Below are 72,089 nucleotides of genomic sequence, written 5' to 3' on the forward strand. Positions count from 1 at the left end.
AAAATAAAAATGTGAAAATCATACCCTGGAACTTTTGCAAATCTTCTTTCTAACACTCTTTTCACTATAAAAAATTTTGAATACTTATGTACAAGGTCATTCAATGGCTAAAAATCCAATAAGGAAGGCCTTCCCTGAAGTACGATGGAAGGACGCGCTTACAGGATCTGACAAGGGCCAGACTGTACTCTTGTGGGGCCAAGAATGTGTGTGTTTTTCTATGTCTGCTGAGGCTTTTTGATGGGTTTAGGAATGTTTGGCAAGAGTCAAGAGGAGTGGCTCACCCTACAAGAGCAATTATATAAGGCTTAGTTTACTCTTAAATTTTTTTTTTTTCATTTTTCCGAAGCTGGAAACAGGGAGGCAGTCAGACAGACTCCCGCATGCGCCCGACCTGGATCCACCCAGCATGCCCACCAGGGGGCGATGCTCTGCCCCTGTAGGGCGATGGTCCGTTGCATCCAGACCCACACTAGCACCTGAGGCAGAGACCACAGAGCCATCCTCAGCGCACGGGCCATCTTTGCTCCAATGGAGCCTCTGCTGCGGGAGGGAAGAGAGAGACAGAGTGGAAGGAGAGGGGGAGAGGTGGAGAAGCAGATGGGTGCTTCTCCTGTGTGCCCTGGTCAGGAATCGAACCCGGGACTCCTGCATGCCAGGCCAACGCTCTACCGCTGAGCCAACCGGCCAGGGCCACTCTTAAATTTTTTTTTACCATTTCCTGCTCAGGACTTACTGCAGCTGAGAGGTGTGTGTGTATATATATATATATATATATATATATATATATATATATATATATATATCAGCCCAGCAACAGCCTACTCCTCATGTTGTACCATAATATATTAACTGGTACTAACTGGCAAAATTCGAGCAAATTACTAAATTGGGGGCAAGAGTATGTTCCAATTTTGTCATCAACAGGTCCTTTTGTAATGCCAGCCAAGAACAAGGAAGGTGAAGCCTCATCTTCGAGTGGCATGAGCCCCTAGGAAGCAACCAATTTCCAGAGATCCAGAATCCCCATTAAGCTTAAGGCAAGGGCTTAACTGGCAGTCCAAATCTTGGAATAACTTCTGTGAGCAATGTCCTGGTTATTTCCCTAGCCTGTTCTGTCCAGTGAGGCAGGCTTCTATCCATCCGGAATAGATGCATAGTAGGACCAGCAGGGATTGGTAACCTTGACTTTTGGGCATCTCGGGGAAGTCTACCTGTGCATTCTCAAAGGGAGCTGCCCCGTAAGACTGAATACCAGGGGGCACTGAAGTTTCTTGTTTTGCATTGTTCTTGTGGCAGGTTGGGCAGCAAAGGCTGACTTTCTTGGCTAAGGTTGCTAGGAGAGGGATGTAGAAATACCTCCCTAGAAGTTTTTCTGTCTTTTCTTGTCCTAAATGGGTGGCAGTGTACAAAGCCTGGACTGTTGCCGGTCCCAATAGGCAGGGGATGACATCTCTACCATCTGGTGGCTGCATCCAGCTGACTTTCAATTCTTTTGTTTCCTCCTTTTGTATCTACCTTTTTTTCCCTCAGAATATTTGGGTGCAAGATCTGGGGCTCATGGAATAAAAGGGGCGATTAGCCTTGTGATAGGGCAGAGTAGGAGCCCTCTTTGCCTCTACATCTGCTCTGGCATTTGCCCTGGACGTTGTGGAGAGCCAGCAGCAATGGGAGGCTGAGGCTGTGTCTGCAAGACACATAAAGTAGAAGGTGGTGGCAGCCCGGTGCTTGAGCCCGGCAGAGGTAGCTGGCATTTCCAGTTTCTCTTTGGAGGATGAGGAGAATCAGGCTGGAGTTGCAATATGCAGTTTCCAGAGGTGAGAGACCAGCAGCAAGGAGTACCTACTACACCCCTCGTAGGTCTGCGATTTTGGGACATAGGGGTAGATTCCATCATGCTCTCCAGAGCAAAAATTAAAATGCTGACTTACATTGCCACGTGCTCCTTTTTGGAACAGTGTAAGACCTGCCAGGATAGCAGGGATGAGGAGGATTGCTGAGGCCCCATGTGCATGGACTGATTCCTGGACTACGACCAGAGTGGGCACTGGCTCCTTTGTTGCATGGACTTATGGATTTTGGACAATGTGAAATACCCTAATGTGGGTGGGGGTTGGCTTTGCTGGAGGCCCTCCCCTTGCCTTGGGAAGCTTTTTCCATGGCTAGAAAGAAGTCCGAGGACATTTTGTGCTCTTGGCAAAGTGCTCAGTGACTGGTGAAGTTTATCTGTGTAATTGTTGAAATTGTATAATTTGTTATGTTGTTGTAATTTGTGTAATGTGCCTAATTTTCTTGTACAGGAATACCTGTGCTTTAGATTGTAAGCGAGCAAAAGGGGTAGAATACGGATCCTTGAGACTTGATAATTTTGCCAAACTGCTGCAAGCTGTAAGCTGAAAAGCTTGAAGCAGGGTGAATTGCTTAATATAGGAAAATAATGAAAGCCACACTGGAATTTTCCAGCTTTAATATACTCTTTAATTTGCATGTTAGTAATGGGGTAGAAATGTTTTAATAAGTATAGGAATGTTACTTGAAAATGTATTTACTATATTTTGTTAGAAGTTAACATAAAGTCAAGTATTTCTTACAATCTTTGAAGTCAAGGTATTATAAAGTGTGCCCAACAAATGCTTAAAGGTCAATTGTAAACAATATAAAAAAAGTGGGGGAGTCATATCCTGGAACTCCCGCAAATCTTTTTTATCAATCTTTCTACTTTAAGAAATTTCTTTTCAATGCTGCTGTACAGAGTTATTCAGCATCTGAGAGACTCTGGAATCCTACAGGAGACACCAAGCCTCTTTCTCTTGCAAACGTCTACCCTCTTTTATTTGATGCAGCTAATAACTCTGTTTTGTCTTTTTCCAAATAGCTCTAGACATACATAAAAAGTTTATATAGGCAGATGAGGACCCTCAATCTCTTCAGCGATATCTTCTGAGCATGGCTTTTAAGGTCTATAATGTCCAAGAGGAACAGAAAAGGAGACAGAGCCCAAAAGAGATCAGGCAAAATTCCAGCTCTTGGCATACACCCTTAAAGGCTTCAACACCCTGAAGGGGTTTCATAGGATTCCATCAGGACCCTGCTTCAAGAGTGGAAAGAAATGTCATTGAGCTAAGGCCTGCCAGGCTTCTCGGTCCCCACCAGGGTCATGCCTTTGCTATGGGAAAGAGGGACACAGAAGGTAAGCTTCCCCCTCGCTCCTCTAAGGGAGGGTTTCGTCTTTTCCAGTTCTGCTCCAGCCACCCATGACCTGATCTTGCCTAGATTGCTCAGATTTGCCACTGAAAACTTAAGTGCCCAAGGCCATCGGCCTCATCTCACATCTCTGTGGATGAGCCTAGGGTATTTCTTCGAAGTAGCAGGTAAACTGATCTCATTTCTTATGGACATGAGGGCCACTAACTATGCCTTGCCTGAATATTCGAGGTTTTATTCATCCTTCAAAGATCTCTGTTGTGGGTGTCGATAGTCTTATTTTCCACTGTTTTGTTTAATATGCAGTATAGTGTCTCCTTTATTCCTCCTGCCTCAATGCCCCATGCCAATTTAGGTTGGGACCTGCTCCTAATTTAGATGAATTTATCTCTGCCAACCAGCATAGTGTATCTTTTTTTTTATTATTTATTTTTCTGAAGCTGGAAACGGGGAGGCAGTCAGACAGACTCCTGCATGCACTCGACCGGGATCCACCCGGCACGCCCACCAGGGGGCGATGCTCTGCCCATCCGGGGCGTCACTTTGTCGCAACCAGAGCCACTCTAGCGCCTGGGGCAGAGGCCAAGGAGCCATCCCCAGTGCCCGGGCCATCTTTTGCTCCTATGGAGCCTCGGCTGTGGGAGGGGAAGAGAGAGACAGAGAGGAAGGAGAGGGGGAGGGGTGGAGAAGCAGATGGGCACTTCTCCTGTGTGCCCTGGCCGGGAATCGAACCCAGGACTTCCGCACGCCAGGCCGATGCTCTACCACTGAGCCAACCGGCCAGGGCCAGCATAGTGTATCTTAAGGTTCTCTTCACCATGCCACGGTTGCAGATCTCCAGGGAAAGGCCCCTTAGGTTCTTCTCTCCAGTTTAAAGAAAACGGAAGCTCCATCTCCATATGTTCTGCAGACGGTTTTTCAAGTCTACCTGAATCATTACCAGCTAGAAGCAGTGGTCATTGGGACTTGGACTCTAGCTGCAAAGCATAGAAATATTGACCACAATTCCAATGCATGTGGACTTTTCCTGAATGTGTGTGATTCCTGCTCCTTGGGACAGTTCTCAGACTGAAGCAGGGCTGGGTTACATTTACAAATAATGTGAAGCAGTGATGGTGTCAACATGGACTTGGTGAAATCACATTAACATATTTTTTTTTTTTTTGTATTTTTCTGAAGCTGGAAACGGGGAGAGACAGTCAGAAAGACTCCCGCATGCGCCCGACCGGGATCCACCCGGCACGCCCACCAGGGGCGACGCTCTGCCCAGCAGGGGGCCATGCTCTGCCCCTCCGGGGCGGCGCTCTGTTGCGACCAGAGCCACTCTAGCGCCTGGGGCAGAGGCCAAGGAGCCATCCCCAGCTCCCAGGCCATCTTTGCTCCAATGGAGCCTTGCTGCGGGAGGGGAAGAGAGAGACAGAGAGGAAGGAGAGGGGGAGGAGTGGAGAAGCAAATGGGCGCTTCTCCTGTGTGCCCTGGCTGGGAATCGAACCCGGGACTTCTGCACGCCAGGCTGATGCTCTACCACTGAGCCAACTGGCCAGGGCCACATTAAGATATTAATGACATGTAAGACTAAGAATTTTATTTTAGATCCTGTTGTATTAGTTAAGACTTTGCTGGACAATCTAATAGGCTTTAATCACTTAATTGCATTTGGATACTTGTTATAGTATCTGTTAGCATTGGCTATTTTAATTTTGTTTATTTTATATTTTTGCAGTCTGCCTCCAAATCAGAACTTGGGAATTTAAATGAGTATGAGTCACAGCACACGAATTGAAGTTTTAAAAAATACAGAAAGAGGATCTGTTGGTACTGAAATATAAACAGGGTATTTTTGCAATCTGGATATGTCTAGGGGACAGAGGAGTTAGGCCCAACCCCCCACCTCACCTGCCTAGTTAACAAAGAGCTATACCTGATTCTCGCTTGTCCCACCCATGTTCTCCAGAGCAGGCTGGAAGCTAGTTTATTATTGGTGTAAAGTTAGATTTGAATGGTATGGTGAAGGTCTTCTTTGAGTTGTCTTGGAAACAATTGAATTGCTAATGGACCATGTTTTTTTTCCTGGATAAAGATGGATGCGCTTGTGGGGGCTGCCATTGCATCAGCTCAAGAACAGTAGAGACTGTTCTCCATGCCGTCCTCCTGAACTCATCTGTATGTATATATCTTTAAGTCTCTGTCTATCATTTATTCAATTTCCTACCTTTTTCTGTTCGAGACCTCATAATAGACTCGTCACAGCTAGACGGGGATATCTGCCTGACTTTCTCCCTTTGAGTGACAGCTGTTTACGTCCACATACAGCTCCCATTCGGGCTCCCTTAGGGGTTGATCTAGTAAGCCTGGCCACTGGAATATACTGCACCAAGCACTTCTAATTGTGCTGTAGCTTTCTGTTGTTCAATGGGAGAAGTGTTGCTGGATTTAAAGTGGTACACATCTCTGTTACGAGTCTTGAGTTTTCACGTAACAAACTCTGCTAGTTAGTGTAAGGTATTTTTCCCTGCCAAGAAAGAAGGAAGGGGCTGTAGCCACAAAGTGTGGAATAGCAAGGCTTTATTTAGTACAGTGCATCCCGCCCAAGGAAGTCCTCTGGTCCTGGGAGAGAGGCCAGAGGAGTCACATGGATTAAACTGTGTGAGGGATATTTAAAGGGGTCCTCTAGGTTGGGTGAGCTAATATGACGTGGTGAAATCTCACTGGCTGACTTTTCCCAAGGACTTCTAGCAAGTTTCTTTTGGCGTGCTTGGCTGTGGGCGGTTCTAGCTAAGTCCCCGGGCCTGGGTTCCCCTGTGACCTTCCCCCATTATGCACCAATATTACAGTTAGTGAGACAGGTATTAGTGAGCTACCAATGTCCTTTGGCATTCATCAGAGTCACTACAGCATGTGCCTCCTACATCTTTTGGTCTTGGCCCAAAATTAATTTGTCTGCCTCTTGTACCAGCATAGGTCTGGCTTCTAGGGCTCTGAAGCATCATAACCAGCCTTTTGCAACCCTGTCTAGTTTCTTGAAGACGTAGGCTACCGGTCTACGCCATGACCCCAAGTCCTATGTTAATATACCCACTGCTGTCTTGCTCCTCTCTGAGACACACAGCACAAGAGCTTTTTCTAGGTTAGAAAGACCTAATGCTGGGGCAAGTTGTAATTCCATTTTAAGAGTCAGTAAAGCACTCTTCTGTTTCGGCTCATACTCTGTGGGCCCATTTTCTTCCCCCTCTGTAACTTTATAGATGGGTTTGGCCAGAACTACAAAGTTGGGGATCCAGAACTTTGCACTACTGGCTAAACCCCTCCATGAAGTCACAAAGGGGGAAGAGAAAGAGCCCATGGACTGGGGGCTGGAATAGAACTGTGCCTTTAAAAGTCTTAAAAAGGAATTACAAGTTGCCTCAGGACTAGGTGTTTGTAACCTAGCAAAACTTTGTGTACTGTATGTCTCAGAGAGGAGCAAAACAGCAGTGGGTGTATTAACCCAGGATTTAGGGTCATGGCCTAGACCTGTAGCATACGTCTCCAAGCAACTGGACGGTGTTGCAAAGGGCTGGCCACCATGCTTAAGAGCCTTAGCAGCCACTGTCATGCTGATATAAGAGGCAAACTAACTAATTTTAGGACAAGATCTAAAGGTGTGGGTGCCGCATGCTATAGTGACTCTGATAAATGCCAAAGCACATAACTGGCTCACAAATGCCTGCCTCACTAAGTTCCAGAGTTAATTATGTGAAAACCCAAGACTGGTAATAGAGGTACATAGCACTCTAAATCCAGCAACACTGCTCCCAGTGAATGAGAAAAAGCCGTAACACAATTGCTTGGAAGTGTTTGATGTAATATACTCCAGTTGGCCGGACTTGCTAGATCAACCCTTAAGGGAGTTAGACTGGGAGCTGTATATGGACAAAAGCAGCTCCTTCAAAGTCACCGGGAGAAAGGCAGGCAAGGTATGCAGTACTGATTCTAGCACAGACTACAGAGCTGTGGCCTCTACCCAAAGGTACTTCTGCACAGCTGGCAGAACTGATTGCCCTGACTCGAGCCTTAAAGCTCAGTGAAGGAAAAAGAGTGAATATCTTTACAGATTCCAGTTTTGCCTTCCTCACTCTCTAAGTACATGGGGCAATTTACAAAGAGAGGACACTTAACTGCTGTGGGCAAAAATCTTAAATATCCAGAAGAAATTCTCCAGCTGCTGGAAGCAGCCTGGAAGTCAAAACTAGTAGCAGTGACCCCACTGTCGAGGACACCAGAAGGGAAGAAGGTAGAAAAACGGCAGAACAGATGCAGAGCCAAAGTGGGCTTCTATCCTGCCCTACCACTAGGCTACTATAGCCCCTCTGATCTCTTGGGCCCCAGAACTGTTGCCCAGATATTCTGAAGGAGAGAAAAGGTAGATGTAGAAAGAAGCAGCGGAAGAGTTAAAGGACGGCTAGATGCAACTTCCAGACGGTAGAGTTGTCGTTCCCCGCTTGTTGGGTCAGGAATAGTCCAAGCTTTCCACGTTGCCAACTATCTGGGATAAGAAAAGACAGAAAAACTGCTAGGGAGATATTCCTATATCTCTCTCTTGGGAACTCAAAACAAGAAAGTCTGCCATCGCAATTTTAGGAATAATTACTAAGTTCAAACCAACACACAAGAAAAGGCTATAACCGCCTGACCAGGCGGTGGCGTAGTGGATAGAGCGTCAGACTGGGACGAGACCCCGAGGCCGCCTGCTTGATTGCGGGCTCATCTGGCTTGAGCAAAAAGCTCACCAGGTTGGACCCAAGGTCGCTGGGTCGAGTAAGGGGTTACTTGGTCTGCTGTAGTCCCACTGTCAAGACACATATAAGAAAGCAATCAATGAACAACTAAGGTGTGAAAGAAAAAATAATGATTGATGCTTCTCATCTCTCTCTGTTCCTCTCTGTCTGGCTATCCTATCTATCCCTCTCTCTGACTCTCTGTCTCTCTGGAAAAAAAAACGAAAAAAAAAACTATAACCAATGAGAGTAGCTGGATGGACCCAGAACCCGCCTCTTCATTTTTTCCTTTTGATATAGACCCGCCTCAGGAAACGCTGGGCTAATTGCTGAAGGGCTGATTCAGTCAATAGTCCCGCCCGGATTTTTAGGCTTGCGCACGCGCAGTTTGCTAAAAACCCGGAAGCGGCTGTATTTCGGTCACGCGGGATCTGGGGATGGTCTTTCCTGTTTAAATATGGCGTTCTCCGTCCCCAGGCTTTCACGTGGGAAGATGGATAGTTGCTGAGGATGTGGAGAGCCTCGCTCTCGAGCCCCCAGCGGTGAGTACGGAGTCCTGGTGGGGTTCCACGTCAGCTTCCGGGGAAAATCTGAGGCCCCCACCCGTATCCCTACGTCGTCAGGAGTGGGACCCCCCTACCGCGCGGTTTCCTACCTAGGTCCCGATGGGGCAGTCCCCGCCCCCCCTTCTCGCGCTGCTTAAAGTCCGGGGAGACGGACGCTGGCGCTGGAGATGGACAGTGTGCGCTCCTCCCCCCACCAGGCCTCTCGGTCTGTGGAGCCGGGACTGCCCCCCCACAATGGCCTGGGGACCTGCGGACCCCCTCCTGCAACACCCCCCCCCCCAATTAATAAGAGGCCCCGGCCCAGGAGGCGCACATTCTCCATGGGGCGTGGATTCGGGGCGAGATCGCGGGGTCCCCAGAATAGCCCCCGCCCCGCGCTTGGAGGGCTTTGTGGGAGCAGCGACAGCGAAGGGGCCCCGGGGACGCGCAGAGCGGGGTTGGGAGGGGCCAGGGGACGGAGAGAGACACGGGAGGGGAGGAGAGGTCAGTGAGGGGCCATGACGAGCCAGCATCGTGGGGGTGCGAGGGGACGGGACTGGGACGGGGAGAGTGGCAGTAATCGAGGAAAGGAGCGTGAGGGGAAGAAAGGAGAGAAATCCCAAGGAGAGGGAGGGGCCTGCAGAGAAGGACGCAGGGAGGGGGGCTGGTGAGCAGATGTGGGAATGAAGAAAAAAATAAAAAAATTTTTTTTGGCCCTATGGATTTACCTGTTTTACTACACATCTCACATGTAATTCCTTTTAAAAATAACATATTTAGATAAATCTTAGTATGTTGACTATGTGCTTTCTTGCAGTAGTTATTAAATTTTAAAGAAGCATTCGTGATATCTCATAGCCACGGCGTATAATTCTTTTTTTTCCACTGTTAAATGAGAAGCAGGGAGGCAGAAAGACGCTACTGCATGCGTCCCCTCCGTGATCTACCTTGAAAGCCCACGGGGGTGGGGGGGCAATGCTCTGCCGTTGTTGAACTGTTTTAGTGTCTAGCTATTCTAGTGCCTGAGGTGAGGCCATGGAGACATCCTCAGTGCCTGGGGCCACTTTGGTCCAATAAAGTCATGGCTGCGGAAGGAGAAGAGAAAGACAAAGTGAAGGGAGAGGGGGAGGGTTGGAGAAGCAGATGGTTGCTTAGCCTGAGTTCCCTTACCAGGAATTGAACCCAGGACTTTCACACAACAAGCCAACAGTCTACTGCTGAGCCAAATGGCCAAGGCCATATCCAGAGCTTGTAATTCTTTGCCAAATATGAGTCAGCCTCAAATTTTAAATTTTTGATCCTAGAAGTCATTACATTAAAAAAGATTTTATATTGTTTTTGTTTTAAATATGATATATTGTGTCAAGTTTAAATTCTAAGCCCTTCATCCCTTCTAGTGTCTTTCATACATTGAAACAGCCATTGGTATTTAGTGAACTATATTAGGCTCTTTCATTGTGTACTTGGTAAGGATGTCTGATCTTAGCAGTAGCAGTCAGAGCCTTATGTCTTGAGTTCATCAGATGTTCCGCAGCTTTTATTTTCTTCATGTGATTTTTTGAAGTAGTGACTGAAAAAGTGAAACCACCCTCATAGTATCGAGAAGTGTGAGGTGTGCTGTGTCTGATCCCGGTCAGCCAGTGCTGCTGAAAACAACTCTGAGGGAGCAGTGCAGGCACCACAGGGACCTAGATAAAGATGCCATATCCTGGGCCCCACCTGCGAAACCACAACTTAGAGTGGAGCCCTCATCCCCAAGGGATCTGCATGCTTATTGAAGCTAAACCATTTCCCTCTGGGGTCCTATTAGATGGCTTGATTTTTAAGAATGGAGATCACCTGCACCATCCCCCTCAAACTCAGAGAGTTGCTCTGGGTAGAGCAGCATTGTTGTTTAGTTTAGTTATTTATTCAATTTAGAGACTAGCTAGGGCAAGAGAGAGAGATAAAGAGAGAAAGACAAATAGAGAAAGAGGAAGGAGGTGTAGGAAGCATCAACTCCCATATGTGTCTTGATCAGGCAAGCCCAGGGTTTTGAACCAGTGACCTCAATGTTCCAGGTCTACACTTTATCCACTGCGTCACCTCCGGTCAGGTAACGTTGTTTTTATGAGCTGCTCCATATGATTTTTGAGTGAGCCCAGGAATTTGCAGAAAAAATCCTGGATGCATTTGTTTTTTATACGAAAAATTTTATTAAAATTTATAAGTATCCTGACCAGGTGGTGTCTCAGTGGATAAAACATCAGGTTGGGATGCAGAGAACTCAAGTTCAAAACACTGAGGTCAGAGGCCTGAGCATAGGGTCACTGGCATGAGTCTGGGATCATAGACATGACCCCATTGTCGTTGACTTGAAGCCCAAGGTTGCTGAATTAAGGCAAGGATCACTGGCTTGAATAAGGGGTCACTTGTCTGCTGTAGTTTCCCCTTTCCCCATCAAGGCTCTTATGAGAAAGCAATCAGTGAACAGCCAAAGAGCCAAAATGAAGAATTGATGCTTTTTAACTCTCTTCCTTACTGTCTGACTGCACCTATCAGTCGGGGCACCCCTCTGTCACATCGAATGAAATAAGTCACAGAAGTAGAATTTGGCTCAGGCAACAGGTTTCAGAGGCAAAAGAGGAACCCTCAGAGCTTAGGAGAGAGACAGGCAAAGGTGAGTGGGGGGCACAGACATTCCCAGAGAGGAGTGCACCCGGGATGCATTAGTGAGAGTGGGGAGCAGGGATGGTCAGGGGAGGTGACAGGGTGTTGTGTTGGGTTTGGATGTTCAGGAGAGCAGCGCCCGTTCTCATTGCTGTGGGAACGTGTGGACGTCTGAGGGAGGACAGACAGGTGAAGACAGGAAAATAATACAGTGTGGTCTCCCTGCAGGAGCACTTGTGGCTGACTCCAGTGAGGAAGGACAGGAGAGTGTGGCCTTTTCAGCATTTCCAGGTCCTTTTGTCTGTGAGTGTGGTGGAAGTGGATAGAGGGGCTGTGTGGACACCTGTGGTAGCACATTCTCAAAATACAGACTTGACTTTCAACATATTGTCACCTGAGGAAACAAGCAAGAGCCTGAACAGGACAGAATGGCTGCTTCTCAGGTAAGCGATGTGTCCTGGGCAGAAGCTGTGTTTGCTTTTCCTCCTAACTTCAGTGGGTTTAGGACCCTCAACCTTTATTTCTGCACTTCTGATGTTCCTGCCTAGTGATGCTGTTTCCATTTACTTAATTTTGTTTTTTTGTATTTTCCTGAAGTTGGAAACGGGGAGGCAGTCAGACAGACTCCTGCATGCGCCTGACTGGGATCCACCCAGCACGCCCATTAGGAGGCAATGCTCTGCCCATCTGGGGCGTTGCTCTGTTGCAACCAGAGCCATTCTAGCGCCTGAGGCAGAGGCCACAGAGCCATCCTCAGTGCCTGGGCCAACTTTGCTCCAATGGAGCCTTGGCTGCGGGAAACGAAGAGAGACACCGAGAGGAGAAGCACATGGGCGCTTCTCCTGTGTGCCCTGTCCAGGAATCGAACCTGGCACTTCTGCACGCCAGGCAGACACTCTACCACTGTGACAACCGGACAGGCTCATTTACTTATTTTTAAAAAAAATTTTATTTATTGATTTTAGATAGTAGGTAGAAAGGTGGAGGCAGAGAAAGAGGGGGGAGAAGTAAAGGGCATCAACTTATAGTAGGGGCTTCCCTTATGTGCCTTGACTGGGTAAGCCCTGGGTTTCGAACCAGCAACCTCAGCATCCCAGGTTGACGATTTATCGACTGTGCCACCAGTCAAGCTTGTTTTCTTTTTCTCTTTCTCTTTTTTTAATATTTATTCCATTGATTTTAGAGAGAATGAGGGAGAAAAGCAACAGAGAGGCAAGAACATTGATCTGTTCCTGTATGTGCTCTGGTCAGGGATCAAAACAGCAACCTCAGCACTTCAGGACCGTGCTCTAACCTACTGAGCTATCAGACTCTTTTATTTGTCAGGGTCAGCGGCTTATATACTTCCCTCCTTTGTCCCAGAGCCTTCTGTGCCTTCTCTCCATGCAGGCTCCCAGAGGGTGTGAAAAATTCCCACCATGAATTAATCACTTTTTATTTAGATAATTTAACAGGGTGACATGATCAATAAGAATACATAGGTTTCGCCCTGGCTGGTTGGCTCAGCGGTAGAGCGTCGGCCTGGCGTGCGGGGGACCCGGGTTTGATTCCTGGCCAGGGCACATAGGAGAAGCGCCCATGTGCTTCTCCACCCCCCTCCCTCCTTCCTCTCTGTCTCTCTCTTCCCCTCCCACAGCCAAGGCTCCATTGGAGCAAAGATGGTCCAGGTGCTGAGGATGGCTCCTTGGCCTCTGCCCCAGGCGCTAGAGTGGCTCTGGTCGCGGCAGAGCGACGCCCCGGAGGGGCAGAGCATCACTCCCTGGTGGGCAGAGCATCGGCCCGTGGATCCCGGTTGGGTGCATGCGGATTCTGTCTGACTGTCTCTCCCCGTTTCCAGCTTCAGAAAAAAAAAAAAAAAAAAAGAGTACATAGGTTTCAGGAAAACACCATCTCAGCATTTGAATTATTGATTATGTTGTACTCCCATCACCCAGAGTTAAATTAATTCCTGTCACCTTATATTTGTCCTTCCTCTTTATTCCCTTCCCTGCACCCTCCCCTTATTATTCTCCCCCTCCTCCTCTCTTCTTGTTAACCACTTTTTTTATGTCCATGAGTCTCAGTTTTCCATTGCAACTATGTGAGTAAATATGTATTTCTTAGGATTGATATATGTGATTCAGTCAGCATAATGTTCTCAGGGTCCATCCATGTTGTTATAAGTGATGCTATATTATCAATTTTTTTTGTGTGTGACAGAGACAGAGAGTGGGACAGGTAGGGACAGACACACAGGCAGGGAGAGAGATGAGAAGCATCAGTTCTTCGTTGCAGCACCTTAGTTGTTCACTGTCTCCTTTCTCATATGTGCTTTGATGGGGAGGCTACCTCAGAGCGAGTGACCCCTTGCTCAAGCCAGGGAACTTGTGAAAAAGCTGGTGAGCCTTGCTCAAACCAGATGAGCCTGTGCTCAAGCCGGCAACCTCAGGTTTTTGAAGCTGGGACCTCCATGTCCCATTTCAGTGCTCTATCCACTGCGCCACCACCTGTTCAAACTGTGTATTATCATTTCTTATGGCTGAGTAGTATTCCATTGTACATCATCTGACCCTATCCTTTATTGAAGGACACTTTAGTTCAGGGGTCCCCAAACTACGGCCCACGGGCCGCATGCGGCCCCCTGAGGCCATTTATCCAGCCCCCGCCACACTTCCAGAAGGAGCACCTCTTTCATTGGTGGTTAGTGAGAGGAGCATAGTTCCCATTGAAATACTGGTCAGTTTGTTGATTTAAATTTACTTGTTCTTTATTTTAAATATTGTGTTTGTTCCTGTTTTGTTTTGTTTTTTACTTTAAAATAAGATATGTGCAGTGTGCATAGGGATTTGTTCATAGTTTTTTTTTACAGTCTGGCCCTCCAATGGTCTGAGGGACAGTGAACTGGCCCCCTGTGTAAAAAGTTTGGGGACTCCTGCTTTAGTTGATTCCATGCCTAGGCCACGGAGTGATTGACATGGGGCTGCATGTGTGTTTACGTATGAATGTGTCTGAGTTTTGGGGTAGATGCCCTGTAGAGGGATTGCTGGGTCATGGTAGTTCTGTTCTTAATGATTTGAAGCCCTTCCATACTGTCTACCACAGTGGCTGTACCAGTCTAAATTTCTACCAGTGAATGATGGTTCTTAGTTCTGCACAGCCCCTCCAGTACTTGTTATTACCTTTTTTTTTGTTTGTTTGTTTGTTTGTTTGTTTTCCTTTTTGTATTTTTCTGAAGCTGGAAATGGGAAGGCAGTCAGACAGACTCCCGCATGCAGCTGACCGGGATCCACCCAGCATGCCCACGGGGGGAGGGGTGGGGGGTGGGATGCTCCACCCATCTGGGGCGTCGCTCTGCCGCAACCAGAGCCATTCCAGCACCTGAGGCAGAGGCCACAGAGCCATCCATCCTCAGCGCCCGGGCCAACCTTGCTCCAGTGGAGCCTTGGCTGCGGGATGGGAAGAGAGAGACAGAGAGGCAGGAGAGGGGGAGGGGTGGAGAAGAAGATGGACGCTTCTCCTGTGTGCCCTGGTTGGGAATCGAACCCGGGACTCCTGCAGGTTACCTGTCTTTTTTACAGTAGCCAGTCTAACAGATATCAGGTCAAATGTCATTGTAGTTTTGATTTGCATTTCTCAACTAGCGAGTGAAGATGAGCATCTTTTCATATATTTGTTGGCCATTGATTTTTTTTTAAGAGGCGTGTATGTTCAGGTCCTCTCTTTTTTTTTTTTTTTTTTTTTTGTCAAATATGTTTGATAACCTTCCGAGAGTTTGAATTTTAGAAGGAGACTTTTTATTTTTATTTACAGAGACAGCGAGAGATTCAGAGAGAGGGATAGACAGGGACAGTCAGGAACCAAGAGAGATGAGGCGCATTAATCATCAGTGTTTCATTGCGACAGCTTAGTTGTTCATTGATTGCTTTCTCATATGTGCCTTGATATTGGGCCTTCAGCAGACCAAGTAACCCCTTGCCCGAGCCAGCGACCTTGGGTCCAAGCTGGTGAGCTTTGCTCAAACCAGATGAGTCTGTGCTAAAGCTGGCGACCTCGGGGTGTCGAACCTGGGTCCTCCGCATCCTAGTCCGACACTCCATCCACTGTGCCACCACCTGGTCAGGCTTTGTTTTTTAATTGGATTGTTTCCTTTTTTCTTTTTGAGCTTTTGAGGTATTTATTTATTTTGGATATTAACCCCTAATATGAGCTGTTTGCAAGAATCATCTCCCGTTTGAGTTCGTTATTTGTTTTGTTTTCAGTTTCTTCTGCTGTGTAGAAGCTTTTTAATTTGTTATAGTCTTATTTATTTTTGCCTTTACTTTCATTGTCATTGGCATCAAATACATAAATTGCTCTGTATGGTCAAGGTCTGTGACTTTAGTATTTATGTTTTCTTCTATATAATTTACTCTTTCAGCTCCTGTATTTAGGTCTTTGATTTATTTTGAATTACTTTATGTGTAGCAGACAAAAATGTTTCATTGTATTGCATGTGAGTTTTCAGTTTTCCCAGCAGCATTTATTGAAAAGGCTTCCTTTTCTCCATTGTTTGTTTTTGGCTTCTTAATGAAGATGATTTTTCCATATGTATATATATGTGGTTTTATTTCTGGGCTCATGATTCTTTTTATTGGTCTGTGAGTCTACTTTTCTACCCATACTATCTGTTTATCACAGCTTGGTAGTATAATTTGAAGTCAAGTAATGTGATAAAATACCTCTGGCTTCGTTCTTTTTTTTGTCAGGATTGCTTTTGTTATTTGCGTTTTTTTAAGGGTACATATGAACTTAGTGATTTTTTGGTTTATTTCTTTAAAAAATGATTTGGGATGTTGATGAGTATTGTATTGTTTGTTTATTGCTTTGGGTAATATGGCCATTTTAAGTATGTTGACCCTTCTAATCCATGAACATGAAACATTTTTCCATTTCATTGTGTCCTTTTTAATTTCCTTAATAATGCTTTTTAGTTTTTTGTATATAGATACCTTACATCTTTTATTAAGTTTATTCCAAAGAATTTTATTTTATTTTTTCCTGCTATTGTAAAGGGAATTTTTTTTTAGTTCATTTTCTTGAGTTTCTGTTGGCATATATGAAAGGAATACATTTTTAGATGTTGATTTTGTATCCTGTGACTTTACTGCATTTGTGTTTAATTTCTAATTTATTTTGGTTAAATCCTTGGGATTTTTCTTTTTTCTTTTTTTTTTTTTCAGTGAGAGGAGGTGAGGGTGAGACAGTCTCACATGCACTCAACAGGGATCCACCCAGCAAGACCACTAGGGGCGATGCTCTGCCATCTGGGGTCCTTACTTTGTTGCTCCTGGAGAAATTTTTAGCACCTGAGGTGGAGACCATGGAGCCATCCTCAGTGCTTAGTGCCAACACACTGCAATTGAGCCATGGCTGCAGGAGGCGAAGAGGCGCAACTGAGAGAGGGGGTATGGTGGAGAAGCAGATGGGCGCTTCTCCTGTGTGCCCTGAGAGGGAATTGAACTTAGGACTTCCATAGGCTGGGTAGATGCTCTACCACTGAGACAACTGGCCAGGGTGTTGGGTGTCCTATATACAGGATCATATCATCTGGAAAAATGATACAGTTCATTCTTTTCCGATATGAATGCCTTTTATTTCTTTTCCTTGCCTGATACTCTGACTGAAACTTCCAGCACTATGTTGAATATTAGTGAAGACACTGGCAGCCTTGATATGTTTCTAATTTTAGTGTAAAAGCTTTCAGTTTTTCTTCATTTGGTATGATATTAGCTGATAATTTGTCATATATGGCAGTTATTATGTTGAGGTACTTGTATTCCAATTTTATTGAGTGTTTTAAAGATATAAAGGGACGTTGTATCTTACCAAATGGCATTTCTGCATCTATTGATAGGATCGAATGATTTTTCTTCGTTTTGTTGATGTGTGTTATGTTAAACGACGTACGTATATTGAACCATCTTTGTGCACCTGGAATGAATTCCATTCAATAATGATGTATTATTTCTTTCATGTGTTGTTGTATTCTAATTGCTAGTATTTTGTTTAGGATTTTTTCATCAGTATTCATTAGAAATACTAGTCCATTGTTTTCTATTTATTTTTGTAGTAACCTTGCCAGGTTTTGGTAACATGATATTGTTGATCATATAAAATGTGTTAAGAAGTACTGCTTGTTCTCTTTGGAAGAGTTTGAGATTCACAGGAACTGAATCTTTGAATGTTAGGTAGAATTTGCTAGTATAGTCATCTGGTCTTGGACTTTTATTTTTAGGGAGGATTTGTTTTGGGGGCGGTGATGAAGACAGAGAGAGGGACAGACAGGGAGAGACATTCAGGAGGGAAGAGATATAAGAAGCATCAATTCCTTTTTGTGGCTTCTTAGTTGTTCATTGATTGCTTTCTCATGTGTGCCTTGACCAGGGAGCTACAAGAGACTGAGTGACCCCTTGCTCAAGCCATTGGCGTTGGGTTCAGGCTGGTAGCCATGCTCATTCCAGTTGACCCTGTGTTCAAGGCAACAGCCTCAGAGTTTTCAATCTGGGCTCTCGGCGTCCCAGTCCAGTGCTCTATCCACTGCGTCACCACCTGGTCAGGCCTTTTACTACGATTTTGGCAGCATCCCTTAAATTTTTATGACAAATTGTCCCTTTCTTTTGTGTGTGTGTGTGTGTGTGTGTGAGAGAGAGAGAGAGAGAAAGAGAGAGAGATAAGGAGAGAGCCAGAGAGGGACAGCTAGACAGGAAGGGAAGAGATGAGAAGCATCTCAATTCTTCCTTGCACCCCCTTAGTTGTTCATTGATTGCTTTCTCATATGTGCCTTGACTGGGAGGCTACAGCAGAGGGAGTGACCCCTTATTCAAGCTGACGACCTCGGTGTTTAGAATCTGGGTTCTGCACATCCCAGTCTGATGCTCTATCCACTGCGCCAGCACCAGGTCAGGGTGTATGTACTTTTTGATCTTTTCTTTTTTCTTTGACCCAGTCATTTTTTAGAAGTATAGTTTAATTTCCACATTTTTGTTGGTTTTTTAAATTTCTTTTGCAGTTGAATTCTCATTTCTCATTTTATAAAGAAAATTTTTTTTAGAGGAGGTAGAAATAGAGAAGGGGCCGAGGAGCAGAAAGCATCAGCTGCCTTATATGCCTTGACCAGGAAATCCTAGGTTTTGAACCAGTAAAATCAGTGTTTCAGGTAAATTCCTTATCCACTGTGCCACCTCAGGTCAGGCTGAATTCTGTTTTCAAGGCCTTATGGTCAGAGTATATGCTTGGTATAATTTCAATCTTGAATTTGTTGATGTTAGTTTGAGACCCAGCATATGGTTTATTCTTGAGAACGTTACATGCACACTGGAGAAGAACGTATAATCTGATATTTTGTAATGAAATATCCTATAAATGTTTATTATCTCCATTTGGTCCAGTGTGTCATTTGAGGTCAATATTTCTTTATTGATTTTCCATTTGGATGATTTATCTAAAGTTGTCAATTGTGTGTTGAAATCTCCAAGAATGTCTGTGTTTTTCTATGCATCTGCAGTATATTTAGATCAGTTAGTAGATGTCATATATATTTTGGTGTTTTCTGATTTGATGCACATAAAGAATTTTTATGTCTTTATACAGTGTCCCCTGTATCATTATGAAATGTCCATATATGTGTATGGTTACCTTTTTTGGCTTGAAGTCATCATTGTTAGATCTGAGTATGACTACACTTGTTTTTGGTTTGTTTCTTATGTATTTTTCTTAGGTGGTAAGTAAAAAGGCTGAGAGACAGACTCCTACATGCACATGAATGGGATTCACCTGGCAATTACACTATGGAATGATACTTTGCTCATCTCAGGCCATTGCTCCATTGTAACTGCATCCAGTTTAGCACCTGAGGTGAGGCCATGCAGCCATCCTCAGCGCCCAGGCCAACTTCATCTTTTGGAGCTTTTGCTGCGGGAGGGGAAGAGAGAGGTAGAAAGGAGGGAGATCGGTAGAAATGGAGAAGCAGATGGTCACTTTTCCTCTGTGTAGGTGTCTGTTTGGGTTGAGGTAACTTGGCATTGTGTTTGCTTGTTGCATTCAAGGCTCTAACTCTTTCCATGGGCTTGGAAAGTTCTCATCCATTATCGGTTTGAATAGGCTCTCCATCCCCTTGTCCCACTCTTCTTTTTCTGATATACCCATTCTTATATTGCTCATTCTTTCTGGGTTTTTTTTGTTTGTTTATTTTTGTTTGTTTGTTTTTTGTACAGAGAAAGAGAGAGACAGATAGGGAGAAATATACAGAAAGATGAGAAGCATTAATTCTATGTTGCAGCTCCTTAGTTGTTCATTGACTGCTTTCCCATATATGCTTTCATGGGGAGCTACAGCAGTGTGAGTGACTAACTCCTTTCTCAAGCCAGTGATTTTTGGGCTCAGCCTGTTAGTATGGTGTCATGTTTATGATCCCATCAATGCACACTCCAAGAAAAACCCATGCTTAAGCTGTTGACCAGAGGGTTTCAGTCCTGGGTCCTCTGCATCCCAGTCCAACTCTCTAGCCCATGCACCAATGCCTGGTCACACCTTATATTGGTCTTTCTGATGGAGGCAGTCAGTTCTTGTGGTGCTCTCATTTTTTATTATTTGCAAGTTTATATTCTCTTTTCTCTGTAGCATCTCTGGTTGCCTGTTTGTGATTTTTTTTTTTTTTTTTTGGTCTGGCCTGTTTTATTAGCTAAACTTGCTACTTCATTTTTTAGTTCATATATTCAGTTCTTCTCTGGTTCTCTTTGATAGTTTAAATCTCCTTAGTGAAGTACTGTTTTCTTCATTAATTTTTTTTTTTATTTTTTACATAGAGAGTGAGTCAGAGAGAGGAATAGATAGGGACAAGCAGACAGGAATGGAGAGTGATGAGAAACCTCAATCATCAGTTTTTTGTTGTGACACCTTAGTTCATTGATTGCTTTCTCATACGTACCTTGACCAGGGGTCCTCAAACTATGGCTCACGGGCTGCATGCGGCCCCCTGAAGGCATTTATCCAGCCCCTGCTGCACTTCCAGAAGGGGGGGAACCTTTTTCATTGGTGGTCAGTGAAAGGAGCACAGGATGCATCCACATCCTGTTATCCTGGATTACTGTATGTGATGGCGCCGCAAAGTACGGCATCGCTCACGTACAGTACTACTTCCAGTGACGCGGGACGCACGCTTCACAACTCTGGAAGCGTGTCATATCACTTGTTACAGCTAGCAGTGACAAATATGGAACCAGGCATTGACCATCTCATTAGCCAAAAGCAGGTCCATAGTTCCCATTGAAATACTGGTCAGTTTATTGATTTAAATTTACTTGTTCCTTATTTTCAATATTGTATTTGTTCCAATTTTGTTTTTTTACTTTCAAATAAGATATGTGCAGTGTGCATAGGGATTTGTTTATAGGTTTTTTTATAGTCCGGCCCTCGAATGGTCTGAGGGACAGTGAACTGGCCCCCTGTTTAAAAAGTTTGGGGACCCCTGGCCTTGACTGTGGGCCTTCAGCAGACTGAGTAACCCCTTGCTCGAGCCAGTGACCTTGGTTCCAAGCTGGTGAGCTTTTGCTCAAACCTGATGAATCCGTGCTCAAGCTGGTGACCTCAGGGTCTCGAACCTGGGTTCTCCGCATCCCAGTCTGATGCTCCATCCACTGCGCCACCACCTGGTCAGGCTTAAATTTTCATCTCAGTAAGTAAACTAGCAGTGTTTCTTCGCAACTTATTGAGGTTATTTTATAACTTCGGTTTTGAATTTTCTGTTTTTTATGTCCAAGGTTTTCATGTTGTTATCTCTTTATGGAGATATTTTACTCTTTCTTGTGTATCCATGGTATTTGATTTCTTCTGCCTTAATGGCATTTAGAGTGTTATTGTTAAGAACTCTAAGAAGAAACAATAACATATGAGAAATAAAAACAAAGGAAAGTCATAAATATAAAAATTTTATACATAATTAAAATGAAAATACAGAAAAGTAGGAAAAATACAAAAAGAAAAAAGTTACAAAAATTAAAGTTAAAGATAAGATTCAAATTAAAAAAGTTAAAGGAAAGTAAATAAAATGAGGAAAAGAAATAATAGAAATTTTTTTTTTTCAGATTTGTGAAGTTACTGTTTCTTTACAGTAGGTGTTGCAGTCCTGCAAGTTTTAGCTCTCAGATTTTAGGAAAGAACTCACTGCGACTTTCCTGTTAATGATGCAGGCCAGGCCGCAGACATTGGTGGGTGTGGCGTGTAGTGAGGGTTTTACGGCTTCATACCTATAAAGCTCTGGCTTTAAGGTTTTAGCAGTGGAGATTTCAGGTCTCTGGGAGCTCCTCCCCATGACTCAAAAACCAGAGGACCTAATGTGGAGTAGCTCTATTTCTCAGGGGAGTGACAGGCTCTGGAGAGCCACCTGTGGGATCTGCCCCTGCCACTCTTCCTACCCGTGAGGTGAGCGAGTTGGCATCTGGGAGGCTGGGGCGCTGCATTTTGTCTCGGAGCAGAGAGTGGCTGCAGGCAGAACACGGGATGTGTGGCTGAGACCCTGAGCCCAGCCCGACATCTCCCCCCTTAGTTCATCACCCCTTCCTCTGCCTCTCCGCCTCTTCGCCTCTCCCATTTGAAGGAGGCTCAGGGACTGTGGACTTGACTCTTCATTTCTTGGTAAACAAGACCCAGGCAGCATGGCCTTTCCTCCTTCCCACAGAGCAGAAGAGAGAAAGAAAGAAAATCTGGTCAGGCCAGTTTTTTTCCTCTTCAGAACAAATCGTGAGTGCGTTTTATCTTTCACTGCCTTTTCAACCACACACCTTCAGTCCATTCAGTGTGGGGATCTTTCAGGTGCCCTGTGAGCCCAGCTGGGATTACTGCACTGTGTTGTAATTGTTCAATTTGTTGAAATTTCAAAGGGAGAGATCAGAGGTACCTCTCATGCCGCCATGATTACTCTTTAATGACTTTCAAATACTAGAAATATTCCCTTTGTGAAGTCAACCTGGGAGGGCAACTGTGTCCAACATCCTTATGAGGATGGGTCAGAGGCTCGGGCATCAGTAAGAAGGGAAAGTAGGCTGTAGTTTCATGTGGCTACAGCGTCACCTCTGAGGGACAGGATTAAGGAAATGAACTTCTACGGGTCAGAATAACTGAGGAAGTTCTGACAGAGAAGATCAGCTAGAAGAGTCCTGCTCACTAGATTGCTGAGAAAGTCTTATTTTAAGAGAGTGTTAAAGAACAGATCGTGGAGGGTACATGTGGTTCTACATTTTTAAAATTAATATTTTTTTTACCATTTTCAGATAATTTTCTTATTCATATTGTATGTCTATAGTGTCACAGCAGGGCTCTCCACGGATGCGTATCAAAATTTTCAGAGGCCTGACCTGTGGTGGCGCAGTGGATAAAGCATTGAACTGGAACACTGAGGTCGCCAGTTGAAAACCCTGCACTTGTCTGGTCAAGCACATATGGGAGTTGATGCTTCCTGCTCCTCCCCCATTTCTGTCTCTCTCTCTCTTTCTCTCTTCTCTAAAATGAATAAATAAAAATAAATTATTTTCAAACAAATTAAGAGACAAAAAAATTCATTGCTTTAAATACTTTTCTATTATTGTGGATGGTTTTACTTGCTACTGTTTTTAATTAAAAATGAGTATCACCTGACCTAGTGGTGGCTCAGTGGATAGAGGGTTGGACTAGGACACAGAAGACCCAGGTGTCGGATCATAGACTTGACCCCATGGTCTCTTGCTTAAACACAGAGTTCTCTGGCTTGAAGCCCAAAGGTGCTGTCTTGCTCCAAGGTGTAAGCAAGGAGGTCACTAGATCTGCTCTAGTTCTCCACACCCTCATCAGCTCACATATGGCAAAGCAATCAATGAACAACTAAGGAGACGCAACTAAGAATTGATGTTTCTCATCTTTCTATTTTCCTGATTGTCCCTTTCCCTGTCTTTCTGTGTCACAAAAAAAGCATAAACTCTAGTATGTGCCTTAAATAGGAAAGTCCAGGATTTTGAACCGGCAACCTCAGTATTCCAGCTTGATGCTTTTTCCTCTGCACCACCACAGGTCAGGCTCTATCACTTTCAAATTGTACCTAGTTGTCCTGTTATGTCTGTGTGTATAACATGTTAATATTATTTGAGCTGTATATTCTTGCTTAGGAAGTCTTTTTTTATCAGTTATAGAAACATTTATAGATGTTTATGAAATTTCTTACGACCTTGGGCCAGTGTTTGTTTTTTGGTTTTTTTTTTATTTTATTGAAAAATTGTAGATTATTTTCAAAGTAAAATTCAAGGTCTACCCTTCACTGAATATTTGCTTCACAGAGGCGTCACACAGCAAACTAAGCTGTATCTTGTTCTAAGATTATTATGTATTGTAAATTTGTGGTTGCTATGCATCATATTCATTGAGAACAAAAAATTCCATTAATGGGCCCTGGCTGGTTGGCTCAGTGATAGAGTGTCGGCCCGGCGTGTGGAAGTCCCGGGTTCGATTACTGGCCAGGGCACACAGGAGAAGCGCCCATCTTCTTCTCCACCCTTCCCTCTCTCCTTCCTCTCTCTCTCTCCCTGTCCCACAGCCATGGCTCCACTGGAGCAAAGTTGGCCTGGGAGCTGAGGATGGCTTTATGGCCTCCACCTCGGGTGCTTAGAATGCCTCCAGTTGCAATGGAGCAACACACTACATGGGCTGAGCATCGCCCTCTGATGGGCATGCCTGGTGGATCCCAGTCAGGCGCATGAGGCAATTTGTCTGCCTGCCTCCCCACTTCTCACTTCAGAAAAGTACAATAAAGGAAAATAAAAAAAAATTAAAAAAGGTTTTAGCTCACAGTCATGTATGCATTTTCCCTTGTATTTTCTTTGTGCTATTCAGGAGTGTGGCACGTGGACTGGGGACATTGGTGTCACTGGTAAAATGAGAGCTTGTTAGAGGTGTGGAAACACAGGCCCCATCCCAGAACTCCTGAGTGAGAATCAGCATTTTTAGAAAACAGCAGTTCACTGTTGTCCACGTCAGAATTGAAGAAGTACTTACATTTCCAGCTCGTGACTTTTCCACCTGACAAATATACACAAGTGATCATGAGTGATACACATACAGCACTGACAAATCCACGACTGTGTTGATACCTTAATTCTATTGATAAATTTGAGAGATAGAGAGAGGGAAAAGACAAAGACTTGCTGTTTCACTTATTTATTAATTAATTGGTTGATATTTTGTATGCGCCTTGACCAGGAATTGAACGTGCCACATTGGAAATCAGGAGAATGGTCTATCCACCTCACATACCAGGTCACGGTGATGCCTTAATTTTAAAATTCACCCTTTTGGAAAGTCAAGTCTGTGTAGTGCGTTTATGGACATGTATAATCCTGGTTCCTCTGTGTTAGGAAATAAGTCAGAAAATATTACTGTGTGAAAGATTAAGGAAACAAAAGACAAAATATTTTATGGAAAGATTCTTGCTCTCTGACCAGGTAGTGGCACAGTAGTTAATTAAGGCACTGACCTGGGACACTGAGGATCCAGCTTCAAAGCTCTGGGTCACTGACTTAGACCCAGGCTCTCTGGATTGAGCATGGGGTTATAGACAGTACCCCCTGGATGCTGGCATGAGTCCAGAGGTTTCTGGCTTGAGCAACGGGTCACTGGCTTGGCTAGAGCCACCTGGTCAAGGCACATATTAGAAAGCAATGAACAACTAAAAGTCTCATAACTTAAGTTGATGTTTCTCAACTCAATCCAGTTTGTGTGACCCTCTTTCTCACACACACTCAGAAAATACATATATTTTTGGCTGAAAATGATCTTACTGGATTACTTTGTATTAGGACAAAACCAATTCTAACCCTGTTTTCATGTTGGATGCCATTATGAACTCAGACTGCAGACCTCTGTTAATGTTTCTTTTCTTCCAGAAACTATTGACATACAGGGATGTGGCTGTAGATTTCTCTCAGGAGGAGTGGGAAAGCCTGGACCCAGCTCAGCAGAAACTGTATGTGGATGTGATGTTGGAGAACTACTGGAACCTGGTCTCCCTGGGTGAGGATGATGTTCTTCTTGAGCTTATTCTGTCCCTGCAGCTTTTGTTTCCTTCACTGGGGGGAACATAACGTGGGAGCTTCTTCCGTGCAGGGTAATTTTATGGTTCTGCCATCCAGGAATAGATATGGGGGTTTGGTGGTGTAGAAACAAAGGCTTCATGATGCACATTGATTAGATCTCAGTTTGTGAAAACTTACATGATTCTAGAATGTTTAAGACGTTTTCAGAAAACAATGTTTTGGAAAGTTATTTTCTAGAAAATTGTAATACTGTACCATGTTCTCTCACGTGGGCTCAAAGTGAATTAGAAATTTGTGCTGTGAAAGAAAGTGAGAGTATCCTTGCACCCAGATAGGTGGGATGAGGAGGCAGATGACACAGGTGAGAGATCTAAAGGTCACGGAGGAAGCCAGACTTTACAGTGTGGTTGGGAAGCTGCTGCAGTGGAAAGAGCTGTGAGAGGCCCAGGTGTATTCTGGTTTCTGTCAGAGAGGGACAGCTTGTCTCTTAACACAGTCTGTGTTCTGGCATCCTCTGAGGAGTCTGATTTTGCCGTAGTGACCTCCATCATTACATTAGCAGTCAGGTCTAAGTCTTCCCCTTGGACTGAGAGCTGCCATGATGACTCCTTTTCAATGGATTTGGGCACCACAGAAGACGTTTTTACATTCCTGAGGAATTATGTTATGTTTTTTTCTCATTTCAAGTGTTTTGTTTGTTTTTGTGACAGACACATAGACAGCGACAGAGAGACACGAAGGAAGAGGGGAAAGAATTATCAGTTTTTGGTTGTTGCACCTTATATGGTCATTGGTTGCTTTCTTTTATGTGCCTTGATTGGGGGGCTACCGCAGAGAGAGTAATTTCTTGCTCACGCCAGCGACCATGGGGTCATTCATGTCCATGAACTTCTGAAGGTAGCAATCCCGTGCCCAAGCTGGTGATCCCACGCTCAAGCTGCAACCTTGGGGTGTTAAAAGTGGGTCCTCTGTGTCCCCATTTGACGTCTATTCACTTCGCCACTGCCTGATCAACTCAGATTTATCATTTCTAATCGTATGGACATTTCCTACAAGACCATATAGAGTGTAGACTCAGTGATTTCATCACAACACAAAGCATCTCCCCAATGTATGAAGATTTAATTCTGTTTCAATTCAAAATGTTCCTTTGCTTAGTATGAATCATTGTTACAAATTTCTGGTGTGGGCCCTAGCACTTTGTCTCAGTGGGAGAGCATCAGCTTGGCATGTACATGTCCTGGGATCAGTTCTACTTGGGCGTACAGGGTTAGTGACCATCTGCTTCTCCATTCTTCCCCTATCTCTTTCTTCTTTCTTTCACACTCTCTCTCTTTTTTCCTGAAGCCATATCTTGTTTGGTTCCAGTGTATTATCCCTGGGCACTGACGATGGCTGTGTGGTTTCTCTACCTCCAGCACTAAAAATAGCTCAGCTGGGACCTTGTCCCCAGATGGGTAAAACAACAGGCCCAGATGGGGTTTCATATGCATCAGATCGAGGTGCATGCATGGGTTTATCTTTCTTTAACTTGAAAATGAAGAAATATTTCCAGTCTGTATTTTTTAATTGTCTACATAAGAGTAATTTCATGTTTCTGTGTATCTCATAGAGTCCTTCAATACTTAATGTCATAGGAGACTTTAGTTTATTGCACAGCAGGTAGGAAAGTGTCCACTGTTACCTGCTTTCATCATCACTGTCATTCTGTAATTTTTTCTTGTGCAGTTCAGAGCTGCCTGGGATTGTGACTTTTTCTGTTTTCACTTATTGATGAAATTTTTGTCATATTTGTGCTTTTGGATTCACAAGCTCTGGTACAACATACAGAATTGTTCTCCTTTGGTAAGAAGTGTGATACAGCATTATTGGGTACTTTATATTTAAGAACTGCGTTGTTCCTTAATTCAAGTTTATTTTAGGCAAAAGCAGTGATTTTTTTTGTGTGCTTTCTTAGTATGTTTCCTTCTTGTGTGCTTAATCTGAAATGTTTAAAGACTAGAGTAGTCTGTCCATATTTCAGAACTTTGTAATCATTTTTTTATTTAGAAATGAAGGTTATTTTTTAGGTGGATTACAGCCTACACACGTAAGTGTAGTTGAAATACAGCAAACGAGAAAAACTTTTTCATGTCATTTAAATATCTTCATTACAATTATATGTGATATTATTTTTGAATGACTTGAATGCATTGTCTAAAAATTTTTTCTACTGTATAATGTCATGGTGCAAACGTTTTGTGGTTTGAGGGTACACTCAGTTATAAATTACAGCTAATATAGAAGGATTTTTGATCAGTGAAATGTTTATATAATTTTCAAAATTCTGCAGATTAATTTTCTGTTCTTTGTTTGCATTTTCTTTTTCACTCAGTATTAGTTTGATCTCCTTTCGGTTGTACATGATAATGGTTAAATCTTTATGTACTTTATAAAAACTAAAAGTATTCCTCGTGATATTTCGAGGACCCAGCATAGTTAACACAGTATTATTTACTATAGTCCCCATGGTGCACTTTACGTCCCACGACCGTCTGTAACTACCAGTGTGTTCTTCTGAAGTGTTTCAAATTTTAGTCCCAGTCTTTCATCTCCTCTGGCAGCCATCACTCTGTTCACTGTACCTGTGAGTGTCTTTCTGGTTGTTTATTCATTTATATTGTTCTTTAGATTACAAATATAACTGACATCGAATGGTACATGTGTTTCTGTGTCAACTTTATTTCCCTTACAGTGGACGGCAAACTGCGCCTCACGAGCCACATGCAGCTTGAGCCCCTTGAGTGTGGCTCTTCCACAAAATACCATGTTTTGGACGCTACCTCGATAAGAAATGTACCTACCTATATAGTTTAAGTTTAAAAAGTTTGGCTCTCAAAAGAAATTTTAATCGTTGTACTGTTATTTGGCTCTGTTGACTAATGAGTTTGCCGACCACTTCCTTAACATAGTACCTTCTATGTGTGTCCATATTTATGCAAATGCTAAAGATTCATTCTTTTTTATCATCATTTTATTTTATTTTATTTTAGTGGCGGAGACAGAGTCAGGGAGAGGGACAGATAGGGATAGACAGGAAGGGAGAGAGATGAGAAACATCAATTTTTTGTTGCGGTTTCTTAGTTGTTTTTGGATTGGTTTCTCATATGTGCCTTGATAAGGGGGCTACAGCTGATCGAGTGTCCCCTTGCTCAAGGCAGCAACCTTGGGCTCATGGTGGTGAGCCTTGCTCAAACCAGATGAGCCCACGTTCAAGCTGGCAACCTTAGGGTCTCAAACCTGGGTCCTACACATCCCAGTCTGATACTGTATCCACTGCGCCACTGCCTGGTCAGGCTCATTGTTTTATTTCTTAACATTTATATTCACATTCTTGATATATTTTTTTATTTTACAATGACCCTGATCCTTTTTCCATTTTAAGATGACCCTCTCTCTTTTTTTACTGAGAGTGAGAGTGATCAAGCGAGACAGGTAAAAGGCTTCAACTCATATTTGAGTCATTTTAGTTAGTTGTTCAGTGCCTACTTCTTATATTTGCCTTGACTGAGGGTCTTCAGCTGAGGCAGTGATGCCTTGCTGAAGCTGGCAAGCTTACAATCAAGCTTGTAAGCATACAATTATGACAATCCCATGCTTCAACTGGTGACCTTGATATTATAGTTCTTTCTCTGTCTTCTATTTTTTTGTGTGGGAGAGAGAAGGACAATCAGAGAGTCCAAAGAAAAGCATTAACTTCATAGTTGGGGCATGTTAGTTGTTCATTGATTACTTTCTTATATGGGCCTTGATGGGGAGCTCCACCTAAGCCATTCACTCTTTACTCAAGCCAGTGACCTTGAGTTTCTGGCCAGTGACAATGTGTTCATATCTATGCCAGTGACATACTGGACATCGATATTCCTACGTCAGTGGCCCCACTATTCATCTGGTTTGCCCACACTTTAGCCAGTAACCTTGGGGTTTTGGACCTGGTTCCTCAACATCTCAGCTGACAATTAATTGTGCCACCACCTGGTCAGGCCGAGTGTCCTTGCTCTTAAACTTTGGAGTTTGCACTCAGGACAAATGTCATGCTCAGGACAGAGACCTCAGGGATTGAGACCTGGTACTTCAGTGTCCTAGGTTGAAAATTTATTTACTGGTCCACCAAGCATGCTGTTTCTGTTTTTGATATCTGTCCTCAGTACTGCAGTCTCTGTGCTTGAACAATTACTTTTTAAAAAATTGCCTTTACAGTACATTCACCATGTACTGCCTTTCTCTTCACACTGTGTCATGGAAAACAGAATGATCTTTCAGGAAGCAGTGAAGCAACCAGTTCATTGAACATACATTACTGTCATTTCTGTTTCATAAGAAGTAACTGATAATTAAAAATGTTCTTTTCCTATTGCCCGTGTGTGCTTCAGTGTTTCCGCAGATATTGTCGGTAATAAATGTTTTTATTCCTGTCTGTTGTGACTCTTTGTATTTTTACCTTTCTTGGTTTTGCCTTGAATTCTTAACCTGCCTTTTGTGTACTTAAAATGTAATTTTGTCAATACTTGCTGGTATATCCATTTACCTTGTGTCATAATTGTCATGTTTTGTATCTTTCTTCTATGCCATCTGAAGACAACCAGACCTTGTTACAAAATCCAGGAAATGAAGATTTCTTCTCTAAAACAATACTGGTAAGATATGGAAGGTGTGATTTTGATGATGTGAACCTAATGAAAGCCTCAGAAATTTAAGAAGAGTGCTGAGAATAAAGGATATTAATGTGGACAGAACTAACCTGCCACAATTTTTTTGTTGTTGTTATTTATATATTAAAAGAGAAATGGGAGGAGAGAGGGAGACATTGACAGAAAAATTGATTTTTTTTGTGTGTTTTTTTTTCTGAAGCTGGAAACGGGGAGGCAGTCAGACAGACTCCCACATGTGCCCAACCGGGATCCACCCGGCACGCCCACCAGGGGGCGATGCTCTGCCCATCCGGGGCGTCTCTCTGTCACGACCAGAGCCACTCTAGCACCTGGGGCAGAGGCCAAGGAGCCATCCCCAGCGCCCGGGCCATCTTTTGCTCCAGTGGAGCCTTGGCTGCGGGAGGGGAAGACAGAGACAGAGAGGAAGGAGAGGGGGAGGGGTGCAGAAGCAGATGGGCGCCTCTCCTATGTGCCCTGGCCGGGAATCGAAGCCAGGACTCCTGCATGCCAGGCCGACGCTCTACCACTGAGCCAACTGGCCAGGGCCAAAAATTGATATTTTCCTGTATGTGGCTTGACCAGAGACTGAGCCTGATACCTTTGCATACTGGGATGAGAGTGAAACCAATGGAGGGTATTGACCACAGTGGGACCATTATTATTATTATTATTATTGATGTTTTTCCAAAGTGAGAAGTGGGGAGAGGGAGAAAGACAGACTGCTGCATGTGCCCAACCAGGAATCACCCGGCATGCCTACCAGGGGCTTATGCATGGCTCCTCTGGGGCATTCCTCCACTGTAATAAGAGTCATTCTAGCGCCTGAGGCAGAAGCCATTGAGCCATTCTTAAATCCCGGGCCAGCTTTGCTCTAGTGGAGTCTTGACTGCAGGAGAGAAAGAAATAGAGAGAAAGGATAGGGGAAAGGATAGAGAAGCATATGGCCCCTTCTCCTCTGTGCCCTGGCCGAGGATCAAATTCTGGACTTCCACATGCCGAGCCCATGCTTTATGGTTGAGCCAACCCGCCAGGGCCATTATTATTATTAATTATTTAAGTGTTTATTCCACTCTGGCCTGTTAAGCTCTCAGTTTGTTAAAAGCGTCATACTGAAACAAGGTTGTGGATGTAATCGCTTCTAGGGACACATAGGAGAAGCTGCCAATGAATGGACAGCAGGGTTGGGCAACAAATGATTACTTCCCTTCTTGTTTCTCTTTCTCTCCCTTCATCTCTGACTCTCTGAATATAAAAAAAAACTCAGTTCTGCCTGGATAGGTCAGTTAGTTGATGAGTTGTCCTGGAGCATGGAAACTGCTGGTCTGATTCCCCAGTGGGGGCTCATATAAGAGGAAATCAATGTTTTGTCTCTTTCTCCCTGCCTTTCTCAAAAAAGCAAAAAAGCTGTTGCATCGACTATATCAAAAGAAAGGAACAGAAAAAGGTTAGAGAGACAGGAACGTACATATTTTTTTTATGTGCCCTGGCTGGGAATCAAACCTGCTACCTCTGTGCTTCAGGATGATGCTTCAACCAATTGACCTATTTGGCTGTGACAGGACTATTATTTCTGGTTAAGTCTATGTTGTCAATAGTTCAAAATATTCCACATTAGTGAAGCTTCCTCTTTAAGTCAGCTACATTGCCTATCAGTTAGTTTATAAAAGGGCAGATTGGCTCCGGCCGGTTTCCTCCGTGGTAGAGTTGCCAAGAGTATGGATGTCCCAGGTTTGATTCCGGGTCAGGACTTACAAGAAAACCAACCTTTTGCTTATTTACCCATCCCCCTCTTGCTTCTCTTTCTCTCTCTTCCAAAATCACAGCCATGGCTGTATTGCTTTAGTGAGTTGTCCTCGAGCACTGAGGATGGCTATGTGGTTTATTCTCCAGGCACTAAAATAATTCCATCGCTGACCAATGGAGCAACATCCCCATTGCCCCCTGCAGGTCAGTTCTGGTCAGGGTGCATGTGGGACTGTCTCTCTGACTCGTATACTCCCACTAAAAAAAAATAATTAAAAACTGATGATAAAAAGTATTCTTTACTACTACATATTTTTGGAAAGGAAATCAGGAAAAGCTATTAACTTATGTAATCTTTAGAGAAAATAATCATTGGATTTGTTTTCAAATGTTTTCCATTTCAATGTCTATAATATTCATTAACTTTGGAGAAAATTTTGTACAGCCAACATGGTTTAATATAGGTATCACAGTGTAGATATTTGAGAATAAGTGTAAATATTAAAATGAAATTATACCTTTCACTAAAAGCATACCTATCTTTGATGATTACCAGAGTACACATAATGAAGACAGATGTTACCATTGCAATGAACATGGGAAAAGCTTTCAAAAAGAATCAGTTCGTAATCAAAATGAGAAGACTTTATTTCCAGAGAACCATTATGAACAAGGAAGAGTGTCTGACCAGATGTCGTGTTCTAATAATCATCAGGTTCTTCATAATCTGGAGAAGACAAATGAACAAACTAAATGTGTTGAATCTTTCAAGCAATCTTCAAATCATAATGACAATGAGAATATTCATACTAAAAATGAAGCTTACAATTATAATTCATGTAAGAGTGCTTTCAGTTTAATTTCCCATGTAAATACACTTAAGAAAGTCCATACTGAAGAAACACTTTATAAATGTAAAGAACGTGATAAAACACTTAATTGGAATGCATATCTTACTTTATATGAGAGATATATTGACGCCGAAGTGAGAATTTACAAATGCAGAGAATGTGGAAAAACCTTTGTACGATCCTCAGCTCTTACCTATCATCAGAAAATTCATACCAAACAGAGGTCTCACCAATGTTTAGAATGTGGCAAAACCTTTCTCCGGAAATCACACCTTACTGTACATCAAAGAATTCACACGGGAGAGAAACCGTACAATTGCAGACAATGTGGAAAAGCATTTAAGGATACCTGTACTCTTACTGTACATCAGAGAATTCATACAGGAGTAAAACCATACAAATGTAGACAATGTGGCAAAGGCTTTTACCAATCCTCAGCTCTTACTGTGCATATAAGAACTCATACAGGAGAGAAACCTTACAAATGTAGAGAATGTGGCAAAGCCTTTGCAATATCCTCAGCTCTTACCTACCATCTGAAAATTCATACCGGAGAGAGGTCTCACCAATGTTTAGAGTGTGGCAAAACCTTTACTCGTAAATCAAGCCTTATTCAACATCAAAGAATTCACACAGGAGAGAGACCATACAATTGCATACAATGTGGAAAAGCATTTAATGATAACTCTGCTCTTACTGTACATCAGAGAATTCATACAGGAGCAAAACCATACAAATGTAGACAATGTGGCAAAGCCTTTCGCAATTCCTCAGCTGTTACTGTGCATGAAAGAACTCACACAAGAGAGAAACCATACAAATGTGGAGAATATGGCAAAGCCTTTATACGATCCTCAATTCTTTCTGACCATCAGACAGTTCATACTGGAGAGAGGTCTCATAAATGTTTAGAATGTGGCAAAACCTTTATCCGGAAATCACACCTTATTGTACATCAAAGAATTCACACAGGTGAAAAACCATACAATTGCAGACAATGTGGAAAAGCCTTTAGAGATAACTCTATTCTTACTGTACATCAAAGAATTCACACAGGAGTGAGACCATACAAATGTAGACTTTGTGGCAAAGCCTTTTACCTATCCTCAGCTCTTACTGTGCATGAAAGAACTCACACAGGAGAGAAACCTTACAAATGTAGAGAATGTGGCAAAGGCTTTATACAATCCTCAAATCTTACTGACCATCAGAAAATTCATACTGGAGAGAGGTCTCACCAATGTTTAGAATGTGGCAAAACCTTTAGTCGTAAATCAAACCTTACACAACATCAAAAAATTCACACAGGAGAGAGACCATACAATAGCATACAATGTGGAAAAGCATCTAATGATACCTCTACTCTTACTGTACATCAGAGTATTCATACAGTAGTAAAACCACACAAATGTAGAGAATGTGGCGAAGCCTTTAGTTATTTCTCAGATCTTACTATACATCAAAGAATTCACACAGGAGAGAAACCATACAAATGTGAAGAATGTGGCAAAGCCTTTATACCATCCTCAACTGTTACTGACCATCAGACAGTTCATACTGGAGAGAGGTCTCACAGATGTTTAGAATGTGGCAAAACGTTTATCCAGAAATTACACCTTACTGTACGTAAAAGAATTCACAGAGGGGAAAAACCACATAAATGTAGAGAATGTGGCAAAGCCTTTAATTATTTCTCTGATCTTACTATACATCAAAGAACTCACACAGGAGAGAAACCATACAAATGTAGAGAATGTGACAAAGCCTTTAGCCGTTCCTCAGTTCTTAATAGACATCAAAGAACTCACACAGGAGAGAAACCATACAAATGTAAAGTATGTAGCAAAGCCTTTAGCCAATCCTCAACTCTTACCTACCATCAGGAAATTCATACTGGAGAGAGGTCTCACCAATGTTTAGAATGTGGCAAGACCTTTATTCATAAATCAAACCTTACTCAACATCAAAAAGTTCATAGAGGAGAGAGACTATAGAATTGCAGACAATGAGGAAAAGCATTTAATGATACTTCTCTTATTGTACATTGAAGAATTCATACTGGAGTAAAATCATACAAATGAAGATAATGTGGCAAAGCCTTTAGACAGTTCTCTGCTCTTACTGTGCATCAAAGAACTCACACAGGAGAGAAACCATACAAATGTAGAGAATGCAGCAAAGCCTTTAGCTGCTCCACAGCTTTTTCTAAACATCAAAGAATGCACACAGGAGAGAAACCTTAGAAAAGTACAGAATGTGGCAAAGCTTTTCGTGATTTCTCAGCTCTTAGTATGCATCAAAAAAATATAAGAAAAAAACCATACAACTGTAGAGAATGTGGCAAATACTTTAGTCGTTCCTCAACTATTACCATTAGAAAATTCATACCGGACATAGATCTCACCAATGTTTAGAATGTGACAAAACCTTTTTTCGTAAATCAAACATTACTCAACATCAAAGAATTCACACAGGAGAGAGACCATACAATTGCAGGCAATGTGTCAAGGATTTAACTATTCCTCAGCTCTTGCTAAGCATTGAAAAACTTACGAAGGAAAGAAACAATACAAATGTGAAGAATGTGGAAATGCTTTCAACCATGCCTTGCCTCTTGCTAACTTCGCAAAATTTATGCTGAAGAAAAGTCTCATAAATGTTTAGAGTGTGGCAAAACCTTAACCCAGATGTTACACTTTTTTGTACATCAAAGAAATTACACCAGAGAGAAAGTATACAAAATGCAGACAATGTGGCAATGCCTTTTGAAATTCATCAGCTCTAAATAATCATCAGAAAATTTATACTGGAGAGAGGTCTTGTTGGGCAAATAAGTTTGTAAAATCTGTATTTTCTGGTTTTGCTCACTTTTATTGTTAAAAATGGCACTGGTCACGTGAATGGCCATCACCCAGGTGATACAGCTAATTATCTTTATGCTTGGGAAGGGGCTTAGTTATGCTAATGTGTGTTGGAGGAGGGATTGTCACGCCAAAAATTTTAAACAGGATCTAGGAGGCGCTTTTAGAGGAGACTATGTTGTTGCAGGGCAGACTGGTCACATGGAGGTTGGAGAGATGGAGGCCTGCTGATGGGGATTAGGAGGGAGGGGCTTTGTAAGCTCCACTGAACTGGTGATGGCCTTTGTTTCTAGAAAAAATCGGATGTGTTGGTAGCTTTTTGAGCACTGAAAGAGTGGCTTTTGTTTTCCGTGTGCTTGTTTTTACTCACCAGAGTGTGAGGCTAGAAATAAAGAAAATGGCCTACCAGTTCTTGGCTCCGTTGTTTCATTACAGTCTATCTGGAATCTAATGTGAACCTGCACGGGCCTGGTGGTGGCTTTGAAGCCCACAACCACTGGACTTACAGGTCTCATGTTTAGAATGTGGTAAAACCTTTAGGTGAAAGTCACAGTTAATTATACATCAGAGGATTCACATGGGAAAGAAAATCATACAAATATAGAGAATTGTGAAGCTTTTTGAAGATCACCAAATCTTATTCAGCATTCAAGAATATATACTGGTGAGAAGACATGTAAATGTGAAGAATGTGACAAAGCCGTTAGGTTTTTCTCCAACCTTATTGAACATTGGAAATTTCATATTGGTGTGATTGGTGAGAATTCTGCTCTTTATATTTTGTCTTTTTTTTTTTTTTTTCTGAAGCTGGAAACAGGGAGAGACAGACAGACTCCTGCATGCGCCCGACCGGGATCCACCCGGCACGCCCACCAGGGGGCGATGCTCTGCCCATCCTGGGCGTCGCATGTTGCGACCAGAGCCACTCTAGCACCTGGGGGAGCGGCCAAGGAGCCATCCCCAGCGCCCGGGCCATCTTTGCTCCAATGGAGCCTTGGCTGCGGGAGGGGAAGAGAGAGACAGAGAGGAAAGCGCGGCGGAGGGGTGGAGAAGCAAATGGGCGCTTTCCCTGTGTGTCCTGGCCGGGAATCGAACCCGGGTCCTCCGCACGCTAGGCCGACGCTCTACCGCTGAGCCAACTGGCCAGGGCCTCTTTATATTTTAATCTTTTTATTTTTGCTATTTTTCTGAAGTAAGTCGTGGATAGACAGACTCCGTGTGTGCCCAACCAGGATTCACCTGGCATGCCCACTAGGGGTTGATCCTCTGCCCATCCTGGACATTGCTTGTTTGCAACTGAAGCCATTGTAGCCGCTGAGGTGGAAGCTATAGATCTATTCTCAGCACCTGGGCCACCTTTGCCCCCATGGAGCATTGGCTGCAGTAGAGAGAGAGAGAAAGGAGAGCAGAAAGGGTGGAGAAGAGATGGGTGCTTCTCCTGTGTACCCTGGCTGGGAATCAAACCCAGAACTTCCATACACTGGGCCAGTGCTCAACTGCTGAGCCAACCAGCCATGGTCGGCGAACCCTTTAATTGTAGAGAACGTGGCAAAGCCATTGTCCATTTCTCAGTTTTTAATGAACATCAGAGACTTCGTATTGGAGAGAAGCTCTGTCATTGTGAATCTGGCACAGTCTTTCATTCACTCATGCATTTCTTTTCTTTGCTTCCTATGTGTGACCTGTCTGCGGATTAAACTTGTCACCTACTTGTTTCAGGATGACAGTGGTAACAAACCGAGCTAACTAACCAGAGCCAATCTTGAAATCTTTCAGAATCTAAATATTTGCATCTATTTTAGAATGAGAAAAGAGAAAGATACATGTCCAAATTTTGCACCAATTATTTAAATACAGTAGTACTTTGGTTTTAATTTACTTTAGTTATTGATTTACATTTTGTTGATTTCTTCAGCGAAAATTTATCTTGGATATTGTTGACGTGCCCACATGACCTTGCTGCTAGTTTTGTGAAAATAGGGCGAGCCACACTTTCTGCTGCTCAGTGTGGCATCATTTCTTGTTTGAGCGTCACCCCTCAGTGTATAGTCAAACAATTCCATTGCTTGTGATTTTGTGCTTTTTATTATTGATTGTGAGTGCTAATACTACAATTACATGTATGTGATTAATATGTACAGTAATTGGATTTAAATTGATTTATATGGAAATAATTTCCTTGGGTTTTGTCTGATTTGGATTTAGTTGATTTTCAGATGGAATATCTATGAAAACTAAAGTATCCCTGTAGTTTTTTCTCTTGTAAATGTTTCTTTCACTCATACATTTTAAAAGCAACAAAACTTCCCATAAACAAAATGAATTCTTAGCATTCACTGAAAATTGGTGTTTCCCCAGTTGTTCTGAGTTTGATAAAGTGTTCTAGCTGCCTCGTATTTCTTCGCTGTTAACATGAGTGTTAGCTTTCAGTTGGTTCCTTTAGATCCAGAGCTCCTTTAAAGTTCAAATTCCCATCACCCATCTTCCCACTAGGGCTCAAAACAGAACATTCTCATCCTCCACATTGAAGTTGTAGTTATTTTGCCTGATATTCTCTTACATTTTGACCTTTGTTTTAAAATGTACCAAAAAGTTTACCTTTGCAGAAATGTCACGGAAAGCTTGTATTGAGGAGGGACCTGACCATTACACAAGTTTAATTCACTATAGTTGTTTGTAAAAGCCTAGCCACAGGCTTAGAAATGCCCGGTCTCAGCTAGTCCTTGGACATTCCTGACATCTTGGAAGCCTTTAAAATTTTCCCTGGACACCAAAGAGGACCACTCTCATTAACCTGTACTACCTCACAATGAACTTGTGTTTCTGCAACAGAATTTCTCTCCTGCTCATTGTCAGGTCAGTGACCAGGCCACAAACCGTGATATGCTGATTTGAGTACGTCAAGGTGCAGGCAACCCCATTCCAGCAAGTGTCAGCTGTAACCCCTATATCCAATGCTGCCCCCCACACCTTGGGTCTGACTCCCTTTGCTAGTCTCAGCCTGCTTGCTTCAAGTCACTTTTAAAATAAACTTTCCTTTTGAAACATTCTAACTTCGAGGTTTTGGTTCATCTTGTGGTTTCTGCTTTTCATCGAGTGTATATACTGAATGTTTTGTGCCACTATGTCTGACTGAAATACAACACAGTACTGTATGAAAGTTTCTTTTTCATGATAGAGGGATAAATTGGAAGGGAAAGATGACTAGCATAGATTCTGTGATTGCTTTCTCATGTACCTTAGCCAGGTGCTACAGCAGGCTGAGTGACCCTTTGCTCAACCCAGGGTCCTCGGGCTCAACCTGGTGAGCCATGCTTAAATCAGATGAGCCCGTGCTCAAGGTGGCTTGTGGTTTCGAACCTGGGTCCTCCAGGTCCCAGGCCGACGCTGTATCCACTGCACCACTGCCTGGTTAGCCCTATACAGTACTGTATGGTCTCTATTATCTGCATTATACAGATCCTTAAATCTATTACCAATCTTATATAGTTTTAAAAAGATATTTAGGAACCAACACATGAAATGATTTGACAGAAGCATTCCATTGAACTTTCAGTTCTGTCAGAAAGAACCACAGACATTAAAACTATTACAAATAATGTGAGCATATAATCTTGTTATAAATCTTTCAGAAATGATTTTTTGTTTTCCTGACAGGACAGAATCTTTTTTAGTATGAAAGCCAACCTTTGCAATGAATATAGAAATGTATTGATCCATTTTTTTCAGGTTTTATTTATTTTAGAGCAGTGGTTCCCAACCTTTTTTGGGCCACGACCGGTTTAATGTCTGAAAATATTTTCACGGACTGGCCTTTAGGGTTGGTCGGATAAATGTATCACGTGACCGAGACAAGCGTCAAGAGTGAGTCTTAGACGGATGTAACAGTGGGAATCTGGTCATTTAAAAAAAATAAAACATCAGACAAGTATAAATAAAATGGAAATAATGTAAGTGATTTATTTCTCTGCGGACCAGCACCAAATGGCCCATGGAACGGTACTGGTCCACGGCCTGGGGGTTGGGTAACACTGTTTTAGAGGATATAGATAGAGAGGATGGAAGGAAGCAGGAAACATCCACTCTGATATGTGCCTTGACCAGACAAGCTCAGAGTTTCAAACTAGCTTTCATACCATACTGTTACCAGGTCAATGCTTGACCTACTGTGCCACCACAGATTAGGCCAATTCTTCATTAATAACCAAACATCACAGTTATACAACTTAGAGAAACACTACAAATATAATCAGTTTGTCAGGCCTTTCAGCAGAAAATCTTTTCACACAGTATCTGGAAACCCACTGGGGAAAGTAGTAATATATAATGAGTGAGGTGATGGATTTATTCTAGATTCCTATATATCAGTGGTTCTCAACCCGTGGGTCGTGACCCCTTTGAGGTCGCCTAAAGCCATTGGAAAATACATAATGCATATCAGGTATTTACATTTTGAATCATAACTGGAGCAAAATTACAGTTATGAAGTGGCCACCAAAATTATTTTTTGGTTTGGGGTCACTGCAACATGAGAAACTATTGCAGGGTCCCGGCATTAGAAAGGTTGAGAACCACTGCTATGTATTAGTAAAAAAATTAAGCATCATCCGAACAACGTCTTTGTTTTAATTGAGATTTGAATATAAAGGTTTTATTATGTTTAGAAAGAAACAAATCCATTTGATGTTCCATTTAATTATACATTCAGTGGTGGATTCTTGTAAGCCCTGACCCAGTTTCAAACCCACAACGTTGGCATATTGGGAGGATGGTCAACCCACTGAGCAAATTGATCAGAAATATCTTAAGAAAAATCTTACAAAAAATATTTGTGTTGCCCAACACTCGGTCGTTGGGGCATTATCAATATGTTTCTCAGTGTTTATTGTCATCAAAGCGAGGTGGGGATGGTGACCGATAGAAAACATGGATTTGTGTTTCCTTCAATTCTACATTCATAGCTTGCTTCCTAAATGTGCCCTCTCAGGTATTAGTGCAACCTTCTTATATCAGGATGACACTCGAACCAACTGAGCTTTGGAGGAAAAAATCTTACAAATTTTCTGAGTAATGACATTTAAGCCTTACTAAATATTCCCTTAGTCAAATTCAATGACTGAGAAAATAGGTGCAATCAGTGGGGAACAAGGAGGAGGAAAGGCCAGAACATAACCGTTTTTGGCCCCTCCCATTTTACTGCTGTCTCCACTCCTGACGTGTCAGTATTAAGTCCCCTACCCACTGGTGGAAGCCCTCAGCCACCCTTTTGAACCTCCGGGATTTAGAGGCAGTGCACACGTGCAGGTTGTTACCGATTCGGATGTGGCTGTAGGAAGATCACGTGGGAATTGGAGACAGTCTTCCCGCCCCCCATTCCTCCACTCTGGAGCGTGAGGGTCTCTGCCGATGTCGAGGGCCACGCTCCCGAGCCCCCAGCAGTGAGTGCGGTGTCCCAGTGAGGCTCCGAGCCCGCCCTCTTTGCTGCCAGGTGGGCGCTCAGCGTTGGTTTCCAGGGGAAACTGAGGCTGCCCCACCCGTGTCCCCCCTCCACCATCGGGCGTGAGACACCCCCTGCTGTGGGGTTTCCTGCCTCTGTCCGAAATGGGCTGCACCCCTCTGAGACCCTCAACCCATTTAATAAGAGGTCCAGGAAGAGCACACTTTCCATGGGGTGGGGATTTGGGACTGGAACGCGGGGTCCCCAAAAGAGCTTTTACTCAACCTTCAACTCTTACTAAATATCAAAGAAATCACACAGGAGACAAATCGTACACTTTATAGAATGTGGCAAAGCATTTAGCTTTTTCTCAAGACTTACCATCAGAGAATTCATACTGAATAGAGGTCTTATAAATGTTTAGAATGTGGTTAAACCTTTATCCAGAACCTGTCTTACCGTGCCTCTAAGAATTCATAGGGGAGAGAAACTATACAAATGTAGAGTCTGTGACAAAGATTTTAGAATGTCATCTTACCTTACTAATAATCAGAGAATTGATACTGGAGATAAGCTTTACAAATAAAGAGAATGTGGCAAAGCCTTTGACCAGTCCTGAAAGCTTACTCTTCACCAAAGAGTTCAAACTGAATGCAAACCTCATATTTGTAGGGAGTTTAAGAAATTATTGGCTTGGCAGTGGAATCTTATTAAACAATAGAAAATTCATTTTCAAGAGAAGGCTTGTGAATATGGAGGTGTGCAAAATCTTAAATGACTGGCCTCACCTTCCTTAACAAGAGAATACATATGAGGGAGGCACTAGCAAATGTAACGTCTATGATGAAGTTTTTTACCTGTGCTCAAAACTTGCTCAACATTGCAAACTTCATGATACAGACAAACTTTAAAGTGTCAGAGATTTGGCATAACAGTTAAGCTTCATCAAGTCTTATTGAGCATCAGACAATTAAACCTTCAGATGTAATTCATGTTCCAAAGTTTGTCCTTATCCATATCCTACTCAACATCTGCTTATACTGGATAGAAGAGGAGGAGACAAAAAGAACATGGGAAAGCCTTACACAGTATGGTAACCTTACTCAACACCCTGTGAGGAACAGCTTTCACCATGTTTCGCCCTTAGATAAGTTATCTGCATAATTTACCAAATCCTCAATCTTTTGGCTTATTTTTAACAATCTAAATTTAGTCTGGAAATCACAAGGATTCTGCAGATGGACAATTAAAGGCTCTGAGTCCTGCTACGCTCTTTTGGCATTCTTCCATGGCCTCCGTGAGGAACTACAGTAATGCTGGCTTTTCCCTCCAGGACTTGTGAGTTAAAAACGTCTGTTTCCATCTCCCTTGTGATCTCCTGTGTAGCTGCTGCTCACCCTCCAATATTACCGGGCTCTGCTTCATGGGTTTTACTAATTTAAAAAACTCTAGTTTACTATTAGGAAGCTCTTTTTAACTTTTGACCTTATATATATTGTTTCACATGTCAGTTTTCTGATCAAGCTCACTTAAACAAATTTACATGGTTGTATACACAAAAATACAGTATTTTCATTAATAATGTAAAGACCCAATGTAGGAATAAAAGTACAGAAAATTGTGCATATCTTCACTAGAATAGGGAACTTATGCATTAATATATAATTTTTAAAAGCTGATAAGTTACTAGCCACATAGGCATCTTTTAGAATTTTAATGTGAATGACTTTATTTTTTTTACATTTTTTCTTTAAAAGTCATAAATCTTTGCCTGACCTGGAGGTGGCGCAGTGGATAAAGTATTAGACTAGGATGCAGAGAACTCAGGTTTGAGACCCAGAGGTCGCCAGGTTTAGAGTGGGCTCATCTGGTTTGAGCAAGGCTCACCAGTCTAAGGTCGCTGGCTTGAGCAAGGGGTCACTTGGTCTGCTGTAGCCCCCCGGTCAAGTCACATGTGAGAAAGCAATCAATGAATTGGGATGCCGCAGTAAAGAATTGATGCTTCTCATCTCTCCCTGTCTGTCCCTCTCTCTGACATTGTGTCACAAAAAAACACACAAAAAATATTTGTTATAGAAAGTTACAATGCAGTTATTCTTTTTACTTATTTTGTTTAATATAAAGCCTAGTATAGTACTTCCTTGTTTCATTGGTCATTAAACGTTGAGTAGATGAACTGCTCAGATTTTAAGAATGGTTTCTGCAGAATGTAGAGGCATTCAGAAATCACCTGTAAAATGCAGGTAATTTCAGAGATCACAGAAAGTTTCATTTTGTTTAGTGTATTCCATTTTTCCATCTGAGAATAACATTAGCATATCAATGTTTTAAAATTATTCTGTTTTGGTAAGCGATGTCTTGCAAGTATGGAGGAAAAGTATACATGTGTGTAAAATAGAACTCAATTGAACATGAAAAAAAAAGTCACAAAAAATGGTTACAAGAGAGACTTTGACATTTACTCAGGGTGGGATAAGACTTTCTGCTGCAGTTTCCCCTGAAATCAGGATGAACAGTCTGAAGACAGGTTTCCCTGAAGCCAGGGAGGATGTTACTACTTGATTGCCAGCTTAACTTAATTATTTCAGAATGTGCTGACCTTTTTTTTTCCCTAGAAGTCATGCATGAAGAACTGTTGTGTCATAACGTCCAGCCCAAATTTTTCTATAAATGTAGGTATGGTTCTTGAGTCTCCGGAGAACTCTTCCTGGTTGATGCACATGGTGTGAAGCTTCACATTGTGGTAATGTGTCTCTCCATTGTTTGGTGAGATTTGTACATACACATTATTCTCTTTTCCTTAGTCTGTTGTTTTATTAGCTATTACAGTGGTACATTGACACACGAGTTTACTTTGTTTCACGGCCGATCTTGAGATTCAATTTAGTTGAGTGCCAAATCTAATTTTATTAAATTAATGGGAATGTAATTAATCCATTATGGCCCCCCCAAACCACAGAAATTTCTTCTCTTATATGCTTTTAAATAAGAAAATGTACTTAATACACACACACATATACACACATAATAAGAGAGAATGTAAAGAAATAAACTGGTTTATGAAGTGTATTTACCTTCAAGGTCAGGTGCAGATGCTGGCCGTGGGGAAGGAGACTTGCTGAGGAAATTCTCATTTCATGGGCTATCACTTAGCACAACTTACACTCAATGCTACATTTGATTGCAAAATTTTACTTACACGCTACATATGATATGTAACTTTATTGCTTTTTACTTTGCTTAATCATCATCATTTTCTTCACTGACTTTTGGCTTTTTCACCATACTTTTCTCGCTTTCACTGAGAGGCCGTTTCAACAGAAACCTTTCCATGGAAGTTTGTTTCTTCCTCCAATGCCGAACATTTCGATAATTTGTGAAGGAAGTGTTGTTATACAGCTCCAACGCACAACGTGTTGCACGCTTTTCTGGGTGTGACTTTTTAATAAACGTTAATTTATTTCCAGTTTCCCAACATTTCCTTAATCTTATTTCTATTGATTCCTTCATCCACCTCTGGCTCCTTCCCGCTGAATTCTTGCAGAACCTTCGTACACCACTGAGGGTGTAACCTGTAAAACCGAACGTTCAACAGGCTATCTAGTGGAGGGTGGTGGAAACTCATGATTCAAATATTTGTTCGTGACCTAAAGCGAAAAATCCCACACGTGACTGCTCGTTTCTCAAATTGCTCATGATTTAAACTGCTCGTGTATCAAGGTACCACAGTACTATAGAATCCAGGCTGATGTTTCTTCATCAGGTGATGTTATGTAGCTTACTGTGTTGATAGTTTTTCTTTATTCTACTTTGGTTGCATAAGTTGAAAACCATTTTTTATTTATTTTTGGCTAGAGAGACAGACAGAAGGACAGAGGAATAGAGAGGAAGGGAGAGAGATGAGAATCATTCTTTTTTGTGGTACCTTAGTTGTTGATCGCTTTCTCATATGTTCCTTTACCAGGAGGCTAAAGTTCAACCAGTAACCCCTTGCCCAAGTCAGTGACCTTGGGCTTTAAGCCAGCGATTTCTGGGGTAATGCCAGTGGTCATGTGTATGATCACATGCTTAAGCTGGATGAGCCTGCACTCAAGCTGGTTAATTTAGTTTTTTTTTTGTTTTGTTTTGTTTTTTGTATTTTTCTGAAGCTGGAAACGGGGAGAGACAGCCAGACAGACTCCCACATGCGCCCGACCGGGATCCACCCGGCACGCCCACCAGGGGCGATGCTCTGCCCACCAGGGGGCGATGCTCTGCCCCTCCAGGGGGTCACTCTGCCGCGACCAGAGCCACTGTAGCGCCTGGGGCAGAGGCCAAGGAGCCATCCCCAGCGCCCGGGCCATCTTTGCTCCAATGGAGCCTTGGCTGCGGGAGGGGAAGAGAGAGACGGAGAGGAAGGAGGGGGGGGGTGGAGAAGCAAATGGGCGCTTCTCCTATGTGCCCTGGCCGGGAATTGAACCCGGGTCCCCCACACGCCAGGCCGACGCTCTACCGCTGAGCCTACCGGCCAGGGCCGAATTTAGGTTTTTGAAGCTGGGTTCTCCTTGTCCCAATCTGATGCTTTATGTACTGCATCACTACCTGGTCAGGCTTGACTTGATTATTTTTTAATTGTTAATAATCATAATAAATTTCCCCTCTCTAATCCATCCATAAATAATTGCAACTCTGTACCATGAGTCCTGCAAAGCATACCAATTCATTTCTTAGTCTTTGCCATCTGTTCATCTGAACACTAGGTGACGTCCTGTCATTGTGTTCCTCTTCCATTTAAATGAACACACTTAGGACAATGCAGTCACTCTAACCAGTGCTTCATAATGAAGAGATTTGAATCCCAGGGGCAATGATGCTGAAGGACCAGGTGGTAGATGACTAAGACCCAGGGTGCCGAGTTTACATGAACACTTCATGTGGAGCGCTGACACCTGTTCCCAGGCTGCACAGCTGGCTAAACTCAGGGAAATTATGTTTATTTTCCACTTCCTGTTTCTTTTAGAGTCTTTCTTTTTATGCTCAGCTGCAGACATCACAGCCATTCTTCTCTGAAGTGCTGTGGCCACAGCTTCTCACTTCTTTCTCTCCTTGCCCTGGGCATGTTAGCACTGGGGGTTTTGTTTTGTAATTTGAAGTCTTTCTAATGCAATGACACATCAGAATTCTATAAATATTTTTACATTATATATTTCATAAAATATGTAGCACACAACTCATAATTTCATGCTGAACTCTCCAAATATAAATATGGATTTTTGGATGAAATGGCATTTGTGTGTTGAGGTGATCTACCTGCTTTCAATTTTTATCAGAGTTCTGAAGATTTTCTAAGTTTTACATTACTACCTTCTGCCTTACTGAAGTGGACCCGGGACAAGTTGAACTGGTTTGATTCTCAGTTATGATTGTAGCCAACTGTTGATCATTTTTTCTAGAGAAATTTGGAGATTGTAGCAGCCTTTGGGTTGAAATATTTTTTTATCACTCTATTTTTTAAAGAGTTGATAAGCACCAACAGGTTGCTGTGTTACTTTACTTGCTCATTGATTGTTTCTCACAGGTGTCATGACCTTTGAGGATAGAGCTGATGCAGTGGTCTCTTGCTCAAGTCAATGACCATGGGAACCTTGGGATCATGTTGTTCTAACACTGAAATCAGTGACCTCAGGATTTTGATACTGAAACCTCACCATCCCAAATTGCTGCCTATCCACTTGACCAGCAACTGTCAGGCAAACCATTTTCTTTAGTGTTTGGATGCAAAGTTATTCTCTATGTTCACTGCATGGCCAGAGGTAGATCCACTGACACCTGTTGTGCCTTGAGTGTATTTCAAGTAATGGTCACCATTACCAGGAATTACTAGGAGGAAGGTTTGAAAATAAAACAAAGTTTGTTGGCTGTTTCAGTGTCCTGTCCTGCTTCAGTTTAAGTTGCTCAATAATAGTTCCTATGCACGTGCCCATCCTAAAAATAAAGAGCGTATAGAAAGTACATATTGAATATGGTTTTCTTCTGCTTCCTATAGAGTCACTATATGTAGTATTCATATTTATATGCATCTAAAGATGTTTTGTGTCTTGTAGTCATTACCAGCTACAGTGTCTTTGTGGTTACTTTGTTATAACACAAACTACAGGGCTTCAGCTTGATGGGAGTTCAGTTTCCAGGTAGTCTAGTGTGGAACGTTGAAGTGTATTGATGCACATTGTTTATAAGTTGATTTATTTGTTTTTCTTGTGGTCATTAGGAAGACAAATGAAACTGTGTCTCTAGGCTTAGAGAACATTCTGTTTTCATTATGTCTAGAATGTATATACTTATGTTTTGGGGTGAAATACTTCAATTAATGCAAATTTATCTTGTATAATGTGTCACTAGAGAGCTATTTACTTGTTGATTTTCTTTCTGGGAGATCTAGCCATTCATGTCAATTGAAAGTTAAAATCCCCTTCTATGACTAATACTATATTTAAAAATGCCAAAAACTATATAACTTTTAATAATTAAAATGAAAAGAAATGCTTCAATTAAGACCCTGGTCAGCCTGACCTGTGGTGGTGCAGTGGATAAAGCGTTGACCTGGAAATGCTGAGGTCGCCGGTTCGAAACCCTGGGCTTGCCTGGTCAACGCACATATGGGAGTTGATGCTTCCAGCTCCTGCCCCCTGTCTCTCTCTCCTCTCTGTTTCTCTCTCTCTCTCTCTCCTCTCTAAAATGAATAAATAAAAAATAAAATTTAAAAAATTAAAAAAAAAAGACCCTGGTCAACTGGTTCAGTTGTAGAGCACTGACCCTGTGTGTGGATGTCCCACATTGCATTCTCAGTCAGGGTATACAGGAGAAGCAACTGTCTACTTCTCCACCCTTATCCCTTTCTTCTATCATGTTTCTTACACTCCCTCAGTCAAAACTCAGTTGGTTTGTTCACATTAGTCCCAGGCACTGAGTATGTTTTTTTGGAGTCTCTTTCTCAGGCTCTAAAAATAGGTTGTTTGTGAGCATAGTCCCAGATGGGCAGAGCATCGGCCCCAGAGAGTTTGCCAGGTGAATTCCAGTGAGGGTGAATGTGGCAGTCTACCTATTTCTCCTCTCACTTTGGAAAAAAGAAATGCTTTAATTAAAATCACAGGGGCCTGTCCAGGTGATAACGCACTGGAAAAAGCTTTGGCCTTGCATATAGAGGAACCAAGTTTGAAACCTCATGGTCACTAACTTGAGCATAGGATAGTGGATAGAAACTCATGGTCTCTGGCTTATGTCTTGGGTTGCTTGTTGGCACTCAATGTCACTGGATTCAGCCCAAGGGCTCAAGTTGTCACTGGCTCTGCTGTATCCTTCTCAGTGAAGGTACATGTGAGAAAGCAATTGATGAGCTAAGGTGCCACAATAAGGAATTGATGCCTTTCATCTTTTTCCTTTCCTATCTTCCTTTTTCCTACCTGACCCTCTCTTTGTCTCTTGCAAAAGTGAAAAATGGAAACAAAAAAGTCACGGGGTACCTGAATGGATATGAGAAGAACTATACATATGCTGTGTACAAGAGACCTACTCCAAATCAAACGACAGGATGAAAGTAAAGGAAAAATGTTATTTCACCAATTTGTGTAGACCCCGCAGAATGTACTCTGCAGAGAATTGTGCTGCAGTGAGAGGTCTCATGGTGGACTGTGTACATAGAAAAGCCATGAGAGTAACTCTGCTCATATTTTGCATCCTCATGTGGTTCAGGTGACGTTCAGTGGAGTCATCATTGAAAACAGTCTGCAGACACTCAGGAATTCATTTTGAATATGGTCAGGCAGGTCAGAGCAGGTGTGATGGAAAATTCATTAAAGATACTTCTGTTTTATAGTGAATGACTTGAGAAGCTGATGGGCACTTTTCCTTTCTTTCCTGAGTCATAATAAAACCGTAGACATTCACATGCTGGGCAGATATTTTACCACTGAGGCAACAAGCCAGGGCCGAGAATACTTTTAAAACCTTGATATAAAGTTATTCTTCAATTGAAAAAATGAAATAACACTAAACAAGATGAAACTTTGTGTGATCTCTGCAAAATTACCTACATTTTCCAGTTGATTTCTCTATGCCACTACATTCCAAGAAAGCCAGTCTTAAAAGCTCTAAGCAGGTCATATTGTTTTTGTAAGTCAGGGGGCGCAAGAGAGAGATCAGTAGACAAAATCATCGTTGACTAGCAAAGGACCACCACTTGCTCAGGCAAATGGTGCTGAATTTGCGCTGTGTCCTATTTTTATTCACAAGATTTCAAAAAGCTTGTTTACTTAGAAATTGGCATAGCATCAAGCATAACCTTTACTTAAAGATACGTGGAATACATCTGCATGATAGCTTAATAACTATAATATCAAAAGGCATTAATTGCTATTGCTTCTATGGTTCCCACAACATTCCTCTCTTTATCTCAAGGGATAACCTTGAAAGGAATAGAAATCTTATGAGAATGTTTTTTTTTGTTTGTTTGTTTTTTATTTTTATGAATGACAACTTTATTTCTTACACTTAAAGGCCAATGAAAATCATTATGAATTCTATTAAAGAAAATACAAAATCTCAATGAAAAACTATGGTACCTGTATTGACTCATTGAATATTATTTAAGTTTTCTAAAACACAACTTGAAAACAACCAGCATGTATGTTTAATCTCAGTGTAGTGGAGACAAGAACAAGTGTACATGTTACATGCATCAGGCTAGATTACAAGTTATCATAGTCATCTTCATCATCGTCATCGTCATCTTCATGTTTTCTTTTCAGCACACTTGATGATTCATTGACAGTGTTTTGTGATGACACCATATTAGTGGTAATGAGAATGTTTTTGGACCCAATTAACGACGGATTAATCAGAACATTGTGAACTGTTGATGTTGCAGGAATTGATGCTTTTACAACTGGGGACTGTGAAGTGGGCATCTGTACTGTAAACCTTTGCCCTGTGAGGGACATTGGAGTCCCTACTTTAGTTGAAACTGAGATGGTTTGTGGGGTTGGTGTGCCAAGTGTAGGAGTACTTGGTCTGCTAGTAACTGAACTAACACTTAACCGTGGAACTGTTATTCTTTCTGCTGAAGTAGGTGCCTTTTTTGTAAAGACTTAAGTCTATAGTTTGGAGCAGTCAAGCAATATCTATCAGGTGGCAATCTAGGGCCTGAATATGGCTTGATCAATGGCAAAGGGGTTTGATTTCTTTGCCGTGCAATATCTAATAAAAAATCTCTTGGGGGAGGAGAGGTAAAAGACTGGTCAGCACGACACTGGATTGCTAATCGCACATCATCTGCATCGACAGTAGCTTTTTTAGCGTGGCTTGAATAAATTTTTGCATCATCTAGAATTGTGGTCACATATCGGAAGGCAAACTCCAACATCTGATTTATAACTCGGCTCATATTCTGTAATCCCCATATCCTTCAGGATTTGTGCCATCATCTGTGCATCTTTCGGCATGCTCTTGGGAGAAGCCATCTTGCCAGACTCCATGATATCCGGTGATCAGACTTCTCGAGCTAAATCACCCACATTAATGTATTTCAGTCCTGATTTTGATGCAAGTTCTTTGCCTAGTGTGGTTTCTCCAACCCCTGGTGTACCGGTGATCAGAATATTCGGAAGCAACATGGTCCTCAAGGCGATGGCTCTGGAAACCTCTGCACATGGGTCCTGAAATCTTATGAGAATGTTTTACTGAGTAAAAAGCCCAGCAACTGCCTTCCATCACATAGACCTGTTTCAGTGACTCACCTTCGAGTCACAAAACAATTCTCTTGGCAAAACATTCTTTTCTTGTTGGCTGTATTCCCATCTAAGGCCATGCAATGGAGTATTCCACTACATTTCTCCTTTTTTGTTTATGCTGAATGTTATGAAGCACAATAGAAAACGGCTTTCTGTCGTTCATCCCTTATTTCTCGTTTTGATTCGTCGACAGACTATATAAAAGAAAACATAGAATTAATACTTTTATAAAAAATCCCACAGTGAACCTCCAAAATCCTTTAATATATTCAATAGGATTTAATTGTGATAAGTTATCCATTAATCCCTTCAATATAGATTGACATGTTAGAATTTCTATTTTTTTTGGAAAAGCTTCATGAATATGCCTTTGTAATTTAATGATTTCTTTAGTCATATTATCATGATTTAACAAATGCTTTTTAACATTTTCCTAAGGGAAATATGTATGATTTTAAGGAATAGGGGTAACACAAGAAGTAGTTACATTCTAATCACATCTTATCTTAATTTGTCTTTGCAGGCTAACAGTTTGATCTTTTACATAATCATAGTCTGTTCTAAATCATTAATGTTAGTATTAATATTATTTATATGTTATTGAGAAGTCCATAGTTTTTCAGAATCTTTATTCCATTTTTGTACAAAGTCCACCGTCTGAATACTTTGATGTAATGCAACTCCAGATACAGCAGCCGCTGTGGATACAGCTATTAGTCCTATAATGATAGCGCCAATCATCCAACCAGTCTCGTGGTTCACTTCCAGGACTTAATAAGATGTTGTAACAGCATCATAGAAGGAGAACACTGCCACATTCGATGCATCTGTACTTGAATCCAGACTCCTGTTTGGTTTCTTAAAATGTAAAGACTTTGACTATTTTTATTTAAAAAAATAGAAGAATGAATACATGTATAAAAAGCACACTTATTGCAAGTTATTGAATAATTTTCAGCTGTCTATTTGGTTTCACGTATAATAAACATATAAGGAAATCTAACACAAGCAGATATGAAATGTGTTGTTTCATTTTTCTTAAAGATTAACATAATATGATTAGGAGGATAATTTCTCCAGATTTTTCCTTTCTACACTGACATATGTTTAAGTACCGTGGCTACTTTCTACAAATGATATTGTATAGGACCAAATTTTATATGAGGAGCTTGAGGTGACATCCCTCCTCTATGCTCTATAATAGTATGATTACCTTGACCACCAGCTATAATTAAACCATTGTTCTTATGCCACCTTAAATCAGCACCCTGCCCTTTAACTTGGGCGGAGCTATGATGGCTTTAATCTATGATGTTTTATGTACAGATGCATTACTTTTAAATCTATATCCTTGTAACAAATGTGTTTTTTAATCTCCTTTACTGTTATCTTTGACAATAGAGAGCCAAGCTTGAGCTTCTATGTTTAAACAATGTGGCTCATGTCCTATACATATAGGTAATTCCTCAACTCCTGTTGTATAATTTTCTAATTTCATGCCTTCTTCTGAAGGTGCTAAGGGACCTCTATTATTAAAAGGTCCTGGAAGCCAAGTAGAGTCATTAACAAAAATAGAAAAGGCACTATTTTCCTAATGAATAGCTCTACTTAATGGAGGATTTGGGACATATGCCTTATAACTAAAATTTGCAGCTGTACTTACCAAATTGTTACCAAAGCAATTATTGCTAAAAACAGGTTAGTAGTATTTTCTTTTCTTCTAGTAGCTTGTAGCATTTTTTTTTACCATTAAAGGTCAGTTTCTTAAGTTGACCCCAACTTGGTATTTTAGCCTTTTCAATACCAAGCAGCAGCACCTTTAAGATTCTTCTTTTGAAATTCATTTCTTCCATCTCAGCAATGGGCAGATATGAAAGAATCTATTGTTCTTATTCATGTTGTTAGTTTAATTCTGTGAGCAGGACTCCAAAGGACTTCACCAGATTCTGCAATGACACAAGCAAACCCTCTTCCCCAATGTTGCACTACACTAGGTACCTATTGATCCAACTCACTTTTATAATGTATAGGTTGATTAATCTTAGAACTGTTATTTTTTTGTCCAGTGTCTGCAGCAGTCAAATTATCTTCTGCATTTAAGAAATTTTTAAGTAAATAAAGCTTTGTGTAACATAATTCTAGGGGATAATCTTCCTTTTCTCTCCCTTTTGTTTAAGTAACATTTTTTCAGAGTGCAATTACTGCGTTCGATAATCGCTAGTCCTTGTGGATTATATGGAATTCTAGTAGTATGTTTAATATTCTAAAATGCTAAGAATTGTTGAAATTTAGCAGATGTATAGGCAAGACTATTGTCAGTTTTAATTGCTTTAGGAATGCCTATAACATTAAAAGCTTCAATAAGATGTTGAATGACACAATCAGCCTTTTCTCTAGGCAAAGGTGTGGCCTATCGAAAGGAAGAATAAATATTAATAGAACTGTACATAAGAGAGTTTTATAAAAGAAGAAATACGAGCAATATCTATTTGCTACAGGTTATTTCTATGTTTTCCTCTAGGATTTATTCCTCTCAGTAATGGAGGAGCATTCATAATACTATACTGAGGACAGTTTCTAACAATATTCTGAGCTTGTTGCCTGGTCATTTTAAATTTTTGCATTAAACCTTTTCTATTTGTATGAGTCTTTGCATGAAACTTAGTAGCTATTTCTATTGATCCAATGAGTAATTGATTAACTTTATTATTTGTAGTAGACATCGATCCTGGTAAAGCTGTATGAGAATGAATGTGCGTTATATCGACAGGCGAATTTTGTTTTTACAATAAAAGTTGTAACTCTTGAAACAATTTGTGCAATCTAGAACTATCATTTGAAATATAAACAGTTTCTATAAGTTCAACTCTACGTTCTACATATTTTGAATCAATAACAATGTTAATAGGACAGGATCTTTGAATTTTGTCTTCGGCTATAATTAAACTATACTGATTTAAGGTTTCAGAAGCATTTTTAAGGATGACTGAAAGTTCAGCATTTTTTTACAAGCTATTAATATGTCATATAATGGATAATTAAAGATTGAGGATATTTCTGATGAGTTTTTTTATAAATGTTGATTTACATAATGATACAGTGTCGGGCTATTCAATATTGCTTATGGAAGTAATATAAATTTAGTAAGAATAGTTAGTTCTGCTTATAGACACAACAGCTAGCATTGCTAGAAACAAAGTCAAAGATGTTTCTTAAAGTCTGAGTCTTAATTAAAACATTTTTTGCCTCCTAGGTAAATTTATTTGTCAAATCTCCCTTTTTTCTATTTCTGACTTCTGCCAAGGCGTCAATCTTCTGTAAGGTATCTACTGGTCTCCCATATCTCTGGAGATAAGAGCAAATCCTCATCCCTACATTTTGTCTACATTGCTGTTGTAAATTAGCAAACTGTCCATCTAAAAAGTCCACTTTGTGTAATATTAATAAGAGGGTTTGCATTAGCATTTTGATTAGCTTGAATACAAGCCTGATTCTCCTACTAAGTCATAAATTGTAACTTTCCCTTTTGAAAGAACAGCCCGAGCTAACATTTCTAAATTTTTTGAAATAAAACATTCAGAGTCCATGAAGGAGGATAGCAGTTCCTGCAAATAAAGACAGTTAGTTGTATACTGGGAGCAAGCCATTTTTAACTCTTTAAGAGCTTTGACAGAAATTTGGTCATAGTATAAAAAAACTCCTTGTCAGAAAGTTTAGACTGTAATTTTAAAAGTTGCTTTTTTAGCCTGACTTGTGGTGGCGCAGTGGATAAAGTGTCGACCTGGAAATGCTGAGGTTGCTGGTTTGATACCCTGGGCTTGCCTGGTCAAGGCACATATGGGAGTTGATGCTTCCAGCTCCTTCCCTCTTCTCTCTCTCTGTCTCTTTTCTCTCTCTCTCTCTCTCTCCCTCTCCCCTCTAAAATGAATAAATAAATAAGTTGCTCTTTTAATTATAAGATAAATGTTTTCCTTTATCAGAGGTCAAATGACCCTTGTTATTTTCCTATTGTAAAAAATATCTTAGAGCTTTGTTAGGGACTTTTCCTAAGCCATGCAGCTTAGTGACTACTGCCTAAGTGGGCTAAAAATAAAACTAATGTTGCTAGTAATAGCAGATGCATTAGCTTCTATATCTAAAAGTCTTTTGTATAGTTAAGTCTAATATAGGGCATCAGAGGAACTAAATTCTTGTTTTCCTCAAGTGCCTCCTTTTTCAGGATGTTGCCTTACAAGCAGCCAACTGTCTGAAGCAGCTTGAGATAATTTCTTAAAATGACTTAATTTTACTTAATTCCTTACTTTTACAAATTTGAGCATATTTTACAAACGACAATTTTCAACACAGAAATACAAGTATAACATATAACTTTAATCCTAATAATTCTTATTTGATTTCAAATTTTGAATATACCTTACAATGTATTAATCAAATTAGCAAGTCTTAAGGATCCGTATTCTATTATTTAAATTTAAATGAGTGCTCCTTATGATTTCTAATTTTAAAGCAAAAAATATATGGATGAAACTTTTTCAATATAAAAGCCAGCATTTTTTAATCTTTGCATGTCAACATTTAATTCAGGCCTTAAAAATCACATTTTAGAAAACATCAAAAAAAAAAAAAACCAAACCAAACTAAACAGAAATTAGAATTAGACAAACCAGACTAGACAAACCAAAGAGAAACCCGGGATTTCAGAGCACAGTGAGACTAGAAAGATTCCTGCCTGATTTTAATCTGGGCATTTTCTGACAAAGGGATGGACAATGGATGAGACTAAACAAAATTTCCCCAAGAAAATTCTCTTGGCAGCTTCTGGGATATTTTCTATAGTCAGATCCAACACATGTCCCCCGACTCAGTTTCAAGGCAAAGAATAAGAAAGGAATGAAATGGGCCCCGGCCGGTTGGCTCAGTGGTAGAGCGTCGGCCTGGCGTGCAGAGGTCCTGGGTTCAATTCCCGGCCAGGGCACATAGGAGAAGCGTCCATCTGCTTCTCCACCCCTGCCCCTCTCCTTCCTCTCTGTCTCACTCTTCCCCTCCCGCAGTGAGGCTCCATTGGAGCAAAGATGGCCTGGGCACTGGGGATGGCTCCTTGGCCTCTGCCCCAGGCGCTAGAGTGGCTCTGGTCTCAGCAAAGTGATGCCCTGGAGGGGCAGAGCGTCGCCCCCTGGTGGGCAGAGCGTCGCCCCCTGGTGGCCATGCCGGGTGGATCCCGGTCGGGCGCATGTGGGAGTCTGTCTGACTGTCTCTCCCCGTTTCCAGCTTCAGAAAAATACAAAACAAAAAAAAAAAAGGAACAAAATGATAGCTCAAAGGACCATAGGAAAACACCAAAGATACTCAGTATTCATTTATTTTATTATTACAAAGACTAGAGAATTCTAAGGACTTCATGATTCTTCTATATGTCCTAATTCTAATTGAATTTTAACAACTGATGTAAAGCTGCAAGCTTTTTTCTTCCTTGTGTTGAACTCCAGTGATTTGCATCCAGGCTTTAAGACAAGCGATCTAATCTGAGTTATAACAGCATCAGTATAACCAGTGTGTTGTCCCACAGTTGCATAAGCGCCAATGCTGATGAGCACTTCAAAAGTAGCTCCCAGGGGATTATTTCTGGCATTCATGCAAGATATTTGAGGAGCCTCCTCTCTCCACCAAGATTTGAATTGTAAATATTGTCCTGGTTCTAAAACCATACTAGCAAGTAAATCCCAATCCAAAGGAATCATTAAATGATCATTATAATGGGAAGAGATAAGGCCTTGAATGTATGGGGACTGAGGTCCATGCATAGCAACAGATTGTTTGAATAGCTTTAAGAAAAATTCAATTTGGTCGAATTGAACACTATGCCTCCCTCAAGATCATTAGGAGGAAAAGGCTGTTGAATAATTGGAAAAATAGATGCAGAAAAATTACTAGAATTAGATTCTAAATCATCCTGATGCACAAGCACCTGTTGCATTTCACAGATTTCAGGGAATTGAAAAATCCTTCCTCTGCTAGTACCAATTACCTTTTGACCTTGAATTGGAGGAGCCGTAGGCTCACATATATCTTGCTTTTGAACAGGATAAGCAGTATGCTGATTTCCAATCTACTGTTGTTCCAGTGTAAATTGTAATTTTTTTTAATTTTTAAATTAATTTTTAGAGAGAAGAGAGAATGAGAGAGAGAGAGAGAGAAGGGGGAGGGAGGAGCAGGAACCATCAACTCCCATATGTGCCTTGACCGGGCAAGCCCAGGGTTTTGAACCAGCGAACTCAGCGTTTCCAGGTCGATGCTTTATCCACTGCGACACCACCGGTCAGGCGTTTTGTAATTTATTTAATAAATGTTTTAGACAGGCAACATCATCCATAGGGGCTCCCTCATTTTTTAAGAAAGAGAGATGAAAGCCTGTGGACAGCTGAATTACATCAACATTATCAGTAACTTCAGAAGCAGAGACAGTATTGTCGAAATCATTATTGTGTTCATTCTGTGCTAAATCAAATTCTTCAGGCTCATTATAAATAACCTCACTCAATACTTTAACACAATCTCTATCTCATTGCAAAAGGCCAAGGGCTGTAGCAATAAGATTATAAGCAGCCCACATTTTAGCATCAAGCGGATCTTTGTGCTGATGAGCATGGCGTAAAGATTTCCCTACTTCTTGCCAAACATTCAAATTCAATTGATTATGTTGTTCAGGAGTATACCAATAACAGTGTTTCTGAATAAGATTTAAAAGACGTAACAAAACCTTGTCTTTTATCTGAATCCCTTATCCTCTTGAGAAGGATTTTAAAACTTGTACATAGTCATCTAATAATAAATGGGAATTCCTCATGACTTTGGTAGTTTTCCCAAAAGTTCGCGTACACAGCACGTCCAACTTACCCTTTCGGGGTTCCGCCTGTTCCTAATCTCTTATTAAGGCCCCACTTTGGGCGCCAAATATTGTTGTGAGTTGGGGGGCACAGAGAGAGATCAACAGACGAAATCATCAACTAGCAAAGGACCACCGCTCGCTCAGGAAAATGGTGCTGAGTTTGCGCTGTCCTATTTTTATTCACAAGATTTCAAAAAGCTTGTTTACTTAGAAATTGGCATAGCATCAAGGATAACCTTTTCTTAAGGATACATGGAATACATCTGCATGATAGCTTAATAACAATATAATATCAAAAGGCATTAGTTGCTATTGCTTCTATGGTTCCCACAACATTCCTCTCTTTATCTCAAGGGATAACCTTGGAAGGTACAGAAATCTTATGAGAATGTGTTAGTGAGAAAAAAACCCATCAATTGCCTTCAGTCATATAGACTTCTTTCTGTGCCCCGCCTTCGAGTCACAAAAAATTCTCTTGGCAAAACATTCTTTTTTTGTTGGCTGTGTTCCCATCCAGAGCCATGCAATGGATTATTCCACTACATTATATACGTAAATTTCATGACCATAAAAAAAGAAATAACTATAGTGGGTTCTTTATTAAAATAAAAGAGATAACTGCATAGTGAGTTTCTATAACCAAGATTGGTTATTTTGGAGAAAAAGTTAAGTATACAGAAATGCAATATATAGAAAATCATTCACATTAGAAATATGTGAGATTGCTACCTATCGAGTAACTTTATCAGCTTTGTTGAATTACCTATGTTGATGCATATTTTCCTACCCTAATGAAGACATGCACACACATTTCTTTATTTCTCAGTCCTCTCACTCCTACATTACATCTTCAGGTTACTAATGTACGTAATGCATTTTGTGTATCAAACCATGGAAATTTTTTACGTTGGCTCAAATAAAAAAAGATATAAAATAATACACATAGGCTCAGCAGTTAAAAAGAACTTCCTAATTATACTAGAGTGGATTATTTTCAATTACTGCAATTTGTGAAGCAGAGCACTGTGATACTGGAGGGTGAGCAGCAGTTACAGAAGAGACCACAAAGCAGATAAAAACAAACACATGATTAACTCAGAGGCCCTGGAGGAACAGCACAACCTGCCTGAGTCTACCCGTGGAGGCCACGGGACAATGCCAAAAGAGAGAAGCAGGACCCACAGCACAAGCATATAATAGGATCCATCTGCAAACTCTTCAGCGTTCTAAAGTTAACTTTAGGTTGTTAATAATAAAGTATAAAAAGCAACTATTTGGTAAGTTACACAAAGAACACAGCTAAGGGTGAAACATGGTGAAAACCATGAGGTGGGATAAATTCTATCGCTCTTAGGGGTGTCAAGTAAGGCTTGCATACCATGTAATGCTTTTTCATGTTCTTTATGTCTGTTATTCTTCTATCCAGTCTTAGCAGATGTTGACTAAAACAAAAATTAGGACAAAGACTTTGGAACATAAATTGCCTTTTACGGCTTAATGTTTTGATGCTTAGAGGTTTTAACAAAAGGTAAATGTTTTGCCAAGTTCCTGACATATTTACTGTTTCTCTCCATCATGAATTCTGCGACGTGCACCAAGTTTTCATTAAAGAAAGTCTTTGCCACATACTTCACATTTGTAAGGTGCCTCTCTGGTATGTATTTTCTTGTTTAGGAAGGTGAAAGGAGTCATTTCAGGATTTGCCACAACCTGCAAATTTGTTAGGCTTCTCTTGATAAGGAATTCTTGAATGTTTACTAAGATTCCCCTGCCAAGCAAAAATCTTGGCCTAACCTGTGGTGGCGCAGTGGATAAAACGTCGACCTGGAAATGCTGAGGTTGCCGGTTTGAAACCGTGGGCTTGCCTGGTCAAGGCACATATGGGAGTTGACGCTTCCAGCTCCTCCCCCCGTCTCTCTCTCTCCTCTCTCTCCTCTCTCTGTCTCTCTCTCTCTCTCCTCTCTAAAATGAATTTAAAAAAACCCGTAATACAATCCCTATAAATGTAAGGTTTCTGTTCAGAATGAGGTTTAAAATGAGTGATGTTTCAGGACAGGGAAAAGGTTTTTCCAGATTGTTAGTAACTCTTCTTTCCAGTATGAGTCCTCTGATGTCGAGTAAGGTGTGAGGAGAAATTAAAGGCTGTGCCACATTCTGGGCATTGATAGAGCTTCTCTCCAATGTGAACCCTTTGATGTTTAATAAGACTTGATGAAGTTCTAAAGGCTTGGCCATGTTCCCTACATTTCTATGGTTTCTCTCCGATGTGAATTCTTTGCTGTACAGTAAGGTTTGATTTTTGGATAAAGGTTTTGCCACATTGTAACCATTTATGAGACCTCTCTCCAGTATGAATTTTCTAATGCTCAGTAAGATTTGAGGAATGACTAAAGGCTTTGCCACATTCTCAATATTTGTATGGGTTCTCTCCTGTTTGAGTTCTTTGATATATAGTAAGATCAGAGAAAGACCTAAAGGCTTTGTCACATTCTCTGCATTTTTTTCTTTTTTTTCCATTTATAAATAAATTTTTATTTTAATGGGGTGACATCAATAAATCAGGGTACATATATTCAAAGAAAACATGTCCAGGTTATCTTGTCATTCAATTCTGTTGCAAACCCATCACCCAAAGAGAGATTGTCTTCTGTCACCTTCTATCTAGTTTTTTTTTTACCCCTTTTCAGCCCCCTCCCCCTCTCCCTCCTGCCCTCTCCCCACCCTCTGTAACCACCACACTCTTGTCCATATCTCTTAGTCTCATTTTTATGTCCCACCAATGTATGGAATCCTGCAGTTCTTTTTTTATAATTTAATTATTTCACTCCATATAATGTTATCATTTTGTTGTAAGTGATCCTATGTCATCATTTCTTATGGCTGAATAGTATACCATGGTGTATATGTGCCACATCTTCTTTATCTAGTCTTCTAATTTTTTTTTACAGTAATTAAAGTCTTTAAGCAAACTCTTGGCCAATACAACAAGAATCCATAAAAGAGTAGTGTCCTTAATATGTTCACCAAGTCCAACTTGGCCCCCACCATGCCAAATCCCTGAAAAATGCAACCCAACCCCAGTTCAGTCTGTTAGGAGCTGTCACAAGGAGCAGGAGTCCAGGAAAAGTCCGCCTGGCACTGGAATTGTTGTCACAATTCTATACTTTGTAGCTCACGTCCATGTCTCAATGACCGCTGCTTCTAGCTAGTAATGATTCAGGTATACTGGAAAAGCCATCTTCAGCATGTGTGGATATGGAGCTTCTTAACTATGTCAGGCAAGACATAGTTAAGTGGCCCTTGAGCAAATGAGATCAGTTTATCTGCTTCTTGGAAGAAGTACCCTAGGCTCATCCACAGTGTCATAAATGGGGCTGACGGTTTTGGGCCCCTTCAGCCTTCAGTGGCAAACCCCAGCATTCTGGGCAAGGGTAGGTCATAGGTGGCTGAAGCAGGGCTGGACGAGACTGAACCCTCCCTTAGAGCAGCGAGGGGGAAGCCTACCTTCCAGTGTCCCTGTTTCCTCACAGCAGAGGCATGTAAGTCTGGCAGACTTTAGCTCAATGAACCTTCCTGTCCACTATTGAAGCAGGACCCAGATGGCATCCTATGAGACCCTTTTGGGGCGTTGGCGCCTTTAAGGGCATATCCTAAAAGCTGGTAGTTCCCCTGATCTCTATTGGGCTTTTTCTGCCTCTAGGTATCTTAAAAGCCATGCTCAGAAGATCTCGCTGAGGGGTTTGAGGATCCCCATCTGCCTATATAAATCTTTTTCATATATCTGGAACTATTTGGAAAAAGACAAAACAGTGTTATTAGCTGCATCAAATAAAGAAGGTAGTAGTTTGCAGGCGAAAAAGATTTGGTGTCTCCTGTTCATCAGCATTCAAAAGAAATTAAAAAAAAAATTTTAAGTAAAAAGCATGATATGGTAGACCCGTAGGAGTTCCAGGATATGACTACCCCCTTTAAATTTTTTTTATTTGACCTTAAAATATTTGCTGGGTACACTTTAATAATACCTCAACTTTAAAGATTGTAAGAATGACAAAATACAGTAAATTATTTTGCTCTATATGCAGGGGCATTTTCAGTTTAACCAGTTTAGGAAATCCAATAATAGAAAAATTCAGAAAAATACAAAAATAAAAAAGAAGAAAAGAAAAAAAGGGGGGGCATTTCCTTGTGCTAAAGTTCCAGGGAGCATGGAGTGAGCTCGAGTATGTCCTGTGAAACATGGAGCTCTATGTTGACATACAAGTCTTTGAAGAAGGAGGAACTGCTGAAATAGTTCATCAGCATTTGTCCCTAAGACAGCAGTCTTTATAGTGGAAACACCATAAGTAAATATTTGCTGTCTGTATATAGATTAAAGGGGGAATATGGCAAATGCTGAAAAGCTATGATAATGGCATATAATTCAAGACTTTGAGCTGATTTTAAGTTGACAGTTTCAGTATAAAGTTGTCCATTGATTTGCAAGAGCGATTTGCCATTTAGTGGAAGTTTCCCAGAGCCATTGTTGTTGATCCTTTGAAAAAAGGAACAACAATAATTTTGAGATTCAAAGCCTATAAGATGTAAGGGTTGCCTATGCCCCTTGATAATCCAGGAGGCAACAAGATCAAAATATGGAAGTGTATTCCATGGGACATTCTCTGCATTTGTATGGTTTCTCTCCTGTGTGAATTCTTTGATGTAAAGTAAGAGATGAAGAACAGTTAAAGGCTTTGCCACAATCTAAACATTTGTGAGACCTCTCTCTCGTAAGAGTGGAAGGGTGAGTAAAAGCTTTACCACATTAACTACATTTGTATGGTTTCTCTTTTGTGTAAGCTGCTTGATGTATAGTAAGACCTGAGAGTTGAGTAAAATCTTAGCCACATTGTCTGCATTTGTGTGGCTTCTCTCCTGTGTGAGTTCTTTGACGTACAGTAAGAGATGAAGAACAGTTAAAGGCTTTGCCACAATCTAATCATTTGTGAGACCTCTCTCTCGTATGAATTCTCTGATGTACAGTAAGAGTTGAGGAACAGCTAAAGGCTTTGCCACATTGTCTGCAGTTGTATGGTTTCTTTCCTATGTGAGTTCTTCGATGTTTAGTAAGACCTGAGAGTGGACTAAAACCTTTGCCACATTATCTGCTTTTGTATGTTTTCTCTCCCGTGTGAGTTCTTGGATATACATTAAGAGTGCAGGAATCTTTAAAAGCTTTGCCACATTCTCTACATTTATATGATTTTTCTCCTGTGTGAGTTCTTTTATGTACAGTAAGAACTGAGGAACGATTAAAAACTTTCCTACATTGCCTGCAATTGTATTGTCTCTCACCTGTATGAATTCTTTGATTTTGAATAAGGTGTGATTTACAGATAAAGGTTTTGCCACATTCTAAACATTTAAAAGACCTCTCTCCAGTATGAATTTTCTGATGGTAAGTAAGTGTTGAGGAATGCCTAAAGGCTTTGCCACATTCTGTCCATTTGTATGGTTTCTCTTTTGTGTGAGTTTCTTGCTGTATAGTAAGAGCTGAAAAGCTAAAGGCTGTGTCACATTCTTTGCATTTATACAGTTTTTCTCCCGTGAGAATACTTTGATGTATATTAAGCTTTGATTTCTGGGTAAAGGATTTGCCACATTCTGAATATTTATGAGCCCTCTCTCCAGTATGAATTTTCTGATAGTTAAAAAGAGTTGAGGAATGGCTAAAGGATTTGCCACACTGTTTTTATGTGTGAGGACTCCCTTTGATGTGAATATTTTTCTCATGTAAACTAAGACACAAATGCCAATTAAATGTCTTACCAGATTTTTCATATTTATAAAGCTTTTCTATACTATTGTCTTTCTTAAATATATTCACATTGAATATTTCACTGAAAGCTCTAGTACATAAATTATAAGTGTAAGCTTCCTCCTCAGTATGAATATTCTTTTCTTCAGTATGATGTATTGATCGTTTAAAGGAGTTGACACATTTACTTTGTTCGTTTGTTATCTTCAGAACATGAATAAGCTGATGAATATTAGAATGTAACATCCGGTCAAACATGTTTCCATGTTCATAAGGTTCTTGGGAAATGGAGTTTTTTCATTCTGATTACAAATTGATTTTTTTTTTTTTTTTTTTTTTTACAAATTTATTTTTTTAAAGGTTCTCCAATGTTCACTGCATTTATAACTTCTGTCTTCATTATGTATACTCTGGTAATCATCAAAGATAGATATGCTTTTACCGAAAGGCCTAATTCATTTAACATTTACATTTTTTCCCAAACAACTACAGTGTAATACCTGTTAAACCATGTTTACTGTAAAAAAATTGGCTCCAAGCCTGACTAGGTGGTGGTGCCGTGGATAGAGTGTCAGACTGGTATGCGGAAGGACCCAAGTTTGAGACCCCCGCGGTTGCCACCTTGAGCGTGGGCTCATCTGGCTTGAGCAAAAAGCTCACTAGCTTGGACCAAGGTCACTGGCTCAGCCTGCTGAAGGCCCGCAGTCATGGCACATATGAGAAAGCAATCAATGAACAACTACAGTGTTGCAACAAAAAACTGATGATTTATTTTACAAGATGATGAATTTTAAAATTGAGGCATCACTGTGACTTGGTAAGCCAGATGGATAGAGCACTTTCCTGATATACCAATGTGGCCAGTTTGATTCCTGCACAAGACACATTCAAGAAATCAACCAATATATAATAAAGAAGTGCAACAGAAACTTTATGGCTTCTCTCTCTCTCTCTCAAAGTTATCAATAGAATTAAGATATCAACATAGGCATGTGGATTTGTCAGTGCTGTGTTTCTATCATTCATAATTAATTGTGTATATTTGTCCAGTGGAAAAGTCACAAGGTGGAAGTGTAAGTACTTCTTCAATTCTGATGTGGATAACAGTGAACTATGCTTTTTAAAAATGCTGATTCTCACTCAAAAGTTCCAGGATGGGGCCTATATTTCCACACCTCTAAAAAGCTCTTTTTTTTTTTATCAGTTACACAAATGTCTCCAGTCCAGGTGCCACACTCCTGAATAACACAGAGAGAGAAAACAAAGGAAAATGCATACATAACTTCAAGCAAAAATTATAAAAAGATTTCTTGTTCTCAAAGATTAGGATTCATAGCAACCACAAATTTACGTAATTTTAGAACTAAATATTTTTTTTTTTGTGAGACTGCTTTGTAAAACAAACATACATTGAAGAAAAGATCTTGCATTTTACTTGAAACTTAATCTACAATTTCTCAAAAAAATGTACAAACACTGGCTAATAATCATAAGAAACCTCATAAACATATCTAGAAGTTTCCATAAGTGATAAGAAAAACTTAAGAAGAAAAAATATTTCAAATAATATTAAAATGTTATGCAGAAAGACAATAGAAGAACTAGGTATAGTTTGAAACTGATAGACTGAGACCTGTGGTGGTGCAGTAGAAAAAGTGTCAACCTGGAAAACTGAGGTTACTGGTTCAAAATACTAGGCTTTCGCCTAACCAGGCAGTGGCGCAGTGGATAGAGCTTCAGACTGGGATGCAAAATACCAAGTTTGAGATCCCAAGGTCGCCAGCTTGAGTGCGGACTTATCTGGTTTTAGCAAAGCTCACCAGCTTGGAACCAAGGTTGGTGGTTCAAGCAAGGGGTTACTCGGTCTGCTGAAGGCCTGCAGTCAAGGCACATATGAGAAAGCAATCAATGAACAACTAAGGTGTTGCAACAAAAAACTGATAATTGATGCTTCTCATCTCTCTTTGTTCCTGACTGATTATCCCTATCTATCCCTCTCTCTGACTCTCTCTCTGTCTCTGTAAAAAAAACCCCACAACAAACCAAAAACCCTAGGCTTCCTTAATAAAGGCACAAATTGGAATTTATGCTTTCTACTCCTACCTCTTTTCCCTACTTTTTCTTTCTTGCTCTCATCTTTTTAATTCATTTTTTTAGAGAGGAGAGAGAGAAAGAAAGAGAGTGAGACAGAGAGAGAGAGCAAGGAGAGAGAGAGAAGGAGGAGGAGCTGGAAGCATCAACTCCCATATGTGCCTTGACCAGGCAAGCCCAGGGTTTCGAACCGGCGACCTCAGCATTTCCAGGTCGATGCTTTATCCACTGCACCACCACAGGTCAGGCTGTTGCTCTCTCTCATATTTAAAATGAGTTAATAAAAATCTTAAAAATAAAGTAAAATGACAAAATAAAATGAAAGATACTATGATTCTGTAGTTTCATGAATCACTTGTGAATGGTACTCATTTTGCTTTCTTTTTCTCTGACAGAGAGACAGAGAGAGGGATCATCAGGAAAAAAGGAGAGAGGCGAAACATCAGTTCTTAGTTACATGTCCTTAGTTGTTCATTGATTGCTTTCCCATATGTGCACTGACGAGAATGTGGGGGAACTACAATAGAGTGAAGGATTCCATTCCTTACTGCTTCGGGCAAGCCAATAACCTTGAGCTTTAAGCCAAAGAGCTGTGTTTAAGGAAGTCACCATGGGGTCATATCTATGATTCCATGCTCAAGCTAGTGACCTCAAGGGTTTGAACCTGGGTTCTCTGTGTCTTAGTTCAATGCTCTACTGTGCCCCCTACTGGTCAGATGATACTCGTTTTTAATAAACACAGTAGCAAGAACATCCATAATAACAAGAATTTAAAGCAATTGATTTTTTTCTCTAATATTTTGAAAATTTTTATACATATTTGTGGAGAGCTCTGCTGTGGCACTGTAGGCACACAATATGAATAAGGAAATTATCTGAAAATGATCAGAAAAATAGTAGTTTTTGCAAATGTCTATCCACATGTACGATCCACATTCTGAACCTTAACTCCCTTGAAATAGAAGAATGTTCTCAGCAATCTAGTGAGCAAGTATCTCCTAGTTGCTCTTCTCTGTCAGAACTTCCTCAGCTATTCTAACCCATCGAAGGTGCATTTCCTTAATCCTGTCCCACAGAGGTGACGCTGCAGCCATGTGAAACTGAAAGCCTACATTCCCTTCTTACTGATTCTCAAGCCTCTGACCCACCCTCATAAGGATGTTGGATACAGTTACCGTCCCAACTTGATGTCACAAAGGAGATATCTCTTGTATTTGAAAGTGATTACAGAGTAATGGTGAAATGAGAGATACCCCTGATCTCTCCCTTTAAAATTACATCAAATTGAACAGTTGTAACACAGTAAAGTAACCCCAGCTGAACTCACAGTGCACCTGAAAGATGCCCACACTGAATGAACTGAGTGAATGATGCATTTGGAAGTGGAAGATATAATGCCCTCAAGGTCATCTCTGAATAGAGGAACCAGCCTAACCAGTTTTTGGTTTTTTGGGTTTTTTGGCTGCACTGTGGGAATGAGTAAGGGCCATGTTACCTGGGTCTTGTTTACTGTGACATGAACAGTGAAGTCTGCAGTGCCTGAGCCTCCTTCAGATAGGAGAGGTGGAGAGGCAGAGGAGGAGTTACTGAACTAAGGTGGGGAGAGGGGGCAGGCTGGGCTCAGGTTCCCGGCAACACTTACCATGGTCTGCCTGCAGCCCACTCTCTACACGAACACAAAGTGCAGCACCCAGCCTTCCAGATGCCAACTCGCTCACCTCCCAAGTAGGAAGAGTGGCAGTGGTATACCCCACAGCTAGCTCTCCAGAGCCACTCTCTCCACTGAGAAACAAAGCTACTCCATATTGGGTCCCTTGGTTTCTTGAGACATGGGGAGGAATGCACAGAGACCTCAAATACCACTGTGAGAAACTGAAAGCCACCAAGCGATAAAGCTGGATGTGCAAACCCTCACAACATACCACACACAACAATGACTCCGGCCCTGCCTACATCATTAACAGGAAGGTCACAGGAGTTCTTGCCAAAAATCTCAGAGACAAAATTTGCAGTACAGCAACACCTACCACATAAAAATACTAGCCTCATAAACTGGAAAAAAATATTTTATTTCTTTTTCTCATTTTATTTACTTTCATTTCTCTTTTTCTCAGTTGAATTCATTTATCTTTAATTTTTATTCTTTTATTTATTTTTGTTTGTAATTTTCCCTTTTTAATATTTTTCTCCTTTTCTGTGATTTTTTATTTTACTTATCAATATGTAAGAATCTAACATAATAAAGGCCATATGTGAGAAACTATAAGCCAATAACATACTAAATGGATAAAAACTGAGAGCTTTTAGACTAAAATCAGAAACAACTAAAATCACAAAAAAGGCTGCCCAGTCTCTTCACTCCTATACAACATAGTGCTAGAAGTTTGAGCCAGAGCATTAGGGAAGACAAAGGGAAAAAAAGGCTTTCATATCAGGAAAGAAGTAGTGGTATCATTTTTCCAGATGATATGATTCTGTATATAGGACACCCAACACCCTGTCCAGTTTGTTCAGTCGTAGAGAGTTTCTTTAGTGTATAGATGTCAAGGGTATAATTTCCTGTTAGTGCACACAGGAGATGCATCCATTTGCTTCTCCACTCTACCCTCTCACTCGCCCCTCATTGCCTCCTGCAGCCATGGCTTGATTAAAGCCAGTTGGCACTAGGCACTGAAGACCGCCCCATGGTCTCTGCCTCAGGTGCTAAAAAATGTCTCCAGTTGCAATGAAGCAAGGTCCCCTGATGGGCAGAGCATCACCCCTAGTGGGCTTGCCAAGTGCATCCTGGTCAGGGGCATCCACGGGTCTGCCTCTGCCTCCTCTCTTCTCCCTCAGGAAAAAATAAAGAAAATTTAAAAAACAAAAAAACTCCACCAAAAAATATTAAAAAGTATAAACCAATGCAATCAAGTCGCAGGATAGAAAATCAACATACAAAAGTGTATTGTTCTCACATATGCCAGAGATGAAACGAGACAATGAACTGACAAAAAAATTCCCTTTATACTTGCAACAAGAAAAATAAATAAAATACTTTGGAATAAACTTAATAAAGAATGTAAATTTTCTGTATAGAGAAAACTACAAAGCATTATTAAAAGAAATTGAAAAGGACACAATGAAATGAAAAATTATTCCATGTTCATTGATTGGAAGGGTCAACATAGTAAAAATGGCCATATTACTCAAAGCAATATACAAATTTAATGTAATTCCCATTAACATGCCCAAGTCATTTTTAAAAAAAATGAAACAAAGAATCACTTTGATTTTATGTATCCTTAAAAAAATAACCCGAATAACAAAAGCAATCGTGAGAAAAAGAAAAACAAACCCAGAAGTATTTCAGTACTTCAAATTATACTACCGCACCATGATAATCAAAACAGATTGTATAGGTAGAAAAGTAGACCCACAGACCAATGGAAAAAATTGTCAGTCCAAAAATAAAACTACATATATACATATGGACTAATCACCTTTACCAAAAGAGCCAAAACCACACAATAGAGAAAAGAAAGCTTTTTCAATAAATGGTGCTGGGAAAACTGAAAAGTCACGTGCAATAGAATGAAACATTTTTTCCCCCTGCACAGAAAGTAATTCAAAATAAATCAAAGACCTAAATATAAGAGGTAAAACAGTAAATTACTTAGAAGACAATATAGGTATCAAACTCACAGATCTTGGCCATACAGAGCAATTTATAAATATGACCCCAATGGCAAGGGAAGTAAAGGCAAAAATAACTGAGTAAGACTGTATCAAACTAAATAGTTTCTACACAGCAGAAAAAAATGGACAACAAAACAAATAGCCAGTCAACAAAATGGAAAATGATACTTACAAACAACAGCTCTTATTAGGGGTCAACATCCAAAATAAATAAAGACCTCACAAAGCTCAGAAACAAAAAAGCGAACAACGAAATTAAGAAATAGGGAGAGGACCTGAACATACACTTCTCCTAAAAAGACATACAAATGGCCAACAGATATATGAAAAGATGCTCATCTTCACTAGGTAGTTGAGAAATGCAAATCAAAACTAAATGACAGTAAACCTCACACTTGTTAGATTGCCTACTGTCAACAAGACAGGTAATAACAATATTGGAGATGCTGTAAAGAAAAAGGAACCCTCATTCACTCCTGATAGGAACGTAAACTGTTACAGCCATTGTCGAAGAAAAGTATGGAGATACTTCAAAACATTAAGAATAGAATTACCATGACCCAGTGTTGGGAACTGAAATATAAACAAGGTATTTTTATATGTAGGGGACAGAGATGCTGGGCCTAACCACCCATCTCACCTGCCCAGTTTTAACAAAGACCTATACCTGATTATGGCTTGTCCCACCCATGTTCTCTGGATAAGGCTGGAAGCTGGTTTCTTTCTTTCTTTTTTTTTTTTTTTGTATTTTTTGTATTTTTTTTTTTTTTGTATTTTTCTGAAGCTGGAAACGGGGAGAGACAGTCAGACAGACTCCCACATGCGCCCGACCGGATCCACCCGGCACGCCCACCAGGGGCGACGCTCTGCCCACCAGGGGGCGATGCTCTGCCCCTCTGGGGCATCGCTCTGCCACGACCAGAGCCACTCTAGCGCCTGGGGCAGAGGCCAAGGAGCCATTCTCAGCGCCCGGGCCATCTTTGCTCCAATGGAGCCCTGGCTGAAGGAGGGGAAGAGAGAGACAGAGAGGAAGGAGGGGTGGGTGGAGAAGCAAATGGGCGCCTCTCCTATGTGCCCTGGCCCGGAATCAAACCCGGGTCCCCCGCACGCCAGGCCGACGCTCTACCGCTGAGCCAACCGGCCAGGGCCTGGAAGCTGGTTTCTTATTGGTGTAAAGGTAGGTCTAATCAGTATGGTGGGTGTAAGGTTGGTGGAAATGGGGGATGGTCACGTGGGTAACCCAGACCCGCGAACTTTGGCTAGGACCGCCCACAACCAAGCGCGCCAAAGGAGGCTTTACAGGAACCATTTGGAAAAAAGCTACTGTCTACCAGCCAGTGGTATTTCACCACATCATGTTAGCTCAACTTCCCCAGGGGGACCTCTTTAAATATCTCCCATGCGGTTTAATCTGTGCAACTTCCCTAGCCTCCATCGCCTCCATCTTTCTTTCTTCGGGGCCAGGGAACCTTGCTGGATGAGATGAGCACTCTGTACTCAATAAAGCTGTTTGCTATTCCACACTTTGTGGCTCTGGCCTCTTCCTTCCTTCTCGGCGGGGAGAAATACCTTACAGTGGGGGTTGTTTTTGAGTTGTCTTGGAAACAACTGAATTGCTAATGGACCAGGTTCCCCCCGACCACCTCCAATAAAGATGGATGCACTTCTGGGGGCTGCCATTGCATTGGCTCAGGAACAGTAGAGACTGTTCACCATGTGGTTCTCCCAAACCCATCTTTATGTATATATCTTTAATTCTCTGTCTATCATTTATTTAATTCCATATATTTTCCCATTCGAGGACTCCATAATAGACTAGTTGTGGCTGGACCGTGACAACTGGTGCCCATACATGTGGCCATCAAAAAAGGGAAAGCGGAGAGGTAATGGAACTCCCCCAGAAGTGAACATACGAAGTAAGTTAAAGCTTTTAGAGAGTGAAGCTTTTAAGTACAGTGTGGGGGGAGAGTAAAGTAATGATTTGGGAGTAAATAACTATGGGAGTTCTAGGTTCAAAAGTGAGGAACCTTTATTTTGTACAAATGTTTTTATTTGAGAATTGTTGTTTGATCAGAAGGAGGTAGAAACAGGAATGTAAATGTAAGAGCTTGGAGTCTGAGAGTAACTCGGAAGATGGGAATATCACGGCTGTGGCCATTTTAAACTTTGTGGCTCTGCAGCCCTCTGCTCCCAAAGTCTTTGTCTCGGGGCCTTGGAAATCTCCTCTCCAAAGAGCAGAAGGCTGGCCTCCCCACGCAGGTGTAATGAGCCGAGAGCTCATTAAGTTACTGTCACACATTTTCTCAAACACCACTCCAGGGATCTAGATCTCAAGAATGCCTTCTTTATCATTCCTCTACACTCTGACTCTTACTTTCTGTTTGCATTCACCTGGACTGACCTGGACACTAATGCAGCCCAGCAACTTACATGGACTGTCTTACCCCAGGGGATCAAAACAGCCCACGCCTGTTTAAGCAGACACTAGCTCAGGATTTAGCAGCGTGCAATCTCAAAACTAGTTCTCTCTTACAATATGTAAATAACCTACTCCTCTGCAGCCCCTCCCTGCCTGTCTCAAGGAGACACACCACCACGCTTCTTAACTTCCTCACTATGAAGTGATATCATGTCCTCTCTGCTAAGGATCAGCTTTATTCTCAGTCCCTAGTCTATCTAGGCATCGCCTTAACCCCCACGACCTGAAGTCTCACCCTAGATCAAACTTAGACCCTCCACAGTCTTCAACCACCTACAACCACAGATCAAATCTTTTCTTTCCTCGGTCTACTAGGCTTCTTTAAACACTGAATTCCCAATTTTGCTCTTAGTCAACCCACTCAGTGAGATCTTCTGAGCATGGCTTTTAAGATCTATAATGACCAAGAACGTAACAGAAAAGGCAAATAAGGTCCAAAAGAAGTCAGGAAATACCAACTTTTGGATCCAGTACCCTAAGGGGCTTCATAGAATTCCATCAGGGCCCTACTTTAAGAGTGAAAAGAAAGGTCATTGAACTGAAGCCTGCCAGGCTTCCTGACCCCACCAGTTGACACACCTGTGCTGTGG

The 72,089-nt window shown here is 41.3% G+C and overlaps 1 protein-coding gene and 1 pseudogene across 6 annotated transcripts; one reads left to right on the forward strand and one right to left on the reverse strand.

Moving 5' to 3' along the window:
- The first annotated feature begins 8,369 nt into the window (after positions 1-8,369).
- LOC136399329 (zinc finger protein 91-like) lies at positions 8,370-35,781 on the forward strand. 6 transcript variants are annotated; one of them, XM_066374380.1, is made up of 5 exons: positions 8,370-8,503; positions 11,384-11,598; positions 25,078-25,204; positions 29,845-29,903; positions 32,218-35,781. In XM_066374380.1, exons 2-5 carry the CDS (start codon positions 11,584-11,586, stop codon positions 34,504-34,506), a joined length of 2,490 nt encoding a protein of 829 aa, XP_066230477.1. In that variant the 5' UTR covers positions 8,370-8,503; positions 11,384-11,583; the 3' UTR covers positions 34,507-35,781. The 6 variants fall into 6 exon arrangements, with proteins under 6 accessions (XP_066230477.1, XP_066230479.1, XP_066230483.1 ...); XM_066374382.1 differs by lacking the exon at positions 25,078-25,204 and having other exon boundaries at positions 32,193-35,781; XM_066374386.1 differs by lacking the exon at positions 25,078-25,204.
- A 13,499-nt stretch (positions 35,782-49,280) lies between these two features.
- On the reverse strand, positions 49,281-50,838 carry LOC136399368 (transcription initiation factor TFIID subunit 9-like; annotated as a pseudogene).
- Between the last annotated feature and the right edge of the window lie 21,251 nt (positions 50,839-72,089).

This window comes from Saccopteryx leptura, chromosome 3 (genome assembly GCF_036850995.1).
Source record: "Saccopteryx leptura isolate mSacLep1 chromosome 3, mSacLep1_pri_phased_curated, whole genome shotgun sequence".
NCBI classification, from domain to species: Eukaryota; Metazoa; Chordata; class Mammalia; order Chiroptera; family Emballonuridae; genus Saccopteryx; species Saccopteryx leptura.

Excerpts from the sequence above, each read along its gene's own strand:
- LOC136399329 (XM_066374380.1), top strand. Across the intron at positions 25,205-29,844 it reads CTGGAACCTGGTCTCCCTGG|ACAACCAGACCTTGTTACAA; the intron begins GTGAGGATGATG and ends TGCCATCTGAAG. Across the intron at positions 29,904-32,217 it reads TCTTCTCTAAAACAATACTG|AGTACACATAATGAAGACAG; the intron begins GTAAGATATGGA and ends GATGATTACCAG.